General features: G+C 47.0%; 1 protein-coding gene across 3 annotated transcripts; it reads right to left on the minus strand.

Moving 5' to 3' along the window:
* Nucleotides 1–23,026: 23,026 nt before the first annotated feature.
* On the minus strand, nucleotides 23,027–60,250 carry zbtb14 (zinc finger and BTB domain containing 14). Of its 3 annotated transcripts, XM_085993242.1 has the most exons (3): nucleotides 35,256–35,517; nucleotides 29,954–30,066; nucleotides 23,027–25,797 (listed from the first exon to the last, which is right to left on the minus strand). In XM_085993242.1, the coding sequence occupies exon 3, from the start codon at nucleotides 25,779–25,781 to the stop codon at nucleotides 24,456–24,458; it is 1,326 nt and encodes a 441-aa protein (XP_085849368.1). In that variant the 5' UTR covers nucleotides 25,782–25,797; nucleotides 29,954–30,066; nucleotides 35,256–35,517; the 3' UTR covers nucleotides 23,027–24,455. The 3 variants fall into 3 exon arrangements, with proteins under 3 accessions (XP_085849368.1, XP_085849367.1, XP_085849369.1); XM_085993241.1 differs by lacking the exons at nucleotides 29,954–30,066; nucleotides 35,256–35,517 and adding an exon at nucleotides 59,611–60,250; XM_085993243.1 differs by lacking the exon at nucleotides 29,954–30,066.
* Between the last annotated feature and the right edge of the window lie 11,839 nt (nucleotides 60,251–72,089).

The raw sequence follows: 72,089 nt of genomic DNA on the forward strand, positions 1-72,089 counted from the left end.
CCAGTCTTATCACGGGTGCTACGCTGGCTGCTGCATGGCTGGCCCTCCGAGGTCCAGGAGGAGCATTTCAAGCCCTTCGTTCAGAGGCGCCATGAAATGTCTGCACACAAGAACTGCGTGCTCTGGGGAAGCCGTGTGGTGGTTCCTGCCGCTGCAAGAGAGGAGGTGCTGAAAATGCTGCATGACTCACACCCTGGGATTGTGCACATGAAGGCGTTGGCGAGAAGCTACGTCTGGTGGCCGGGGTTGGACCGAGACGTGGAGGAGGTGGTAAAGAGCTGTGAGACATGTCAGCTGACTCGCCATAACCCATCCAAGGCTCCCCTTCACCCCTGGGAGTGGACCACTCGTAAATGGTCAAGACTCCACATTGACTTTGCAGGGCGATTTCAAGGGAAGGTCTTTTTGATAGTGGTGGAGTCTCATTCAAAATGGCTGGAGGTGGCTATCATGAGCTCCATGACATCCAGTGCAGTGATCAACGTGTTGCGTTTGCTGTTTGCCACACATGGGGTCCCCGATGTGCTGGTTTCGGACAATGGAGCAGCCTTCACGTCAGCGGAGTTCAAGGCTTTTGCAGGCAGAAATTGGATCCGCCACGTGACCACAGCGCCCTATCATCCCTCCTCTAACGGGCAGGCAGAGAGGATGGTGCAAACCACAAATGAGGCATTGATGAGGATATCAGTGGGGGACTGGCAAACCAGATTGGCCAGGTTCCTGTTATCACAGCATACCACACCAAACTCAGCAACGGGGAAGAGCCCTGCCAAGATGCTGATGGGTCACCGGCTGGCAACTGCACTGGACCGGCTACACCCAGACTACAGGGATGAGATGCACACAAAGCAAGAAGAGCTGGCTAAGAAGCACCAGGGCACCGCCAGGCAGTTCGAGCCGTCAGAGACTGTGTTTGCCTGTTGCTATGCAGGAGGAGACAAATGGATGCTTGCCGTGGTGGAGCAGGCCACGAGTCCCCTGTCGTACAGCGTCAGTAAACCTGATGGCCAGCTACACAGACGCCACGTAGACCAGCTACGGGGTCGTACTCCGGTGAGAGTAACAGAGACGTCACAGGCTAGGCCATTGTCTCCGCCACCTCTGCCAGGCAGTGATGGCCTGCTTCCTGCAACAACGACGGAAGCCACATCGACAGAAGGTGTCACGGAGTCATCAGCCACGGAGGAAGGTTTTCCTGCGGCTAGCAGTGGCACCCCGACTATGCCTGTCCAGCAGCGCTGAAGTCGGGTTAGATTCTGTCCCAGACGCCTGGTGGACTAAGGGGTTTTATCTGGGGGAAAGGAGTGTTGTGTTTTGAGTTTTGCTTCAATTAAGTTTGTCCCAGTTCCCGGGTGTTACCTGAAGGGGGGCTCGGTTTTACTTTGTCTTTCACTTTCAGTTTCGGTTCTGCCATGCAGACAATGTGCTGTAATGTCCATCCATTTACTCAGTAAATAGTAAAAGGTACATTCCGTCTCCTCTATTCATTACTGTTTGGTCAAGATGCAATAGATGTGATGTGACCTGTACTGCTGTTACACATCTGCTGGCAACTGGCTCAAAGCAGTAAGGACTGAAGTCAGAGAATAGGCTACATGTCCACCCCCTTGGTAATTGTAATGTGAGAGATCTATTTAAAATAACATACAAAATGGAAGGGAACAAAGAGACCTAGGAACCTGAAATGTGAGTTTTTTGTTGGCAAAAAGATCATATTGGGGATTTATTGTACCATCATTGAAGGGTTATTAGAATTCAGATACTCTCTCAGAGTGGAGTCTAGCATTAGAAAAATCCGTATTATTATAGGGCTTTCCAGTGCAATAGTCCTTCAGCGCAACTCAGCAGCTTCAGGATAAGTTAGAAGAAAATAGGATTGCAGCAATAGAAAGGGCACACATATATTGAGATTTGATAAAAATATTTCAGTATTTATAGATGAAAGGATTTCAGCCTGTAAGGGTGAGTTATAGCAGTTCTTTTACACATGGCATAACTAATATTCATGAATATAAAAGAGCTGTAAGTCACAGACACTGCAGACATATGAGGGTTACGATTATGATCACCTCTCAAGATTAGATTGCCTGGAACCTAATCTTATTGGCAAGATATTCTGCTTATTTTATGACTGGGCCTTAAGGCTATCCTAAAATTAATTTTGGAACAGCACATACTGACACCAACCACTAAATGCGATACATAAAACTCAAATTAGGTTAGAAGTCTAAAGGACCAATCTGAAGGTTTTCTGTTCATATTCTAAGCTGTCTTCATTGTTGGATGAAAATCAACATGTAGTTATTTTTTTCTATTTTGTGATACCTTGAATGGATCCTATCTTTGTGAAAAAATGCTTTCAAACCTTTTTGTTTCATGTGAAAATCCAGAAAAGCTGCACACTATTTTCATCAAAATAACATTGCATACAAGTGACACAATGATACATTTTTGTTGAGATTTGTGTCATTGCATTTTGTGTCTATAAAAAATAAAGATTTGATACATTGGCTGAAAATGCTATCCCTTTAAAGAAATATATACATCAGTTCCATATTCTCTTGCACTTACTGTGGTAATTGTAAAAGTGCTCACCCTCTGACTTGCAGCTGATTTTGACGTTATTGGGTTAGGCCTGGTTTACACCGACGACCAACATCCTTAAAGCAGCCTGCCTCTGGGTGGCCAGAGTGCCCAGCTGTTTCAGATAGATAAGGGAGAACCAGTGGATGTGGTGTATTTGGACTTTCAGAAGGCTTTCGATAAGGTCCCACACAAGAGATTAGCGTGCAAAATTAAGGCACATGGGATTGGGGGCAAGGTATTGACTTGGATAGAGAACTGGTTGGCGGACAGAAAGCAAAGGGTTGGAATAAACGGGTCGTTTTCCGAGTGGCAGGCAGTGACTAGTGGGGTACCGCAAGGATCGGTCCTAGGACCCCAGCTGTTCACAATATATATTAATGATCTGGACGAGGGAATTGGATGTAATATCTCCAAATTTGCAGACGACACAAAGCTTGGTGGGAGGGTAAGCTGTGAGGAGGATGTCGTGAAACTCCAGTACGATTTGGACAGGTTGGGTGATTGGGCAGAAACATGGCAAATGCACTATAATGTGGATAAATGTGAGGTTATCCACCTTGGTGGCAAAAACAGGAAGGCAGATTATTATTTGAATGGCAATAGATTGGGAGAAGGGGAAGTGCAAAGAGACCTGGGTGTCCTTGTGCACCAGTCGCTGAAGGTAAGCATACAGGTGCAGCAGGTGGTTAAGAAGGCAAATGGTATGTTGGCCTTCGTAGCAAGAGGGTTCGAGTACAGGAACAAGGATGTCTTGCTACAGTTGTACAGGGCCTTGGTGAGACCGCACCTTGAGTATTGTGTGCAGTTTTGGTCACCTTACCTGAGGAAGGACGTTCTTGCCATGGAGGGAGTGCAGCGAAGATTCACCAGGCTGATACCTGGGATGGCAGGAATGACGTATGAGGAGAGATTGTGTCGATTGGGCTTATACTCACTGGAGTTTAGAAGATTGAGAGGGGATCTCATCGAAACCGATAAAATTCTGTCAGGTCTGGACAGACTAGATGCAGGAAGGATGTTTCTGATGGCCGGGGAGTCCAGAACCAGGGGTCATAGTCTAAGGATAAGGGGTAAGCCATTTAGGACTGAAATGAGGAGGAATTTCTTCACCCAGAGCAGAGAGTGGTGAACCTGTGGAATTCTCTGCCACAGAGGGCGGTGGAGGCCAGTTCATGAAATATATTCAAGAGTTGGATATATTTCTTGAGGCTAAAGGGATCAAGGGATATGGGGAAAAGGCAGGGACAGGGTACTGAATTTGGATTATCAGCCATGATCACATTGAATGGCGGAGCAGGCTCGAAGGGCCGAATGGCCTACTCCTGCTCCTATCTTCTATGTTTCTATGTTTCTATGATGCAATTCGGGGTCCTATGACAAATAGGACCTCGATTGCAATTTTGATGGACAACTGGCTAAAGCCTGCACCCTAAACATTCTGCCAGGTTTTACAGCAGAAAAGGCACCAAAAAGTTAAGGTTAAAATTATTTTTGTATGCTCAGGAGGAACAGGAGTCTTCTTCTCTTCCCACCCCTGCACTGTTACCTCTGGAGTCCCCCAAGAATCTATCCTTGACCCCTCTTCTTCCTCATCTACATGCTGCCCCTCAGACATGTCATAAGGCTCCTCATGTACACTGATGACACCTCTCTTGACCCCTCCACTGTTGTATCCGTGTGTTAATAGAAACACTGAAGACAGGAGTTGGTTTCACAGGTGTTTACTGAACAAAGTCTGGAGGGGAACTAACTGATACAACACAATATACAGGCTTATATAGCCCAAGTGGCCATTACCGGCATTATAGTACACAGGGGGCTCTTAAAGGCACATACACTACAATTCCTCCCCTTTTAGCCAACCAGTACATAATATTTTAAGTAATCATTAATTACATGTTACAAGAAAAATAATCTACACATTGCTGCAGTTAATCAATTATAAGTCAGTCTCTCTGGAGGCTTCCTGACTCGGTCCGGATAACGCCTCGGTGGTGTAGTAGTTTCTGGTGGTGTAGTAGGTTCTTTTGGCAAGGCTGATTCGGCTTGAATGCCAGTGTCGGGTTCATCGGGTTCCAGTATCACCGGATTGGAGGTAGATACTATGGGTATCTCTACTTCATCATTAGGCGTATAGAGTTGTGGTGTAGGTTGTCCCTTTTCGGATGACTCTATGATTTGGTCAGCATGGCGCCTTATTATGTTTTCTCCGATGTCCATGGTATACATCAGCGGTCCTAGTCGTGTGCAGATAGTTCCAGGCTGCCATTTCTCGGTACGGTAGTCCCGGGCCAAAACTTGTTGACCTATCTGGAAGGTTCTAGTTGGCCTTTCATTCATGCCTTGAAATTGCCGGTTCTCCACGTCCCTTCTGATGTTTGGCTTGATCAAATCCAGCCGGCATCTTAGGCTTCTATTGAAGAACATCATGGCGGGAGTTTGGTTTGTAACCATATGTGTTGCATTCCTGTATGCAAACAAGAAGTTATCCACCTTATGCTGAAGTTTTATGTCTTCATTACCCATGGCCTTTATGGCCTGCTTGAAGGTCTGGACAAACCTTTCAGCCAATCCATTGGTGGCGGGATGGTATGGGGCGGACGTGTAGTGCTTAACCCCATTGTTTTTTAAGAACTTCCTGAATTCTTCGGACACAAATTGCGGTCCATTATCAGAACAGATCTGTTCAGGCAGCCCATTCCTGGCAAATATGGTCCTTAATACTGTGATGGTTTTTTCCGTGGTGGTGGAGGACATCTTTATTACCTTCGGCCACTTGGAGTGTGCATCAACCGCGATTAAGAACATTGAGTCCATAAATGGACCAGCAAAGTTGATATGTACCCTTTGCCAGGGAGATGAGGGCCACTCCCATGGATGTAGAGGGGCTTGTGGTGGAGCGTTTTGGACCTTCTGGCATCCTAGGCAGCTCTTGGTCATTTCTTCGATGTCTCCATCGATACCTGGCCACCATACAAACGCCCTGGCTAGGTTCTTCATTTTCACTCCACCCAGATGCCCCTCGTGAAGCTCCTTTAGAACTTTATCCTGGAGTTTGGGTGGAATCACCACTCTGGATCCACACATCAAGGTTCCTCGGCACACTGACAGCTGTTCTCTTCTTTGCGAGAATGCTGGCAACAGTGGTTCGCCATGTGCTGGCCATCCCTTCACTGTTAAATCATAGACTCGTGAGAGAGTCGGGTCATTTCTAGTTTCCCTTTCAATGACAGAATTTGTTACTGGTAGACATTCGACTATGGTAGAGTGGAAAATCTCCACTGGATCTACAGTAGGTGCTTCTTCTACCGTTGGCAACGGTAGGCGTGATAAACCGTCAGCATTCCCATGCTGTTTGATCCTTTGTATTCTATGTTATATTGGTGAGCCCCTAGAAAAAGGGACCACCTCTGTAGCCTTTGTGCTGTCATAATGGGAACACCCTTTTTAGGGTTGAATATGGAGATGAGGGGTTGATGGTCAGTAAACAAGGTAAATTTTTGTCCGTGTAGGTAATGGTTGAATTTCTTCACTCCCCATACCAGGCTGAGTGCTTCCCTGTCGATTTGGGCATAGTTACGCTCAGCTGAGTTTAATGAGCGTGACGCAAAAGCTATCGGCCGTTCTGAGCCATCAGGGAATTTATGGGATAATACTGCTCCTATGCCGTAAGGGGATGCATTGCACGCCAGTCTGATTGGCAGTGATGGGTTGTAATGAGCCAAAACTTCTTCAGATATGATTAAGCCTTTGCATTTATGGAAGGCACGTTTACAGTCTTCGTCCCATTTCCAAATCACTCCTGTTTGTAGAAGTTCATTAAGAGGGTGTAGAAGAGTTGATAAGTTCGGTAAAAATTTATGATAGTAATTTATTAATCCCAGGAACGACCTTAATTGTGAAACATTTTCAGGTGCTGGGGCTTTTATGACCGCTTCAATTTTTTCAGGTGACTTATGCAACCCTTCCTTATTAATTATGTGGCCACAATATGATATTTGATTCTGGAAAAATTTGCACTTGGGGCGATTTGCTCGTAGGCCCCGTTCTCTCAGCCTAGTGAGCACCTGCTCCAAATTGGCAAGGTGCTCGTTGTCGTTTTCTCCTGTTACAAGGATGTCGTCTAGGTAGCATTGAGTTCCCGGAATCCCTTGGAGGACTTGCTCCACAGCTGTTTGCCAGATAGCTGGAGCGGATGCTACTCCGAAAACCAGTCGATTGTACTGGTACAGGCCTTTGTGTGTATTTATCGTGAGATACTTTTTAGAGGCCTCTTCAACCTCCATCTGTAGATATGCCTGTGCCAAGTCAATTTTGGTGAAACGTTTCCCTCTGGATAGTGAGGCGAAAATATCTTCTATCCTCGGAAGAGGATACTGTACCGTGTGAAGGACCGGGTTTACAGTCACCTTGAAGTCTCCACAGATGCGAATTTTTCTCTGTTCTTCAGATTTATCATTATTCAATGTTTTCTTCATGACTGGGACGATGGGTGTTGCCCACTCGCTCCAATCTATTTTGGATAATACGCCTGCCTTTTCCAAATTCTCCAGCTCTGCCTTGACTGCTGGACGAATCGCGTATGGCACCGGTCTTGCTTTAAAAAACTTGGGAATTGCCGCATCTTCCACTTTTATTGAGGCGGTGATGCCTTTCAAGGTTCCTAGTTTCTCTTGAAACACTTCTTTGGCGTTGGCCAAGATGTCTTTTAATCGTTCAGGTATGACGTCATCATCGTTTTTTTTCTTACTGGTCACCGTCAGTGCCTGAATGGAGTGCCAGTCTAAACGTATTTTCCTGATCCATTCACGTCCCAACAGCGGTGGGCCACCATCTTGTAGAACGTATAAATACAACTTTTGTCTTTCCTTGCCATTGTATACAACAGGCAACCTTATTTTTCCTTTGGTGTATACTTTCTGCCCTGTATATGTTTTCAAGATAATGGATGTGTCTCTTAAAGGTATATGCGGAAATAGCCGCTCGTAATCCCGTTGATTTATGACGGTCAGAGCTGATCCTGCATCTAGCTCCATTTTAACTGGGGACCCTGCTATCGTGAGGGTAACTCAAATGGTCTGGTAATCTTCTTTGGCAATTACATTATGTAATTTGAGACAGCTTAGTCTCTTGTTTTCGGAGTCGCTATCGCTCTTCTGGTCTTCGGAGCTACTGTCCGTCATCATTTGTACCTTTCTGTACTTTTCTTTATTGATTTTTTTCCTGTCCATGGATTTTTTTTGTCCAGATTGGCATACCCGTGCAATGTGTCCAATCTTTCCGCATTGCCTGCATGCTTTGTCCTTGAACCAGCAGTCCCTCTGGTCATGGGTGGATCTGCCGCAGCGATAACATCTCTCGAAACCCTGTGTCATTTCATGGGTGCCGAAGTCCTGTGTCTTTTGTTGTATCTCTGCAGCTCCTCTTGCGGCTGCTTCGTATGATACAGCCATACTGAAAGCCTTGTCCAGTGTTAAATCTTTCTCAGAAAGCAGCCTTTTCTGTGTTCCTTCACTTAGGAGACCGCAGACGAATTTGTCTAAGATAATCTGCTAGTCCTGCCCCGAATTGACAGTGCTTTGATAGCTTTCTTAATTCGGTGAGGTAATCAGCGTTACTTTCATTCTTGTGTTGATTCCTCTTGACGAATTTGAATCGTTCCGCTATCAGCAGCGGTGTTGGGTTTAAGTGCTCCTGTAGGGTATCAACAATTTCTTTAAAATTCTTGTCCTTTGGTTTGGCTGGAGTGATTAAGTTTCGTAACAGCCCGTATGTCTTTGCGCCCATTAGATTTAGAAGTACTGACGCTTTTTTTTCATTTTCTATTCCATTTGCGGTGCAATATACCTCCACTCTTTCCACATATGTGGTCCAATCCATTATATCGTTATCAAAAGCATCAATATTGCCAGACTTAGGCATCCTGGAAAAAAAATGGCGCAGAAAAGATATGGCGCTTCCCCGCCGCTGCTGCCGATGACAACGCTGTTTTCCGCGGGGGCCTTCTTTTTATTTATTTATTTACAGGTGGAGACTCGTTCCCGCCGGACTCTCTCTGCTAGTTCTGAACGCCGACCTGCTTGCAGCGCCGGCCGTCTCCCGAGTGCTCCCTCCCCGTCTGTTACTGCTTGCCTCCGCCTTCGCTGCTTGGCCTGGCTGCAGAGCCAGCCGCTGGAGCCCCAGCCCGACGCCCAGGAAGGATTATTGCAGTACCTGCCACCAGCTCGACTAGCTGGTGAAACCACAGCTTTTTCTTTTTCTTGCTTTTCTTCGACTTTGGACGCCAGAGGAATCGATGTCCTTGAGGTGCTGCCGAATTGCAGGTAAGTCCGTTTCCAATTTGTCGCCACTGTTGTATCCGTGTGTTAATAGAAACACTGAAGACGGGAGTTGGTTTCACAGGTGTTTACTGAAAAAAGTCTGGAGGGGAACTAACTGATACAACACAATATACAGGCTTATATAGCCCGAGTGGCCATTACCAGCATTACAGTACACAGGGGGCTCTTAAAGGCACATACACTACATCCACTATCTCTGCATGGTCAGCCTGCTTGTCCAACATCCAATCCTCTCTTTGGTCCCCACTACAAAATCTGTATCATCGCCACCAATTCCATCCCTCTCCCCAGCCGTTCCCTCAGGTTAAAACTGATTGTTCGCAACCTCAACATCCTATTTGATCCCGAGTTGAGTTTCTGATCCTATGTTCTTTCCATCACAAAGACTGCTTACTTCCACCTCCCTAACATCACCTGTCTCTGCCCCACCTCAGCTTATCTGCTGCTGAAAGCCTCATTCATGCCTTTACCTCCAGACTTGACTATTCCAATGCTCTCCTGGCTGCTCTCCCATCATCCACCCTTCATAAACTTCAGCTCATCCAAAGTCCTGCTGCCTGTAAACATAGAAACATAGAAGATAGGAGCAGGAGTAGGCCATTCAGCCCCTCGAGCTTGCTCCGACATTCAATGCGATCATGGCTGATCATCCGAATTCAGTACCCAGTCCCGGCTTTCTCCCCATACCCCTTGATCCCTTTAGCCTTGAGAAATATATCCAACTCCTTCTTGAACATATTTAATGAATTGGCCTCTACTGCCTTCTGTGGTAGAGAATTCCACAGGTTCACCACTCTCTGGGTGAAAAAATTCCTCCTCATTTCTGTCCTAAATGGTCTACCCCTGATCCTTAGACTGTGACCCCTGGTTCTGGACTCCCCGACCATCGGGAACATTCTTCCTGCATCTAGTCTGTCCAGTCCTGTCAGAATTTTGTAAGTTTCAATGAGATCCCCTCTCATTCTTCTAAACTCCAGCGAGTACAAGCCCAATCGACCCAATCTCTCCTCATACGTCATTCCTGCCATCCCAGGTATCAGCCTGGTGAATCTTCACTGAACTCCTTCCATGGCAAGAACATCCTTCCTCAGATAAGGCGACCAAAACTGCACACAATACTCAAGATGTGGTCTCACCAAGGCCCTGTACAACTGCAGCAAGACATCTTTGTTCCTGTACTCAAACCCTCTCGCTACAAAGGCCAACATACCATTTGCCTTCTTAACCGCCTGCTGCACCTGGATGCTTATCTTCAGCGACTGGTGCACAAGGACACCGAGGTCTTGTTGCACTTCCCCTTCTCCCAATCTATTGCCATTCAGATAATTACCTGCCTTCCTGTTTTTGCTACCAAAGTGGATAACCTCACAATTATCCACGTTATATTGCATCTGCCATGCTTCTGCCCAATCACCCAACCTGTCCAAATCATTCTGGAGTTTCTCGGCATCCTCCTCACAGCGCACACGCCCACCCAGCTTTGTGTCGTCTGCACATTTGGAGATATTACATCTCGTTCCCTTGTCTAGATCATTAATATATATTGTGAATAGTTGGGGTCCTAGGACCGATCCTTGTGGTACCCCACTAGTCACTGCCTGCCACTCGGAAAAAGACCCGTTTATTCCAACTCTTTGCTTTCTGTCTGCCAACCAGTTATCTATCCAAGTCAATACCTTGCCCCCAATCCCATGTGCCTTAACTTTACACACTAATCTCTTATGCGGGATCTTATCGAAAGCCTTCTGAAAGTCCAAATACACCACATCCACTAGTTCTCCCTTATCTATTTTACCAGTTACATCCTCAAAAAATTCCAGTAGATTAGTCAAGCACGATTTACCCTTTGTAAATCCATGTTGACTTTGTCCGATCCTGTCACTGTTTTCCAAGTGCTCTGCTATTACATCTTTTAAGATGGACTCTAGCATTTTCCCCACTATCGATGTCAGACTTACTGGTCTGTAATTCCCCGTTTTCTCTCCACCACCTTTTTTGAATAGTGGGGTAACATTAGCTACCCTCCAATCCATGGGTACTGTTCCAGATTTCATCGAATGTTGGAAGATGATCAGCAATGCATCTACTATTTCTAGGGCCACTTCCTTAAGTACCCTAGGATGTAGATTATCAGGCCCTGGGGATTTATCGGCCTTCAATCCCATCAATTTCCTTAACACCATTTCTCTACAAATACTGATTTCTTTCAGTTCCTCCCTTTCATCAGACCCTATGTTCCCCGACATCTCTGGGAGGTTATTTGTGTCCTCCTTTTTGAAGACAGAACCAAAATATGTATTTAATTGGTCTGCCATTTCTTTGATCCCCATTATAAATTCCCCTGATTCTGACTGCAAGGGACCTACGCTTGACTTCACCAATCTTTTTCTCTTCACATATCTATAAAAGCTTTTACAGTCAGTTTTTATGTTCCCTGAAAGCTTACTCTCATATTCTATTTTCCCCTTCTTAATTAATCCCTTTATCCTCCTTTGTTGAATCCTAAACTGCTCCCAATCCTCAGGTTTACTGCTTTTTCTGGCCAATTTATATGTCCTCTCCTTGGATCTTATGCTATCCCCAATTTCCCTTGTTAGCCACGGTTGAGTAACCTTTTTTGTTTTATTTTTATGCCAAACTGGGATGAACAAATTCTGTAGTTCATCCATGCGGTCTTTGAATGTTTGCCATTGCCTATCCACCGTCAACCCTTTGAGTGGCATTCCCCAATCAATCCTACCCAACTCGTGCCTCAGACCATCGTAGTTTCCTTTGTTTAAATTCAGGACCCTAGTCTCGGAGTCAACAACTTCATTCTCCATCTTAATGAAGAATTCTATGATATTATGATCGCTCCGACCCAAAGGGCCTCATGCAACAAGATTGTTAATTAATCCTTTTATCATTACATAACACCCAGTCTAAGATGGCCTGATCTCTGGTTGGTTCCTCGACATATTGGTCCAGGAACCCAACCCGTAAACACTCCAGGAATTCCTCCTCCACAATATTGTTACTAATTTGGTTAGCCCAATTTATATGTAGATTAAAGTCACCCATGATGACTGCTGTGCCCTTATTGCACGCTTCTCTAATTTCCCTTTTAATGCCATCCCCAACCTCTGCATTACTGTTTGGAGGTCTACATACCACTCCCACTAACGTTTTCTGCCCCTTGGTATTTTTCAATTCTACCCATACAGATTCCACATCATCAGAGCTAATATCCTTCCTTACAATTGTGTTAATCCCTTCTTTAACCAGTAATGCTACCCCACCTCCCTTTCCTTTTTGCCTATCTTTCCTGAGTATCAAATATCCCTGGATGTTGAGTTCCCAGCCTTGGCCATCCTTGAGCCACGTTTCCGTAATCCCAACCAAATCATATTCGTTTACCTCTATTTGTGCAGCCAATTCATCCACCTTATTACGAATGCTCCTCGCATTAAGACACAAAGCCTTCAGGCTTGTTTTTTTAACGCTCTTAGACCTATTAGAATTATTATTTACTGTGGCCATGTTTGATTGAAACCGTTGATTTCTCTGACTGCCACTTTTGTTTTTCTCCTTCCTATCTTTTTCTTTTATCCTCGTTTCCCTTTCCTCTGTCCCCCTGCTCAGGTTCCCAACCCCCTGCCATTTTAGTTTAAACCCTCCCCCAGAGAACTAGCAAACACTCCCCCTAGGACATCGGTCCCGGCCCTGCCCAGGTGTAAACCGTCCGGTTTGAACTGGTCCCACCTCCCCCAGAACCGGTTCCAATGTCCCAGGAATTTGAATCCCTCCCCCTCACACCATTCCTCTAGCCACGGATTCATCTGAAATATCCTTCTATTTCTACTCTGACTAGCACGTGGCACTGGTAGCAGTCCTGAGATTACTACCTTTGAAGTCCTATTTTTTAATTTACCTCCTAACTCCCTATATTCAGCTTTTAGGACCTCATCCCATTTTTTACCTATATCGTTGGTACCTATATGCACCACGACAACTGGCTGCTCACCCTCCCCTTCCAAAATGTTCTGCAGCCGCTCCGAGACATCCTTGACCCTTGCACCAGGGAGGCAACACACCATCCTGGAGTGTCATTTGCGGCCGCAGAAATGCCTATCTATTCCCCTTACAATAGAATCCCCTATTACTATAGCTCTACCCCTCTTTTTCCTGCCGTCCTGTGCAGCAGAACCACCCCTGGTGCCAGGATGTTGGCTGCTGCTGCCTTCCTCTGATAAGCCATCCCCTCCAACAGTACTCAAAGTGGTGTATCTGTTTGAGAGGGGGATGTCCACAGGGGATCCCTGCACTACCTGCCTGCGCCTAGTACTCTGTCTGTTGGTCACCCCTTCCCTTTCTGCCTGTCCAACCTTTGCCTGCGGTGTGACCAACTGATTAAACGTGCTATTCACGACGTCCTCAGCATTGCGAATGGTCCAGCGTACAACCAATCGCCGCTCCAGCGCCGCAATGCGGTCTGCCAGTAGCTGCAGCTGAATACACTTCCTGCACACATGGTTGTCAGGGACACAGGAAGTGTCCCTGAGTTCCCACATATCGCAGGAGGAGCATACCATGGCACCGGGCTGTCCTGCCATGACTTACCCTTTAGTTAATTGCAATTAAATTAAATCAAATCAATCCCACCAATTACACTACAGTTAAATGGTATATTTAAGGGCCCTGGTTTTACAAGCAGTCCCCGCTACACCACAGAGATTAGAAAGTATAAACCAGGGTTAAAGTTTAAAAAAAGAGAGAAATACTCACCAACCAATCACTTACCTGCTTTCTGGTGACGTCACACTTCGATTACTTTTTACTTCTCTCCCTCTCTATGAGATTGGAGATTAGTACGCCCACCTGGTCTCTTGGAGCCTTTTATAGCCCTGCCGACGCTGTGAGGCCTACCTGGTCTCTTGGAGCCTTTTATAGCCCTGCCGACGCTGTGAGGCATACCTGGTCTCTTGGAGCCTTTTGTAGCCCTGCTGCCGCCGCTGAGTTTCCCGCCGACGCTGTGAGGCCTACCTGGTCTCTTGGAGCCTTTTGTAGCCCCGCTGCCGCCGCTGAGTTTCCCGCCGATGCTGTGAGGCCTACCTGGTCTCTTGGAGCCTTTTGTAGCCCCACTGCCGCCGCTGAGTTTCCCGCCGACGCTGTGAGGCCTACCTGGTCTCGTGGAGCCTTTTATAGCCCTGCTGCCGCCGCCGAGTTTCCCGCTGACGCTGTGAGGCCTACCTGGTCTCTTGGAGCCTTTTGTAGCCCCGCCGACGCTGTGAGGCCTACCTGGTCTCTTGGAGCCTTTTGTAGCCCCGCCGACGCTGTGAGGCATACCTGGTCTCTTGGAGCCTTTTGTAGCCCCGCTGCCGCCGCTGAGTTTCCCGCCGACACTGTGAGGCCTACCTGGTTTCTTGGAGCCTTTTATAGCCCTGCTGCCGCCGCTGAGTTTCCCACCGACGCTGTGAGGCCAACCTGGTCTCTTGGAACCTTTTATAGCCCCGCTGCCACCGCTGAGTTTCCCGCCAACGCTGTGAGGCCTACCTGGTCTCTTGGAACCTTTTATAGCCCCGCTGCCACCGCTGAGTTTCCCGCCAACGCTGTGAGGCCTACCTGGTCTCTTGGAGCCTTTTATAGCCTCGCTGTCACCGCTGAGTTTCTCGCCAACGCTGTGAGGCCTACCTGGTCTCTTGGAGCCTTTTATAGCCCCGCTGCCGCCGCTGAGTTTCCCACCGACCCTAACCTGCACCAACTCCTGCTCACCAATCACCCCAATGTGCGTTGACCTACATTCCCCAATTTTAAATTCTCATCCACGTGTTCAAATCCCTTCATGGCTTCGCGCCTTGCTTTCTGCAGCCCTACAAGAACTCTGTGTTCCTCCAATTTTGGCCTTTTGTGCATGCCCCACTCTCTCTGCCTCACCATTGATGGTTGTGCCTTCAGCGCCTAGGCCCCAAGTTCTGTAATTCCCTCCCTAAAGTCTCCGCTTCTGCATCTCTCTTCTCCTATAAGACCCTCCTTAAAACATATCTTTTTAGCAGAGCTTTAGTCACCCCTCCTAATATCAACTTCTTTGGCTCAGTGTCAATTTTTGTCTGATTACACTTCTGTGAAGCGCATTGGGATGTTTTTCTACGTTAGAGGTGATATATAAATGCAAGTTATTGTTACTGAAAGAAGAGGGCTTCCAACAAAAATTCCCCAATAATCAAAATCCTTCTGTTTCACCAGGGTATGGCTGAGAGAGAAAACCCATGGTGCATGATGGTAATAATCAGCTCCAGTCCAGGAACACCAATCTATTTATTTATAATATATATAAGCAGAGATCTAGGGAGTGATCTTCAAATACCGCAGTCTTTTCTCATCTGGTGCGATGTTCAGGCAGGACTGTAAATGGGCCCACACTTGCCCGTTTCAGGCAGAAGTTTATTTAAATATGAAAATTGCAGTCTTGTGCTGTTGTAGGACTCCAATTGCAATTTTGAAGTACAAATGGGCAGAGTGCGCTGCCAGTCTGTGCTCGACCCCTCTGGGATTAACTCTTCCCTACCCCACCCCGCCCCCAGCCTGTCTCGATGGCCGGCTGCATTCAAGTAAGGCCCGAACCTCAAAATAGTCCAGGCAGCGCAGCCACACTACCAACTGTATTGAACGAAAGTTGAAAATCCTCCCCCTAGAACTTTATTCAGATTACAGCTAAGAGTATCTTTTTCACTTATGGTCGCTGGTCCAGAAGTCGAAAGTGAGTGTGACAAAAATGTGTTGTAGTTTTCCTTCATTAGGTTAGGCTTAGTAGGTATCCCTTTAAATCTAGTTACAGTACATATGGGGGGTGAATTTCCAGAGATTCTCCCACTTATCCACTGTAATTTCAGTGGAAGAGCTACGTAAAACCCAGAAAAATGGCGGACCATCGGGAGAACCCATAGAAATTGGAAATGGTGGAGTCAATCAATAATAATTAAACCAAACACTTTCCTTTGGCTTCTTGAATTTTCAAAGTTGACAGTTCTCATGATACCCCAAGAAATTTAAAAACAGCTGCAGTTAAAGAAAAGGGCAAACTAATATCCCAGCTGAATTCAGTATTTCTTTTGTGAGATCCATTCAAACTAGTTTGGAGTTTCCTGGCCCACGCCCCTTTTACATCAATTGCCTTGTAAAGGGCAAGTGGATGATCTGCCCCTACAAGACCATCCAGAAACTTTGGCGCTAGGCTGGGACCTGGTATAACCAGGTCCAGTTAATGAGCGTCCTGGCAGATGCCTGCGAGTCCTTTCCTTTTCATACTCCACAAGTTTAGTTTCTGCTTTGCACTAATGTAAATGTGAGAGTGTAAATTGGATGCCAAGGCCCAAGTGACTCTGAAACAAAGTGGAGTACGACTACCTCCTCCAAGGAGTCTCTCTCGCTCAGCTTCCTTCTGGTGTCAGGTCAGACTCTCATGACTGGATTCAGGCTGTATTTAAACTGTAACTGCAACAGCAGTGAACAGCCAAACCACTTTACACCGACATTACAGTTGGAGCGTGATTGCTCCTTTCGATATTTAAATATAGAAATTCCAAACTGAAGCAACCAGAGACAAGATTGATATGCAGCTTACACAACACCACATGCACAAGAGTTGGCAGGTACCCAGCTATGCCAGAATTAAGTGACTATTGTATTCAGATCCAGACATTAACATGAAAGTGGAGAGCATCTGGTAATACATACTGTGATAATGACCATGGTTGTTCTAGTGTGATCGTCAATGATGAGCCTCCTAAACATGGTTTAGTTACTATATTTATAGGGCTATTTTAGTATATCCTAGTAGAGTCAACAACTTCATCTTATTTCTCAATCAGAGCGTGCATTAATCAGTTTTATATTGTGAACCGCAAGATGGGACTTAAATTAAAATTTTAGGATGAATTTCAACAAAGCTCTTTACACCCAGTTTTTTATAAAAAGGTTCCACATTGCAGTATTATACATTTCTAAAACACAGATGCACCATACATCGGTATGGGATGCCAAGATAGTTCATCATGTGCCTACAAAATGTGCATGTGACTACAGTGGATAGAACATTTTAAAGTATTCCAATCAGAACTGAGATAGTCCAGTGTCAGGAGCAAAAGTGAAATATCAAAACTGAATAATAAATATTCATTACTTTAAGTAAAGTACTTTCCCTTCAGATGAAATGGGAAATCGGTAACTGATCACTATAATTATATGGTGGAACGTAATTTATAAACGTGTGACTGCTAAGCTGTTAAATGTACAGCACATCCCAGCTCAGTGCCACATTCAGTAGATTAGAAACAGACATGGAATGAAAGACTGGAGTGGAGTGTTCATTCCCTGTTTTAATATCTCAAGATAATATGCAAAAATGTATTTATTATGTTGTCATTACATCACAGAACATGAAATTTAAATAGCCGATAGTTCAATACTTTCACTGCTTCTTTTCTCCTTCCATCTCTCAAAGCCAACAAGGAAAGTTCAGGGATGATTTACTTTTATGGTCAACGGGGCTCTTGACCAGGCCTGTCCTTCTACGCTGATCCCTCAGTCCTCACCTTCACCACATTCGTTAGGTCATCTGTTATACCTGCCAAATTACAACATGATGCCATCACCAAACTTTCCCTCCCAATCCATCACCCCTACTTCCAGATGGACTTCTGGCACCTTCCCATGTAAACACAACAGATGCAACACCTGCCCATACATTTTATCCCAGTTGTCTAGGGCCCAAACACTCCTCGAGTAAAGCAGCAATTTGTGTGTACTTCCTCTAATCTAGTACACTGTATTCACTGCTCATGCTGCGGTCTCTTCTACACTGAGAAAAGCAAATGCAGATTAGGTGACTGCTTTGTTGAACACCTCATATCTGCAAGTGCAACCCCGAGCTACCTGTGCATTGGGACTGTTAACTCCCCCTCCCATTTCCACTCTGACCTCTCTGTCATTGGTCTCATTCACGGTTTGAATGAAGCCCAATGTAAGCTTTAAGAACAACATTTCATCTTACTCTGAGGCAACATGCAACACTCTAGTCTTAACATTGACCAGACTTTAGCTGTATCCTTATTTTCAAACCTGTTTTAATTTCAAACCCCCATGTTTTCATCTCTCATTTTCTCACATTTCCACAGGCCTCCTGCCTCCTTAGCTATTTACACACCCTTTGTTTATTTAATGTCTTAATGCTTTTTATATCCATTATACTTGACTGAGATGATCTGTAATTTAATTCCACCCATGACTCCTTTGCACTTGTCTGTTTAGATATCGTTCCCCTTCCTCTTTTTCGGATTGTATTAATATGCCTGTCTGCCTGTTTTTCAGTTCTAGGGAAGAATCTGTACCCAAAACTTAAATTTTGCTGTTCTTTCCAAAAGTGCTAAGTGACCTGCTGTGTATTTCAAGTATTTTCTATATTTGTTTTGATTTCTGTCATCTGTGGTATTTTGCTTTTTAATAAGATTTGAAGATAATTTTGTTTCAGATTTATGGCATAACCAATACAGCTGACAATAAGTTGAATACACGCAACCCCACATGTAGACTGCTGGGGGGGGGGGGGAAGATATTCAAAACTTATAGCAATGCACAGATGTAATATCGAGAGGGCATTCTCTGATCTGTACCAGTTCCCAAAACAATAAAGTGCAGTATTTTGTTTTTTTAAATGAAGCACAATATTTCTGCAGAAAATTCAGACACTCCATTAAAAAAAAACAGAACCTTTTTTTCGTATGGCAATTCTGAAGAAGGATCATGTTATAAATTTATTTGCCCTTTGAAAACATTGGAACCGGGAATGTGTGTGCATATGCAGCAATAGTCCTGCTGAAATCTAAGAGAATTTACTGTTCTCACTGAAAAGTACAACATATTGTTGTGCACAAACTGACCCACATAACACCAAAAAAAAGCTATACAGCATGAAAGTTCATGTAATTAATGAAATCAGCCATGATCATATTGAATGGCGGAGCAGGCTCGAAGGGCTGAATGGCCTACTCCTGCTCCTATTTTTCTGATTTCTATGAAATCTTAGTTCTTTCATAGGTTTTTTTCTTCAATACCATAGTAAAGTAAATGAATGTACCGTATTTAAAAAAGAAAACTGTGTGTCAATGCCAAATTTATTTTAGAAATATGACATTTCCTTATAAAATAATAGAAGCTAAAAACAACCATTTCAGATTGATGAATGAACAAAATTCAAACCCAGAACAATTCCATTTACCCGATTGACTATAACCAGGTTGAGGGACAACTCAAACCACAATAGCAGTATAAAAGGGCAATTTTTCAACTTTGCGCTGCTGGCAGTGCATATTGAAAATTTAGTTGCACAATACACACAATTTAAAATAGCAGGAGAATTATGCACAGAACGCACCCAAGTGTCCAATCTGCGTTGCTTTTTAAACTCCATTTGTTAAAACAATAAGCCTGTGAACATTGTGTGCAGAGAAGTGAAACACTTTTTCCACTTCTTGCACCTAATGTTGTATCACACACTCCCAGGTCAAGTATAGAGCAATGTGCTGCAAAGTAAAGAGAATTTTACTCTGCTCCATTAATGTGAACCACTAACACAGTCCCACACTCCTTTTAGATACAATAATATACTTATGAGTTATACTGTTAGAAAATCACCATTCAGGCTCAAAGGATTTAGGCAGTGAATAGCTGAGCAATACGAAGGTCCTGGCTTAAAGGGATTAATTAAGAAAGGGAAAATAGAATACGAGAGTAAGCTCGCAGGGAACATAAAAACTGACTGTAAAAGCTTTTATAGATATGTGAAGAGAAAAAGATTGGTGAAGTCAAGCGTAGGTCCCTTGCAGTCAGAATCAGGGGAATTTATAATGGGGAACAAAGAAATGGCAGACCAATTAAATACATATTTTGGTTCTGTCTTCACAAAGGAGAACACAAATAACCTCCCAGAGATGTCGGGGGACATAGGGTCTGATGAATCGGGAGGAACTGAAAGAAATCAGTATTTGTAGGGAAATGGCGTTAGGGAAATTGATGGGATTGAAGGCCGATAAATCCCCAGGGCCTGATAATCTACATCCTAGGGCACTTAAGGAAGTGGCCCTAGAAATAGTTGCTGCTTTGCTGATCATCTTCCAGCATTCGATGGAATCTGGAACAGTACCCATGGATTGGAGGGTAGCTAATGTTACCCCACTATTCAAAAAAGGTGGGAAGAGAGAAAACGGGGAATTACAGACCGGTAAGCCTGACATCGGTAGTGGGGAAAATGCTAGAGTCCATTATAAAAGATGTAATAGCAGAGCACTTGGAAAACAGTGACAGGATCGGACAAAGTCAACATGGATTTACAAAAGGTAAATCGTGCTCGACTAATCTACTGGAATTTTTTGAGGATGTAACTGGTAAAATAGATAAGGGAGAACCAGTGGATATGGTGCATTTGGACTTTCAGAAGGCTTTCGATAAGGTCCCGCATAAGAGATTAGCGTGTAAAGTTAAGGCACATGGGATTGAGGGCAAGGTACTGTCTTGGATAGAGAACTGGTTGGCAGACAGAAAGCAAAGAGTTGGAATAAACGGGTCTTTTTCCCCCGAGTAGCAGGCAGTGACTAGTGGGGTACCGCAGGGATCGGTCCTTGGGCCCCAGCTATTCACAATATATATTAATGATCTAGATAAGGAAACTAGATGTAATATCTCCAAATTTGCAGACAACACAAAGCTAGGTGGGCGTGTGTGCTGTGAGGAGGATGCCGAGAAACTCCAGGATGATTTGGACAGGTTGGGTGATTGGGCAAAAGCATGGCAGATGCAATATAACGCAGATAAATGCGAGGTTATCCACTTTGGTGGCAAAAACAGGAAGGCAGATTATCTGAATGGCAATAGATTGGGAGAAGGGGAAGTGCAACGAGACCTGGGTGTCCTTGTGCACCAGTCGCTGAAGGTAAGCATGCAGGTGCAGCAGGCGGTTAAGAAGGCAAATTGCATGTCGGCCTTCGTAACGAGAGGGTTTGAGTACAGGAACAAGGATGTCTTGCTGCAGTTATACAGGGACTTGGTGAGACCACATCTTGAGTATTGTGTGCAGTTTTGGTCGCCTTATCTGAGGAAGGGTGTTCTTGCCATGGAAGGAGTTCAGCGAAGATTCACCAGGCTGATACCTGGGATGGCAGGAATGATGTATGAGGAGATTGGGCTTGTACTCGCTGGAGTTTAGAAGAATGAGAGGGGATCTCATTGAAACTTATAAAATTCTGACAGGACTGGACAGACTAGATGCTGGAAGGATGTTCCCGATGGTCGGGGAGTCCAGAACCAGGGGTCACAGTCTAAGGATAACGGATAGGCCATTTAGGACAGAAATTAGGAGGAATTTCTTCACCCAGAGAGTGGTGAACCTGTGGAATTCTCTACCACAGAAGGCAGTAGAGGCCAATACATGAAATATATTCAAGAAGGAGTTGTATATATTTCTTAAGGCTAAAGGGATCAAGGGGTATGGGGAGAAAGCGGGGACCGGGTACTGAATTTGGATGATCAGCCATGATCGCATTGAATGGCGGAGCAGGCTCGAGGGGCTGAATGGCCTACTCCTATCTTCTATGTTTCTAAAGCCTGGTCTGTACTGAGTCAGCTGATCTCAGTGGTAAGGATGCTATAACTGTCTTCAATGGCCCAGGTTAAGGAGGAGAAAACAATAAAATCAGATATGGTTCCCACAATCTGTGCTGGAAGTGTGCATATTAGGTGACAACAGGATTGAGCTTAGTTATGATACTCTTCTCCCCGATGCCTCCATAGAATAACCTACCAACAATTAACGGGAAGGTGCAACATGAATAAATGGCCACTTGGTACTGGAGCTGCACATGGCCATAGAACTCTACCTCAGCATGAATCGGTGCTTTCAGGAGATAGGAAAATTGTTGAGGGGGGGTGGGGGGGGGGGGGAAGGTAAGGTAACTATTCTGTTAGATTTCTAATGTCTTGACACAGTACCAAATGAATTTCTTGGCCGAATCCTTGTGTCAGATTTCCAAGTAGATCAGAAGGAAGTTCCAAAGTATACGTATTATAGGGTAGGTTTTACAAATTTGCGATTCCAGTGCAGAAATCTTTATGCTGGAAGTACACACATCAGGAATTCAGGCAGGGACATCAACAGGTCTGACAGGATTTCCCATTTGTTAATGGATAGAAAATCCTGCTAATCTCTGCACCCAAATTTCTGATTTCCTTCCCAGTACATGAAGCTCTGTGCCTGGAGTTTTATTCTATTCATTCATGGGATGTGGGTGTCATTTATTGCCCATCCCTAATTGCCCTCGAGAAGGTGGTGGTGAGCCTCCTTCTTGAACCACTGCAGTCCATGTGGTGAAGGTACTCCCACAGTGCTATTTGGGAGGGAGTTCCAGGATTTTGACCCAGCGTCAGGATGGTGTGTGACTTAGTGGGGAACTTGGAGGTGGTGGTGTTCCCGTGCGCCTGATGCCCTCATCCTTCTAGGTGGTAGAGGTTGTGGGTTTGGGAGGCACATCTTGTAGATGGTACACACTGCAGCCACATCACGCCGGTAGTGGAGGATGTGGTGCCAGTCAAGCAGGCTGCTTTGTCCTGGATGGTGTCGAGCTTCTTGAGTGTTGTTGGAGCTGCACTCATCTAGGCAAGTGGAGAGCATTTTATCACACTCCTAACTTGTGCCTTGTAGGTGGTGGAAAGGCTTTCAGGAGTCAGGAGCACCCAAAAAAAAATAGGGGGGAACATTGGTCAAGAGGTGAGTCATTCGCCACAGAATACCCAATCTCTGACCTGCCCTTGTAGCCACAGCATTTATGTGGCTGGTCCAGTTAAGTTTCTGGTCAATGATGACCCCCAGGATGTTGATAGGGGATTTGATGATGGTAATTAATTCATAAAAGGCAAAATACAAGTTTCAAAAATGAAAAAAAAACCATCAGTGGCAAATGTTATTCTAAAATGTTTACATTTTAATTAGAAAAAGTCTTTTTTCAGACAAAAGTAAATTTTCTGAGGAAGTTTTAGTCTAACAGTGATCAAACCAATTATAAAAGAGAATAAAATACGTTCAAATAACCCAATTCAAATTTATACGTATTGTGTCGATCACCAAACATTCATACCAAAACAATGACAACTAATTTGAGTGTAAGCACATTGCTTACATAACATCACCACAGGCTTGACACATGAACACAGAGCACTGGCATAGACTAGGGTAAAAACACTGATATATGTGTCCGATACATGTATGAAAATTTTAATCATATTTTCTAAACTTTGAGCTGGGCAGGACAACTTAATCTGAATTCAAAACTAACAGTAAATTTTACAATTATTCAGTTTTTAATTAAAAATATTTACAGGCAAGTATCCATCTAAAATTTTACCATAAGAATTATCAGATAGCTGCTTTAAAAGGAGAGTTTTTTTAATATAAGTGCAGACAAAGTGTTAAGAGCAGCAGATCATTGGAATGCATTGCTCCATTGTTAAGTTGCTAGGGGTCCAGATTTTGTTCCAAAGCTCTTTTAGGGATATGGCAAGTATTTTTTTGAGTCAGGAGCCTTGCTGTCGTCAGGTTCTGCTGCTATTTATCCAAATCCACAGCTCAAGCTTTAATTTAACAAGGAAGATACTGTATGCAAATCTATCTGATTACATCATATTCTCTGTTAAAAGCACTAAACATTAATTGATACTCATCTTCTTTTACCATTATAGAATATGTGGTAGAAAGGAGTCTGCGCATACGTTACAAAGTATGCCTTCTGCACCATTAGCTGGTATAAAGTAAGACCAACATGTGATATAGGCTATACAAAAGTTGTCTTTGCTTCCCTTAAAGAAACTTAGATAAAAGGAACAGTGGTACAAAAAACAAACATCAAGAGTAATTGTTTTCTTTTTAAGAATGCTTAAAAATCAGGCATAAAAATTGCTCCAACTAAATTAGCAACATTTCTGTGGGCAGGTGTCCATTCAAAAGAATAGGTATCAAAAATATTCAAATGCTTAAATCCTATTCCTAAAGACTTCTAATGCAATTGGCTCATTTGCTACCACAGAATATAGTCAAAGAGACTGCAGTGGCAGGCCAAGACATTAAAAGCAACTTTATTTTTAAATAAACTTTAAAAAGCTGTAACACACCACTCAAAGTATGCCACAAATACATTATTGCACCATACAAGGATTAAAGCATTTATAACACTTGAAATGTTCAATTACGTAATTTATCCTGTTATCCCAAGTGGCCAACCCTACTATTAAATCCTTATACAGTGCAACAATTTACCCTAAATATATTAGATTATATACACTGAGACAGAGAAAAAAAATAGGATTCTTCATACAAATTGTAAAAAGGAACAGAATTTAAAGACAAAATATATAAGGGTCACATTTATTAATGCAGTCATCTATATTAGACAGAAGCCCTTTACAAAAACAAAAGGGAAAATGGGAAACTAGCACTAAATTAATTTTGCCTCAACTACAGGTTATACTTTCCAGGTTTTGGTCTGTTTCAGCTGCCATTGCTGCAGCTTGCAACTGCTCTGTCTCACTAGCAATCACACCTGTAGACACTTGTTTGCGTTCACTGTGCATATTGTTTTCATGCCTCTTTAGATCAGAAGCTTTGGCAAAAGCTTTGGTACAGGAACCACAAACAAATGGCTTCTCACCTCGGTGCCTCCGTTCATGATCTTTCAGGTGAGACTTGTGCTTGAAGGCTTTGTCACACATGTGGCATGCAAAGGGTCTTTCATTACTGTGGACTCGTTCATGTTTTTTTAGGTCAGGAGCTCGAATGAAAGATTTTCCACACACATCGCACCCATAAGGTTTGAAACCTGTGTGAATTTTGAGATGTTCTTTCAAGTGAGCTTGCGTGGTGAAGGCCTTTGAGCAGATGTCACACACAAATGGTCGATCAGCAGAATGCAACTTCTCATGTTTCCTCAAACGTGTTTCATCAGTGAAAGTCTTGCCACAAGTCTGACAGCTGAACTGTTCCCTATCCCCATACAACAAATATTCAAATTTCACATCAGCGTTTGCTGTCCAGCCTGGCGGCTGTTCTTCCTTGACTCCGCTCATGCTGTCATTGAAAGCAAGAGTTGGAGGTGGTTGGGGGGTCATATCCTTCGGCTCATTTGTCTCCATGGTTTCCACTTCTGAACCAAAGCAATTGACTTTACGAACTTCTTCACTTCCAAGTTCTTTTAAAATGGCTTCCTGAACCCGCAGGCCATTTGCTTGGGTCTTTGCGTCATCCTGATTGGATACAGTTTCTTCTACTGCCTCTTCTGACTGGCCTTCAAGTTGATCTCCAATTTCTTCTATCTCCTCGTCTGTGCTATTTACTGAGGGTCGATGGATTTTAGCACTTATACTGTAGGGGTATCGACTTTTGCGACGGGCTGCATTCTGTTGAGGAGACACATCACGCTTCTGAGTACATAGTTTATCTAAGAATTTTATTCCGAGGATTTGTCCAGAAGACATCATCAGGTTCACATCTTCTCTCTTCACAGAGATTTTAGAGGTGTACATATAATTTAGTACTTCTTCAAATATATCTGAACGCAAAAAGTCAATCTCGATCACTGAAGAACTATCAACCTCTAGTTTTTTAAACAACTTCTTGAAGTAAGTGCTGCAGGCTGCCAAAACACATCTGTGGGCTCGGAACTTAACATCTTCCACCACAATGGCTATGTCACAGAACTCTCCTTCTAATCGCTGCTCGTTCAAGGTCTTCAGGAATGCATTTTTATGTTCGTCATCATTATATTTCACTACTTCACCCATTGTGCACTGTAAGCAACTGGTAAAAAAGGATTAGAAAAGGAACAAAGTAATTTAAAGTTTCTGCAATAAATAAGATGTATTTAGAATGTGCAATCCCCAAACCCAACTGGACAGCATTAATCATGGTTCTTATGGGAAAAGAGGCATCTTAAATTGGCTATTTTAATACTTGACTATGACTGACCCCCATAACCTCCCATATTAAATCAGTCTGCTTTGTTCTAGGCTTTACATATTCCAGAAAGCAGAGAGTAGTGGTGAACCATTGCTTTTCAGACTGGAGGGAAGTGTGAAGTGGTGTCCCCCAGGGGTGTTGGGACCACTGCTCTTTTTGAATTATATTAATGACCTGGACTTGGTTAAAAGGGGCATAATGTCAAAGTTTGCAGATGACACAAAACTCAGAAATGCAGTAAACAGTGAGGAAGATAGTAACAGACTCCAGGAGGACCTAGACAGACTGGTGAACTGGGCAGACACATGGTAGATTAAATTTAATGCAGAGAAGTGTGAAATGATGCATTTTGGTAGGAAGAATGAGGAGAGGCAATATAAACTAAATGGTACAATTTTAAAGGGGTGCAGGAACAGAGAGACCTGGGGTGTACGTACATAAGTCTTTCAAGGTGGCAGGACAAATTGAAAAGGCTGTTAAAAAGGCATATGGGATCCTTGGCTTTATAAACAGACGCACAGAGTACAAAAGCAAAGAAGTTATGTTAAACCTTTATAAAACACTGGCTAGGCCCCAGCTTGAATATTGTGCTCAATTCTGGGCACCATACTTTAGGAAGGATGCCAAGGCCTTAGAGAGGGTGCCGAGGAGATTTACTGGAATGGTACCAGGGTGAAAGACTTCAGTTACATGGAGAAACTAGAGAAACTGGGATTGTCCTCCTTAGACCAGAGAAGATTAAAGGGAGATTTGATAGAGGTGTTCAAAATCATGAAGGGTTTTGATAGAGTAAATAAAGAGAAACTGTTTCCAGTGACAGAAGGGTTGGTAACCAGAGGACACAGATTTAAGGTAATTGGCAAAAGAACCAGAGGCGACATGAAGAAAACATTTTTTATGCAGTGAGTTATGATCTGGAATGCACTGCCTGAAAGGGTGGCGGAAACAGATTCAATAATGGCCTGGATTTTGCGGTCACTTGCCCGCAGACTTTCTATGGGCTTTTGCACTAGAAATTCCTCTCAGCCAACCATCCAAATGGCGCAGCGCCCTCTACAGAGCATCTGGTACCTCTGAAAAGGGCAAGCAACCAGATTGAAGAATTGTTAATGAGCAGCACAGATTCTGAACCAGGAAGAGTCAATTAGAATCCAAATCAGGTACAGAAAATGAAAGAAAGATTGGATTAAGAGAGAGATAAAAGAGACAGAAAGAAACAGTAAAAAATTTTTTTTTAAATTACATTTATTAAATCTCCAATAATAATTAAAATCCAAAAGGAATTTTCACTGCCAGAGAGGTTGTTTGGCAATAATTAAGCCTTAGCATGCCGCTAAAAGGGTATTTACACTGGAATGGACAAGCCTTAACTGTTTCTGGCGAGTTTAGTTTGTATACATCAGGTTAAGAACAGCAACTTCATGCCTTTCAATTTATTTGAATGGCGAGTCTCTCGGTATAACGCAGCTTTTGGAGGAGCAGAGCATCACGGAGAGCAACTTCCTGATTTCCGCATTTAACTACACATGTGCAGTCGCTGGAAGTTGCTGTCTGATTTCCATGTAAATAACGGTAAATCATTTTTAGCCTCACTGTTACTTCTAGTGCAAAGTCCGGCCTATTAACTTTCAAAAGGGAATTGAATAAATACTTGAAGTGAAAAAAATTGCAGGGCTATGGGGAAACAGAAGAGGAGTGGGACTAATTGGATAGCTCTTTCAAAGAGCCAGCACAGGCACGATGGGCTGAATGGCCTTCTTCTGTGTTGTATCATTCTAGGATATACTTTTATTGTATACAGAATACACATGAACTACCTCAGGCATTATTTATATTCAGTCAATGATGGATTGACCTAATAATACATGAACAACTAACTCATGCTATTTACAGTCAGCACCACAAATAAGATACAGACTTAGGTGCAACCACTGGGACAGAAGAGAATATGTTTGCTCCCCTAAAAAATGTTGTTGGCTTTGTCAATCTCCCCATACCCATTCCAATGCCACTAATGTCCCTCAAACTCATGATACATGATTCTGGACATATACCCCATGGGTCTTCCATATACTTTCTCTTTATACCATACCTTACACAAATAAATTGTATAAAATGAATTAGTGACAAAGGAAAGACTATTAATATTGTCTTAGCAAAGTACTACTCTCCTTTCCCTTAAAAAATACAAGAGCAAAAGTGTCATAGCATGAGAATGTAGTATCTCCATGAAATAAGTGACAATTATATAAGGTAGGGTATAAAATGTCATGAAAGTTTACATAGAAACAAAAAGCACAGTAATTTGTGTACTTCCACATAATACGAACTCAGCACCAGTGTTACTGCAGAGGTTTCCTGAGGTACCTCCAATCACATCTCATCACTGGTGGCAACACAACCAGCTCAATGGCACTATGGTAGGGTCTACTATCTTAGGTATGATGGTGGACGGTCATTATTGCTGGGTGGTATAGCCCTTCCATGACATCAGGAAAATCCTGGCCAGTTTACTAAAGTTGCAAATGTAATTTGCACCAACTGCACATGCACGAGATTTGGGCAAGGGCAACTTTTTTTTTAAAACTTTGGACCAATTTCACGCATGTAAATCTTGTAAAACAGTAATCTGTTGTTAGTAATCTAATAATGGGGCAGTTATGCTGCAAGAGACGATAGCAAAATACTGCAGATGCTGGAAATCCAAAATAACAACAGAAAATGCTGGAAAAACTCAGCAGGCCAGGCAACATCCGTGGAGAGAGAAATAGAGTCAACGTTTCGGGTCGAAACCCTTTGTCAAGACTGAAAAAGCACAGGAAATGAAATAGATTAAAAGGCCAGTTTGGGGGCTGGGAGAGAACAAAAGAGAAGTGAAGAGACATTAAGAATTCAAAACAAGACGAGATGGTGATAGGACTAGTGGAGACAAAAGACAGCTCTAGATTAGGTGTGAAATGCGCTGGCAAAATGGGAGACAGCTGCCATGTGGGAGAGAAAAAAAGGAAGGGAGGGCCAAAACCAAGGTGTGGATAAAAAGTATAAGTAAAAATGTAATGGGGGCCGAGGTTATGATCTGAAATTGTTGAACTCGATATTGAGTCCGGAAGGCTGTAAAGTGCCTAATCGGAAGATGAGGTGCTGTTCCTCGAGCTTACGCTGAGCTTCCGTGGAACAATGCAAGAGCCCGAGTACAATGAGGTCTGAGTGGGAATGGGGCGGTGAATTAAAATGACAGGCAACCGGAAGCTCGGGGTCACCCTTACAGACTGAACGGAGGTGTTCCGCAAAGCGGTCATCCAATCTGCGTTCGGTCTCCCCAGTGTAGAGGAGACCACATCGTGAGCAGTGAATACAGTATACTAGATTGCAAGAAGTACAAGTAAATTGTTATTTCACTTGGAAGGGGTGTTTGGGGCCCTGGACAGTGGGAAGGGGGGAGGTATAAGGGCAGGTGTTGCATCTCCTGCGCTTGACAGGAAGGTGCCGGGCGAAGGGGAAGGGGTGCTGGGGGTGATAAGAGGAGTGGACTAGGCTGCAAGAGATTTGAGCTCAAGTACGGAATTGCGAGAACTGTTCCACTGGAAGCACTCAGTAACAAAATGGGATAGGAGTTGATCGTTGTGCAAGACGAATTTAGAATGCCCATACATGAACATTCTCTTCAAATCAAGGTCGATAAGACAAAAATATCTTGTTTATCTCCCAGCTTTAAGGTGCTTAACAAGAAATAAGTTTCGGCAGTCTTAATGAAGTTATTTATTTGTGTGGGTCCACAACACAAAATAATCCACAATCTTAGAGCCCAAGTGAATGGCTAGAGTCTATCTGGAGTCAAAATGAAAACATTAATTCTGTTACAGTAAAATATGCTCTTCTGACACTGGGGTTAAGGCAGAGTAGAGGAAGTTTTACTTGTGCTTACCTATGCTATACTTGACTTGTAAATGCTTAATGTTAACAACTAAAACCCAACAGCAGAAATGTGTTACATTACCCAACAAGGTTGCCATTCAAAATTTAGAGTTGATGCTGCAATGGAAAATTTCTCTCAGCCAACACATCGACAGTCATTTCCCAAAATGCAAATTGCTTGGAGTTAAACTAAATCTTTAAAAAAAGATAATTTGCAGAGATATATAAGGAATAATAATATTTATATAACACCTCATCACATCTCTGAGAAACATTTTATAATTATTACTTTTGAAGTCACTGTTATATTGGCACACAGCAGGATTTCATAGTTTGCGATAAACGACCAGTTAATCTGTTTTGGTGATGTTGGTTGAAGGATAAATATTGCTCAGAATTCCCTGCTCTTTTTTGAATAGTGCCACAAGACCTTTAACATACACCTAAATAGGCAGTGGAGGGCTTGGTTTAGTGAGTTGTCTGTAGGACAGTGCTTCTAAGTACGACACTGAACTATCAGTTTGGATTATGTACTCAAATCCTAGTTTGAGATTTGAATCCACAGGCTTTTGAATCGGACCCAACTGAGTATATGGGAATCATAACAGGAACGCGTTTAAAAGAGGCAATATTGCTTCTGGACATTATAATAGTTCTAAATTTTCTTGATCAGATTGCCAATGCCAATATTATTTATACTTATTTCTTCAAGTGCTAGATACTGTAATCAAAAATTGTAGGGTAATCCTTGAAACACTGTGAAATTGCTTCTTAGGGTGAATGTTTTCTGCATTGCTTCTGAAATCACTTTCTGCTGTTAATCACGGGTAAACTGCTCTTTTCAAAATCCATAGCTTCCAGCCATAGCCAGATACAGCATGAGAGTTACAGAACTGTGTTCTTGTGTTAACATTTATTCAAAATTTGTCCCCGTTTATATCTTTTAGTAATTTTCTGCCAAATATAAATAAATGTTGGCTAGAGGCAGCAATCGAATAGAATTAAGCACTGCTGTGTTTTTGTGAATTCCTTTATGATTTAATAACGATTTGGTCCAAGTTACAATCAGCAGAGACAAAATGCAATTTTTATAAAGACTTCAACCAACTCTATTTTGAAAACAATATTAGAGGATTAGAGGTTCAGTAGGTTATTGCTTTAACTATAATTGACATTACACTCCCACAGAATGCTTCACAGAATGCTTCATTTTACAATGTAAAAGGTTGAAATTTCCGCAGAAATCAACATTTAAAATGAATGAACCACCCATTGGTTGTGCCACTCACAATCCGCTGCTATGCTCTCTCCGGTGTATTCTAATTAATTTTCCCAGTGAATTGTGGCGTAAATTCGCTCGTGGAGGATTGGGGAGCACAATGGTCTAACATGGTGTTGGTGGTCAATACCGCCATTGCAGCGAATTACAATATGCATCAACTTAATGGCCCAGAAATTGCTGGAACGGCAATTGTATTATTTTTGCGCAGCAAATTGCTGGAAATGCAAATAGGTAACTGTACGCCGATGTCAACAGGGCATCTGGGACCTCATGAATGTCGGATCCAATGGTCTATCTCCTTAACCAATTAAATTTAAGCATAAACATAGAAGATAGGAGCAGGAGTAGGCTATTCGGCCCCTCGAGCCTGCTCCACCATTCAATGAGATCATGGCTAATCATCCAAACTCAGTACTCTGTCCCTGCCTTCTCCCCATATCCCTTGATCCCCTTAGCCTTAAGAAATATATCTAACTCCTTGAATATATTTAATGAATTGGCCTCTACTGCCTTCTGTGGCAGAGAATTCCACAGGTTCACCACTCTCTGGGTGAAGAAATTCCTCCTCATCTCAGTCCTAAATGGCTTACCCCTTATCCTTAGACTGTGACCCCTGGTTCTGGACTCCCCAACCATTGGGAACATCCTTCCAGCATCTAGTCTGTCTACACCTGTTAGAATTTTATAAGTTTCAATGAGATCCCCTCTCATTCTTCTAAACTCTAGCGAATATAAGCCTAATCGACCCAATCTCTCTTCATACGTCATTCCTGCCATCCCAGGTATCAGTCTGGTGAATCTTTGCTGCACTCCCTCCATGGCAAGAACATCCTTCCTCAGATAAGGCGACCAAAACTGCACACAATACTCAAGGTGTGGTCTCACCAGAACCAGGGGTCACAGTCTAAGGATAAGGGGACCAGGGGTCATAGTCTAAGGATAAGGGGTAGGCCATTTTGGACAGAAATGAGGAGGAATTTCTTCACCCAGAGAGTGGTGAACCTGTGGAGTTCTCTACCACAGAAGGCAGTAGAGGCCAATTCATTAAATATATTCAAGAAGTGGATATATTTCTTAAGGCTAAAGGGATATGGAGAGAAGGCAGGAACAGGGTTCTATGTTTCACGAAGGTCCTGTACAACTGCAGCAAGACATCCTTGCTCCTGTACTCGAATCCTCTCGCTATGAAGGCCAGCATATCATTTGCCTTCTTAATCGCCTGCTGCACCTGCATGCTTACCTTCAGTGACTGGTGTACAAGGACACCCAGGTCTCGTTGCACTTCCCCTTTTCCCAATCTATTGCCATTCAGATAATAATCTGCCTTCCTGTTTTTGCCACCAAAGTGGATAATCTCGCATTTATCCACATTATAATGCATCTGCCCAATCGCCCAACCTGTCCAGATCGTACTGGAGTTTCTCTGCATCCTCCTCACAGCACACACGCCCACCCAGCTTTGTGTCGTCTGCAAACTTGGAGATATTACATCTAGTTCCCTCGTCTAGATCATTAATATATATTGTGAATAACTGGGGTCCTAGCACCGATCCCTGCGGTACCCCACTAGTCACTGCCTTCCACTCGGAAAAAGACCCATTTATTCCCACTCTTTGCTTCCTGTCTGCCAACCAGTTTTCTATCCAAGTCAGTACCTTACCCCCAATCCCATGTGCTTTAACTTTGCACGCTAGTCTCTTATGCGGAACAGAGCAAACGACAGAGACGGTAATTGGGTGAATTAAAGTCAAATTAGATACAGAAAGAGAAATAAAGGGAGAGAAAGATTAGATTAAGAGATAGAAAGAAAAAAAGAGATAGAAAGGAAAAGGAAAAAATTTAAAAATTAATAAAACCTCTAGGAACAACTTACTATCCGCAGGAGTGAGACTCCAGTTTCAACTGTTCCCTTTCTGGGCCTCCAATGTTGAGTTTTGGTTGTCAGGAACATAAATCATGGCCTGGAATTTACGGTCCTGATGAAAGCGAACTGGCAGCGTTCGCTGTCATTTTGCCTTTGAAACTGACCGTAACTTCAGGATTTAGTGCATGTGCAGCCTAATGCGGAAATCACTGCTCCTTCACAGGCTGCGCTGTGCGCCCCCTCGTCCCCACCCCACAGAGCCAGCAATCAGTGAAATCTCTCAAATCATGTAAAATGACAAAAACTTTGTCTCTTCTGCATTAATTACCCTGTTAAATACCCCATTAAAAGTTAGACCCTTTTGGATTAGGTGTAACTGGGGTTTTAACAGCTTACTGACTGCTAAACAAAGGTTATGGCCCTGAAAAACTAATTATAATTTTGTGCAGTGTCAAATTTAGCCATGTTAATAAAAATTCAAATTTTTAAGAAACTGAAAATAATTACTTTTAAAAAAGTTTGTTCATCTTTATTTCAGACTTGCCTATTCCCCATGAGAGCCCCAATCTTTGTTTTGCGCTCGCTAACATTAAAAAAGTTTCTGCGCTTTGATTGGCTGTTTAGAAAGCTTGTTGACGTCACAGCAGCTCGTCACTGGGAATCCCCATAACTTCCGTTGATTTGAATTACGTCAGAAAACCCGCAATTTTCGACGCAGAGATCGCGGGATCTTTGTGCAAAGCTAACTTCAGGGTCAGCAGCGAACGCCTTCGCTTCGCCGCTGGCCGCAAATTCAGGGCCCATGTTATTAACAGGGTCCTTACGACATGAAATAGCAGCCCCAAATGTCTGCGGAGTGCTTAATTCATATTTACGGTGCAAATTCCCCAATTTGTTGACACTCATGGGGAGATTTGACAGCGAGCTCCCGATTTTGCGAGGCTAACGGTGGAATAGTGCAAATCGTCCAGCAATTTGTGCCAATTCGCAACTCATGGCGTATCTCTGCTTGCCACAAACAGTAGTGTTTTTATGCATTAATTGGTGCCCTGAACTCGCCATTCATTTCCCCAGCAATTTCTGAGCCATTGATGGCTCTCACTCTCCACTCATGATGCACATTGTGTAAAACAGGCTAGAGCCATAAGGTATAACAACAGAAAATGCTGGAAAAACTCAGGTCAGGCAACATCCGTGGAGAGAAATTTGAGTTGACGTTTCGGGTTGGACCCTTCTTCAAAATTTCGGATTTCCAACATCTGCAGTATTTTGCTATCGTACTAGAGCCATACGGTGGTGCTTTTCCCCATGTGAAGAGGCTTTTGCTTTCACTGTGCACTTTCCAGCCATGCCACAAACAGCGATGTGCACTGGCGGCGCTTCCCGCGTCCGTGTCGGGCTCGCGCGCTGGGCCGCGCTTCTCCGCCGGTTTGCTTTGGATTTCAGTTGTTTCACATTAATCATGTCCGACAGGTTACTGGGGCATTAATTTTACAAAGTAGTGAGAAATCCTTTTGATATTACATTATGACTGCAAATAGGTTACGTTTTATGCACCGAATCTTAAATTAACGTTTCATTTTTTTGTTGAAACGCCATCTGTAATGTGCACATACTTTAATTCGTTTTCTGATCACTTCTACAGGGAAAATCCAAAGCGAATTTTAATTGTTAAAATTGCAAACTCCAAATTTTTTTTTTAATGAATAAAAGTGCATGGTTGGTTTTCTTTTGCTGATCATGTACGTGCACTGACAGGCTGTGTTGCGCAGAGTGCAAAGCTTCGAGGGGAACGGCAGAATTCCAGTCAATTCTCCTGAATGCACCGTTCCTTTCTGAAATAAAAGGGGTAGAAACCATCCTCGCCAACTGCACCATCCGCCCATGCATCCCTCCCTTTGCAGAGAGCCAGGATCGCGCCCCGCTCCGAGCGTGCCCGGGGTGTCACGAGTACAGCTCTCACCGACCATCTTGTTGCAGACCGCCTTCACCTCTCTCAGCACTCGGGCTGGGGGCCGCTCACACACACACAGACAGTGCGTGGCTTAAAAGGCCGATTTGCCGCCCCTTGCATTGAGAGGCTGGACGGTGCAAATAGAGGGGAGGGAAGAGAGAGGGAGAGTGGAACAAACTCGAGCCCGGAGCTTGCAGCCGCGGCCGGGCTGGGCTGGCGCGTGCACTGCCGAGCAGTCCGGGATCGAGGAGCGGGTCCCGAGCACGGCCCGGCCGCCACCTTACCTGAAACAGGTTCGCTCCGCTCCAGGGATTGGGCGCCGCGCAGCTCCCGGGACTGCCGGCGGTCTCGAAAGGACAAACTGACGTCTGGGCAGCAACTTGTGGCGGATGTGGCGCTCCGCCCGAACACCGGCAGGGTGACGGAGTGACGCGCTGCGCAAGCACGGGGCGGGAGCAGGCGCGAGCCCGGGGCGGGGACACGCACCGCAGGGCCCGGCCCGGATAATCGGAGCAAGCGCTCCCGGGCCGGCCGGGCCAGGCACAGCGCGAACCCGGTGCTCGGAGTAGCAGCGCTCGAGTAGTTTTATTAAAGGTTACTTCAAAAAGTGTGAATAGTTTATTTGGAAACCTTCTCGCATTCTTTGTCAGTTATTGGCTTCTCTTTCGGAATGCGAAAAATGCTTATTTGAAAGAGGGAAGGAAAATTAAATGATACATTTAGTTTAAGGAAGCCAGTTTAGTTTCTCACTTTTCCAAGTTTTAATTACTGTAAAAAAAAACTTTAAAATTGCAGGTACAACTGTAATACTTTCTTAGTTCATCTTGCAAAGATTAACATGTTTCATTGAAGTTAACTTTAGTGCTTTTGTGTTTTTTTGCAGGTGGGAACTCCCTTTCCGACTTATTTCAAGTTATACTGTATTAGCAATCTTTCCACTGTACCTATAGTAACAAGATACAAATTGGTTGCATTAACTCTCATTCTCTAACTTATGGCCATCTTCAGTGATCACAAAGTCCCGTTCTATGGGAGAGATTAATGGAGTAGTATGTACGCACATGGGAGCACAATATTGTAAATGTACCCTATCAGGGAACCTTTGCCACTGGGAGCACACACCAGGAATTCAGCCACCAGCTCTGCATGATTTTCTATAATGATAAGAAAATGGTTGTGTTTATTTCCAACACCAGATTTCTGATTGGTCCCCTTGGAGGACAAGACCTAATTTCTGTTTGGTCCCCTTGGAGGACAATACACACCCAGCAGTTTATCTGGAATATGTAATTTGATCCTGCCTGTCTAAGTAATCAAGTACTTTGCAAAGTGTAATTCAAGCCATTCTGACTGCCTTGCTCCAGACAGAACAGAGCTCACCCTTGCGGGTTAAGACCTTGTCCTACCCAACAAGTTCCTAACCTTCCTCCCACCCCCACAGTTTCTGACCTTTTCCCTCCCAGCAAGTTTCTTGACCTCCCCCTGCCCAAGTTCCTGACCTTCCTTACCCCCCCACCCCAGGTTCATGACCTCCCCCTGCCCAAGTTCCCCCCCAATAGATGGGGCATTGTGTGGGTCACAGATTGTTAACAGGTTTATTGGGCATGAAGTGAATAATGACAGTGTCCTAACTTCTGGATTTTGTCCAGTCCAATGTCACTTGCCATACACATACCTAACTTGCCAAGAAATCAACCAGGTCAGAGAAAATGGGGAGTCTAGAACCAGGGGCCGCAGCCTCAAGATAAAGGGTAGGCCATTCAAGACTGAGATGAGAAGAAATTTCTTCACACAGTGGGTGGTGAATCTTTGGAATCCTCTACCTCAGGGGGCTGTGGAGGCTCAGTCATTGGGTATATTCAAAACAGAAGTCGATAGATTTCTGACTAGTAAGGGCATCAAGGGATATGGCGATAGGGCCAGTGAATGGAGTTGAGGCAGAAGATCAGCTATGATCTCATTGAATGGCGGAGCAGGCTCGAAGGGCCGAATGGCCTACTCCTGCTCCTATTTCTTATGTCAAGGGGGAAGAATGGGAGAAGGTGGTGCGGGTGTAAAGGGGGGGGGAGGTGGTGCGGGTGTAAAGGGGGGGGGAGGTGGTGCGGGTGTAAAGGGGGGGGAGGTGGTGCGGGTGTAAAGGGGGGGTGGTGCGGGTGTAAAGGGGGGGGGTGGTGCGGGTGTAAAGGGGGGGGGGTGGTGCGGGTGTAAAGGGGGGGGTGGTGCGGGTGTAAAGGGGGGGGTGGTGCGGGTGTAAGGGGGGGGTGGTGCGGGTGTAAAGGGGGGGTGGTGCGGGTGTAAAGGGGGGGGTGATGGTGCGGGTGTAAAGGGGGGGGTGGTGCGGGTGTAAAGGGGGGGCGGGTGTAAAGGAGGGGGGGGCGGGTGTAAAGGGGGGGGTGGTGTGGGTGTAAAGGGGGGGGTGGTGGTGGTGCGGGTGTAAAGGGGGGGTGGTGCGGGTGTAAAGGGGGGGTGGTGCGGGTGTAAAGGGGGGGTGGTGCGGGTGTAAAGGGGGGGTGGTGCGGGTGTAAAGGGGGGGTGGTGCGGGTGTAAAGGGGGGGCGGGTGTAAAGGGTGGGGGGGGCGGGTGTAAAGGGGGTGGGGTGTAAAGGGGGTGGGGGGGGTGTAAAGGGGGTGGGGGTGAATACACATGCTGAAGATGGGCTGCTGAGATTTTAGTGTCTAAAGTGGGGAAAAAAAGTTTCATTTCATTTCAATTTTTAAAAAGGTTTTAAAATTAAATTTAGTTCTAGTTAAGTTAGTTTAGTTTAGTTTAGTTTAAGTTTAGATTAGTCTAGACAAAGTAGAGAAGGAAAAGACCGCCAGAAAGACTACCAAAGAAAAAAAAAACCCAGAGGAAAATAGAGGGAAAAAAAAGCCAAAGCAAAAAAAAAAAAGAAACAAGAGAAGAACTACACAAACCAGTGAACGGCAGCCACACGGGGCTTCAGCAGCGGTGGTTGAGTCGGCGGCATCGGGACCGAGTTCGAGGAGGCGAGGTGACTCGGGCCGCAGCCCAGCGGTCCAGCAACCGGCACAGCCGAGGGGACTCGGGCCGCATCCCAGAAATCGGAACGCAGCCCGGCAACGGGCACAGCGGAGAGGACTCGGGCCGCATCCCAGAAATCGGCACAGCCGAGGAGATCCGGAACGCAGCCCGGCAATCGGCACAGCGGAGAGGACTCGGGCCGCATCGCAGAAATCGGCACAGCCGAGGAGATTCGGAACGCAGCCCGGAAATCCAGCAATCGGCACAGCCGAGGGGACTCGGGCCACAGCCCAACAATCCAGCACGGGAAAGGCCCGAGGAGCCAGGCCAGCAGGCACAGAGACCTCTGAGGAGAAGGAGAGCAACCAGAAGGCTCGCAACCAAGACCGTGAGTACAGGGCCCAGGGAGGGAGGCCCAGGGAAAGGCCCGAGGAGCCAGGCCGAAACAGAGGCCCAGAGACCTCTGAGGGGGAGGGGAACAGCCCGAAGGCACCGGGAAACAGCGGCTCACAGACTCAGACCTGAGAAGGGTGAACCCAGGAGCCGAGGCCCAGGGACCACGGGGTCGGAGAGGGGGACCGGGAAAGTTCGCGAACAGGGAGAGGGTAACACCAAACCCGGGGCCCCAGAAAAGCTTATTCTAAGATCAACAATACTTTACCAAAAATGAGCGAATCAGAAGATCCACAACAGCCCCGCTTCCAGATTCCCCCCAACACCACAAAAAAAGCTATAAAAACGATCAAGCATGCTCAGATGAGAGAAAAACCAGAAACTCTCTTTACTGACTGTTACAACAATGGGACAAAAAGTAACCTCATATTCTACTCAGATCAGCCAGCGGCTTGGATCAGAGCAATAAAATCACACTATACCAGTGTTAAGCTAAAAAATACCGCAAATGGGTCCATAATGAAAATTAACACACCAGGAGACAGTTCAATCACGACTGTCAACGCGTACAATACCGGAACAATATTAGTGCAAGGCAACCTCGACAAATTTGCAACGGCCTTCAGGACACTGAAAAGATCAACTACGAGGGGAATGAACAGCCCCAGAGTGGCCCGCACTCCCCCCAACATTGACAACTTGCCAGGAGAAAATCTGCATGGTCAAGGCATGAACGAGCCACACAGTTCAAACCAGACACTAACCCCGGGGAACCACAGCCACACGATACAGCTCACAAACCCCAGCATAACTACCACAGAGGAAGCCACACATAGTTCCCCTACCATTCCCAGCCCACCAAGAGAAGAGCAGCATAGCCAGGAAGTGAGTGAGCCTTCCAGGGCCGACCAGCCTAGCCAGGAAGTGAGTGAGCCTTCCAGGGCCGACCAGACACATACCCCGGGATCACACAGCCAGATACAACCAAAAGATAAATTTAATCAATTAGAGATAGAGATGGTTAAACTTAGAGAGGAGGTCCTCAAATTGAATGACAAACAAAAGCAGGAGAGGGAGAGACACAAGAGAGAGCTGAATAGACTTGATAACCAGGTGAATCTACTTAAGAATCAGGTGAAAGAGCTGCAGGAAAAAGAAGAGAGCCATAGAGGAGAGAAAACACCATTAGACCAGCAACCAGAGGCTAGAGATAAGACAAGACAGAGCCGGACGGAACGGCTGCACTCCCACACGGAACAAAAGCAACAGACACACAATACAAGGGGTGCCACACAGACCGACCAGCATGCTGACTCGCAATCTTCCCCCACCACCATGGAACCACAAGCGAGCCGCTCACAAGAGGTACGCAGACACCCCAGCTCGGCACACTATGAGTCCAGGCGAAAGCCACCAGACAGTAAACACAAACAAGGCTGACGTCGTAATACTCATAGACTCAAATGGGAAATTTCTATGGGAGAAAAAGCTCTTCCCTAGAAGTAAAGTAGAAAAGATTTGGTGCCCAACAACAGATAGAGCCATGGGATGGCTGACCAAAGCCAGATTAGGCTCCCCCCAACACATAATAATACACACGGGCACAAATGACCTAAAGGCCAAACAGAAAGAGGTAGCAACATCGCTCAGAGCAATGATTAGGAAGGCAAGCAGTACATTTCCAAACACTAGAATCACTGTTTCCACAATATTGCCGAGAACAGACTTCAACAACAACACAATTCATGAGATAAATGCCAGCATAGCAACAGAATGCGAATCAAACCACAACGTGCACCTGGCCCAACACCCCACCCTCGATGAAGAATGTCTTTACGACCACGTCCACATCCAAAGACAAAAAATATCGATCTTTGCTAAAGCCCTGAAGGACGTCGCTTTTAACCGGGTCCATACCCAGACTCCAAGAGGACCCCCCCCCCGACCACCAGAGATCAGCGGGGTACATATCAGGAACACTACAAAGACCACCACCACACCAACCGAGACCGGAGAGGATCCCCATGCAAAACAACATTATCAGACCTGCACCACTCCTGTCCCACAGGGGAATAGGACCGCTACCAGCCAGACAGAGGGAGAGATGCACAGGACGTACGCAATACCTCAGACAGAAACAATCCATTAAGAGACAATAAGCAGATGTGCAGCAGCATCTACTTCCGCCTTATGGATCAATGACTAATTAATAGAAAGAACTGTAACCAAATTGTATTAACTTTTGTAGACATCTGGGGTGATCTTTTTCCCCACACTTAGACACGACAAACACGTACCACTCTTTAACCTATCATAGAAAAAGATAAAACTTAACATGAAATCCTTATATATTTCGACCTGGAATATCCAAGGTCTACGCTCTTCAGTGCGAGAAGTGAAGAGTAGGACCCCAGAGTTCATAGAGGAAACTACAGATCTAGATATTATCATTTTACAGGAAACTTGGTATAAAGGAAAAGGACACACCGGCTGTCCCCAAGGGTACACTGAGCTAGTGGTCCCCTCCAATAAATTACCAAGTGTAACCCAAGGCAGAGACTCCGGAGGCATACTGATCTGGTTTAAAACAGAACTTAAGAATTACACCAAATTTATAAAAAAGGGCGAAAACCATATGTGGCTCAAACTTGAGAGGGAGATTATCTCAAACACCCACGATGTTTACATTTGCGCACTTTATATCCCTCCAATCGATTCCCCGTACTACAAAGAGGACACCTTCTCCAACATGGAGGGGGAAATTATCCAATACCAGGCCCAGGGGAACGTGTTGATCTGTGGGGACCTCAATTCAAGAACGGGCGAAGAACCAGACTTCACCAATAATCAGGGAAACAATTACGTATTCGGGAATAACCACTTTGACATCCCTTCCCTTCCATACAGGCATAACTGCGACAAGCAGTCAAATACCAACGGTAAACAGCTACTACAGCTCTGTCGAAACCTGGGTCTGTACATTGTCAATGGTAGGTTCATAGGAGACCTCCTAGGAAGATCGACCTACTGCTCACCTCTTGGCTGCAGCACAGTAGACTATATGATTACAGACTTGGACCCATCCTCTTTCAGAGCATTCACAGTCAAACCACAAACAACACTGTCAGATCACAGCCAAATTACTATGTTTCTCAAAAAGACAGAAACAAACAACATAGAAACACAACCCAGTAAACTGTACAACACCAAAAAATCGTACAGATGGGCCAAAAACGACACGGAAAAATACCAGAAAACAATTAGCAATGCATCAACTCAAGCTCTCTTAGACACCTTTCTGGATAACATATACACTCACAATAAAGAAGGCGTAAACCGGGCAGTTAGTAAACTAAACAATATTTTTGATAATTTGGCAACAAATGCAAACTTGAAAGTTCGCAAGAACAAACCCAAAACAAAAAACTATGAAAAATGGTTTGACCATGATTGCCATAACATGAGGAAAAAACTTAGAAAACTATCAAACCAAAAACACAGACATCCAGAAAACGAGGAATTACGCCTTACTTATTGTCAGACGCTAACACAATACAGAAACACACTCAGGACCAAAAAAGAGCAATTTATTAAGAATACACTCAGCTCCATGGAGGAATCCATTGAGTCGAATTGTTTCTGGGACAACTTGAAAACACTACACAAAAAACAACACGACGATTTGTCCATTCAAAATGGGGACACATGGGTAAACCACTTTGAAAAATTATACCAGAAAAACACACTAAGACCAGAGCAACACCAAATACGCAAAAAACTGGAAAAGCTTGAAATGGCCATAAAAGATAACCAAAACCCGCTAGACGCCATAATAACAGAAAAAGAACTTCTTGAAAAACTCAAGGACCTGCGACCAGGAAAAGCTTGCGGGACAGACGGCATACTAAACGAGATGATTAAACACGCAGACGACAAACTGAAACTGGCTATCCTAAAACTCTTCAACTTGGTTCTGAGTGTCGGTTATTTCCCTGACATCTGGAACAAAGGACTCATAACACCCATATACAAAAGTGGGGACAAAATCGACCCAAACAACTATCGAGGCATCTGTGTAAACAGTAACCTGGGGAAGGTATTCTGTAGCATCATAAACAAAAGACTTATAAACTTCCTTGAAGAGCACAATGTCTTGAGTAAAAGCCAAATTGGATTCCTGCCAAACTATAGAACATCCGATCATATCTTCACCCTACAGACCCTAATTGACAAACACGTTCACCATAACAAAAGCAAAATCTACGCATGCTTTGTAGATTTCCAGAAGGCTTTCGACTCCATCTGGCATGACAGTTTATTCCTGAAACTTATCGAAAGCGGGGTAGGAGGTAAAACATATGATGTAATTAAATCAATGTATACAAACAATAAATGTGCAGTTAAAATTGGAGACAAACAAACAAAATACTTCCCACAGGGGCGGGGGGTGACACAGGGCTCGCCAATCTCACCGACACTCTTTAATATTTACATTAATGGATTGGCAAAACTACTTGAACAATCTACAGCACCCGGCCTCACCCTATATGAATCCAAGGTTAAATTCCTCCTCTATGCCGACGACCTGGTTCTGCTGTCACCAACTAAGGAGGGTCTACAGCAGAACCTGGACCTGCTGGAGTCGTACTGCCAGACTTGGGCCCTGACAATAAATCCCCAAAAAACCAAAGTCCTTGTGTTCCAGCAAAGATCCAAACAACATGGACCCACAATAAATTTCACAGTAGGAACAACCAAAATTGAACAAACCACTCACTACACATACTTGGGCTTAAAAATCAGTTCTACGGGAAACTTCAAACTGGCTGTGAATGAACTGAAAGAGAAAGCAAGAAGGGCTTTCTATGCCATCAAAAAATCAATCCAAATAGAAATCCCAATTAGCATTTGGCTCAAAATTTTCAAATCAGTAATTGAACCAATTGCACTCTATGGCAGTGAGGTCTGGGGACCACTAACACAACAAGATTTTGCAAAATGGGACAAACACCCAATTGAGATCCTACATGCGGAATTCTGTAAAAGTATCCTCCGGACTCAAAGGAAAACAGTAAACAACGCATGCAGGGCGGAACTAGGCCAATACCCATTAATAATCACTATCCAAAAAAGAGCCACCAAATTTTGGAATCACCTACAAATGAGCAACCCCCAATGCTATCACTACAACGCCCTGAAATGCCAAGAGCTGACCATAAAGAAGAATACCCTCAGTCAACTAGTCCTGGGACTCAATAAAGTAACTAATAACAATACTAACAATAACCAGTCCCAGGACAGTGACAGGGTAACACAAAGAATTCGACCCAACACAATCGTCGCTAAGCAAAAGGAAAAATATCTGTCATATTGGGCAGAAACAACAAAAACCCAAAGCAAACTCAATTGCTACTTGGCCCTAAACAGACAATACAACATAGCTGATTACCTGACCATGGTAAAGGATAACAAACTGAGAAGAACCTTGACAAGGTACAGACTTAGCGAACATAGCCTAGCGATCGAAAAAGGCAGACACAGGCAGACCAGGCTGCCAAGAGAAGACAGGATATGCTCTCACTGCAGTCAGGGAGTAGTTGAGACAGAGATGCACTTCCTCACAGCCTGTGGAAAATATCAGGGCATCAGAGAGAATTTCTATCAAAAATTCTCACAAATATGCCCTGAATTCAGAAATCTGACTGACAACCAAAAACTCCCATTCCTACTGGGGGAGGAGAGAAGCTGTGTAACACTGGCGGCACACTATGTTACAGCTTGCCATGAACAGAGGGACAACCAGTAAACTAAGACAAGAGTATATATAAACAAGGCGAAAATATATTTATAAACTCAGGGATATACCTGTTTATACACTGTATGAATGGAACCACGTTTATGTGTTCAACCATAAATGTATTTTGATGCTTTGGCAACATAAGATGTACCTTATCATGCCAATAAAGCGATTTGTATTGTATTGTATTGTGTAAAGGGGGTGGGGGGGTTGTAATGGGGGGGGGTGTAAAGGGTGGGGGGGGTGTAAAGGGGGTGGGGGGGGTGTAAAGGGGGTGGGGGGTTGTAAAGGGGGTGGGGGGGTGGTGTAAAGGGGGTGGGGGGGGTGTAAAGGGGGTGGGGGGGTGGTGTAAAGGGGGTGGGGGGGGTGTAAAGGGGGTGGGGGGGTGTAAAGGGGGTGGGGGGGGTGTAAAGGGGGTGGGGGGGGTGTAAAGGGGGTGGGGGGGTGTAAAGGGGGGGTGGGGTGTTAAGGGGGTGGGGGTATAAAGGGGGTGGGGGGGTGTAAAGGGGGTGGGGGGTGTAAAGGGGGTGGGGGGGTGTAAAGGGGGTGGGGGGGTGTAAAGGGGGTGGGGGGGTGTAAAGGGGGTGGGGGGGTGGGGGGGGTGTAAAGGGGGTGGGGGGTGTAAAGGGGGTGGGGGGTGTAAAGGGGGTGGGGGGTGGGGTGTAAAGGGGGTGGGGGGTGGGGTGTAAAGGGGGTGGGGGGTAAAGGGGGTTGGGGTGGGGGGTAAAGGGGTTGGGGGGGTGGGGTGTAAAGGGAGTGGGGGGTGTAAAGGAAGTGGGGGGTGTAAAGGGGGTGGGTGGGGTGTAAAGGGGGTTGGGGGGTGTAAAGGAAGTGGGTGTAAAGGGGGTGGGTGGGGTGTAAAGGGTTGGGGGGTGTAAAGGGGGTTGGGGGTGTAAAGGGGGTGGGGAGGGGGTGGGGGGGGGTGTAAAGGGGGTGGGGGGGTTGTAAAGGGTGGGGGGCGTGTAAACGGGGTGGGGGGCATGTAAAAGGGGTGGGGGGCGTGTAAAAAGGGTGGGGGGGTGTAAAAGGGGTGGGGGGTGTAAAGGGGGTGGGGGGTGTAAAGGGGGTGGGGGGTGTAAAGGGGGTGGGGGGGTAAAGGGGGTGGGGTGGTGTTAAGGGGGTGGGGGGTGTAAAGGGGGTGGAGGGAGAAGGGGGTGGAGGGAAAAGGGGGTGGGGGGCGGAGGGAGAAGGGGGGGTGTGGGGAGAAGGGGGGGTGTGGGGAGAAGGGGGGGTGTGGGGAGAAGGGGGGGTGTGGGGAGAAGGGGGGGTGTGGGGAGAAGGGGGGGTGTGGGGAGAAGGGGGGGTGTGGGGAGAAGGGGGGGTGTGGGGAGAAGGGGGTGTGGGGAGAAGGGGGTGTGGGGAGAAGGGGGTGTGGGGAGAAGGGGGTGGGGAGGTGGGGAGAAGGGGGTGGGGAGGTGGGGAGAAGGGGGTGGGGAGGTGGGGAGAAGGGGGTGGGGAGGTGGGGAGAAGGGGGTGGGGAGGTGGGGAGAAGGGGGTGGGGAGGTGGGGAGAAGGGGGTGGGGGGGTGGGGAGAAGGGGGTGGGGGGGTGGGGAGAAGGGGGTGGGGGGGTGGGGAGAAGGGGGTGGGGGGTGTGGAGAGGGGGGTGTGGGGAGAAGGGGGTGGGGAGAAGGGGGTGGGGGGGTGGGGAAAAGGGGGTGGGGGGGTGGGGAGAAGGGGGGGTGGGGAGAAGGGGGTGGGGAGAAGGGGGGGTGGGGAGAAGGGGGTGGGGAGAAGGGGGGGTGGGGAGAAGGGGGGGTGGGGAGAAGGGGGTGTGGAGAAGGGGGGGTGGGGAGAAGGGGGTGGGGGTGTGTGGGGAGAAGGGGGTGGGGGTGTGTGGGGAGAAGGGGGTGGGGTTGTGTGGGGAGAAGGGGGTGGGGGTGTGTGGGGAGAAGGGGGTGGGGGTGGGGCTATAGGGAGGAGCCAGACAGAGTGAATACACACGCTGAAGATGGGCTGCTGAATTTTTAGTGTTTTTAGTGTTTAAAGTGGGGAAAAAAAGGTTCATTTCAAGTTTAAAAAGGCTTTAAAGTTAAATTTAGTTCTAGTTAAGTTAGTTTAGTTTTGTTTAGTTAAGTTTAAGTTTAGTTTAGTCTAGATTAAGTAAGGAAGGAAAAGACCGCCAAAGAGACCACCAAAGGAAAAAAAAAAAACCCAGAGGAAATTAGAAAAAAAAAGCCAAAGTAAAAAAGAAATAAGGGAAGAAATATACAAACCAAAGAACAGCGGCCGCACGGGGCCACAGCAGCAGCAGAAGCGAGGTGACTCGGCCGCATCGGGAACCGAAGCGAGGTGACTCGACGAAGGCCGCACGGAGACGCAGCGACAGCCGGAGCGAGGTGACTCGGGGAGGCCGCTTCGGGAAACGAGGTGAGGCGAATCGGGGAGGCCGCACGGAGACGCAGCGGCAGCCGGAGCGAGGTGACTCGGGGAGCCCGAGCGGCGAAAGAGACACGGCCCGATCGGCGGCCGCAATCCAGCACCCGAGCGACGGCCGCAGTCCAGCACCCGAGCGACGGCCGCAGTCCAGCAACCGAGCGACGGCCGCAGTCCAGCACCCGAGCGACGGCCGCAGTCCAGCACCCGAGCGACGGCCGCAGTCCAGCACCCGAGCGACGGCCGCAGTCCAGCACCCGAGCGATGGCCGCAGTCCAGCACCCGAACGGCGAACGAGGCACAGCCCGAGCGGCGGCTGGGATAGAAAGCCCGGGAAAGGCCCGAGGAGCCAGGCCCAGAGACCTCGGAGGCGAAGGGGAGCAACCAGAAGGCTCCCAGAAGCAATCCAAGACTGTGTACAGGGCCCAGGGAGGGAGACTGAAGCCAGGGAAAGGCCCGAGGAGCCAGGCCGAGACAGAGGCCCAGAGACCTCTGAGGGGGAGGGGAACAGCCCGAAGGCACCGGGAAACAGCGGCTCACAGACTCAGACCTGAGAAGGGTGAACTCAGGAGCCGAGGCTCAGGGACCACGGGGTCGGAGAGGGGGACCGGGAAAGTTCGCGAACTAGGAGAGGGAAACACCAAACCCGGGGCCCCAGAAAAGCTTATTCTAAGATCAACAATACTTTACCAAAAATGAGCGAATCAGAAGATCCACAACAGCCCCGCTTCCAGATTCCCCCCAACACCGCAAAAAAAGCTATAAAAGCGATCAAGCATGATCAGATGAGAGAAAAACCAGAAACTCTTTTTGCTGACTGTTACAACAATGGGACAAAAAGTAACCTCATTTTCTACTCACATCAGCCAGCGGCTTGGATCACAGCAATAAAATCACACTATACCAATGTTAAACTAGAAAATACCGCAAATGGGTCCATAATGAAAATTAACACACCAGGAGACAGTTCAACCACGACGGTCAACGCGTACAATACCGGAACAATATTAGTGCAAGGCAACCTCGACAGCTTTGCAACGACCTTCAGGACACTGAAAAGATTAACTAAGGGGGGAAGGAACAGCCCCAGAGTGGCCCGCACTCCCCCCAACATTGACAACTTACCAGGAGAAAATCTGCCTGGTCAGGAGGTGAACAAGCCACACAGTTCAAACCAGACACTAACCCCGGGGAACCACAGCCACAGGATACAACTGACAAACCCCAGCATAACTACCAGGGAGGAAGCCACACATAGTCCCCCTACCATTCCCAGCTCACCAAGAGAAGAGCAGCATAGCCAGGAAGTGAGTGAGCCTTCCAGGGCCGACCAGCCTAGCCAGGAAGTGAGTGAGCCTCCCAGGGCCGACCAGACACATACCCCGGGATCACACAGACAGATACAACCAAAAGATAAATTTAATCAATTAGAGATAGAGATGGTTAAACTTAAAGAAGAGTTCCTCAAAATGCATGACGAACAAAAGCAGGAGAGGGAGAGACACAAGAGAGAGCTGAATCTACTTGAGAACCAGGTGAATCTACTTAGGAATCAGGTGAAAGAGCTGCAGGAAAAAGAAGAGAGCCATAGAGGAGAGATAACACCATTAGACCAGCAACCAGAGGCTAGAGATAAGACAAGACAGAGCCGGACGGAACGGCTGCACTCCCACACGGAACAAAAGCAACAGACACACAATACAAGGGGTGCCACACAGACCGACCAGCATACTGATTCGCAATCTTCCCCCACCACCGTGGAACCACAAGCGAGCCGCTCACAAGAGATACGCACACACCAGACACCCCAGCCCAGCACACACACTATGAGTCCAAGCGAAAGCCACCAGACAATAAACACAAACAAGGCTGACGTCGTAATACTCAGACTCAAATGGGAAATTTCTATGGGAGAAAAAGCTTTTCCCTAGAAGTAAAGTAGAAAAGATCTGGTGCCCAACAACAAACAGAGCCATGGGATGGCTGACCAAAGCCAGATTAGGCTCCCCCCAACACATAATAATACACACGGGCACAAATGACCTAAAGGCCCAACAGAAAGAGGTAGCAACATCGCTCAGAGCAATGATTAGGAAGGCAAGCAGTACATTTCCAAACACTAGAATCACTGTTTCCACAATATTGCCGAGAACAGACTTCAACAACACAATTCATGAGATAAATGCCAGCATAGCAAGAGACTGCGAATCAAACCACAACGTACACCTGGCCCAACACCCCACCCTCGATGAGGAATGTCTTTACGACCACGTCCACATCCAAAGGCAAAGAATATCGATCTTTGCTAAAGCCCTGAAGGACGTCGCTTTTAACCGGGTCCATACCCAGACTCCAAGAGGACCCCCCCCCGACCACCAGAGATCAGCGGGGTACATATCAGGAACACTACAAAGACCACCAACACACCAACCGAGACCAGAGAGGATCCCCATGCAAAACAACAATATCAGACCTGCACCACTCCTGTCCCACAGGGGAATAGGACCGCTCCCAGCCAGACAGAGGGAGAGATGCACAGGACGTACGCAATACCTCAGACAGAAACAATCCATTAAGAGACAATAAGCAGATGTGCAGCAGCATCTACTTCCGCCTTATGGATCAAGGACTAATTAATAGAAAGAACTGTAACCAAATTGTATTAACTTTTATAGACAACTGAAGTGATCTTTTTTTTCCCCACACTTAGACACGACAAACACGTACCACTCTTTAACCTATCATAGTAAAAGATCAAACTTAACATGAAATCCTTATATATTTCGACCTGGAATATCCAAGGTCTACGCTCTTCAGTGCGAGAAGTGAAGAGTAGGACCCCAGAGTTCATAGATGAAACTAAAGACCTAGATATTATCATTTTACAGGAAACTTGGTATAAAGGAAAAGGACACACTGGCTGTCCCCAAGGGTACACTGAGCTGGTGGTCCCCTCCAATAAATTACCAAGTGTAACCCAAGGCAGAGACTCCGGAGGCATACTGATCTGGTTTAAAACAGAACTTAAGAATTACATCAAATTTATAAAAAAGGGCGAAAACCATATGTGGCTCAAACTTGAGAGGGAGATTATCTCAAACACCCAAGATGTTTACATTTGCGCACTTTATATCCCCCCAATCGATTCCCCGTACTTTAAAGAGGACACCTTCTCCAACATGGAGGGGGAAATTATCCAATACCAGGCCCAGGGGAACGTGTTGATCTGTGGGGACCTCAATTCAAGAACGGACGAAGAACCAGACTTCACCAATAACCAGGGAAACAATTACGTTTTTGGGAATAACCACTTTGACATCCCTTCCCTTCCATACAGGCATAACTGCGACAAGCAGTCAAATACCAACGGAAAACAGCTACTACAGCTCTGTCGAAACCTGGGTCTGTACATTGTCAATGGTAGGTTCATAGGAGACCTCCTAGGAAGATCGACCTATTGCTCACCTCTTGGCTGCAGCACAGTAGACTATATGATTACAGACCTAGACCCATCCTCTTTCAGAGCATTCACAGTCAAACCACAAACAACACTGTCAGATCACAGCCAAATTACTATGTTTCTCAAAAAGACAGAAACAAACAACATAGAAACACAACCCAGTAAACTGTACAACACCAAAAAATCGTACAGATGGGCCAAAAACGACACGGAAAAATACCAGAAAACAATTAGCAATGCATCAACTCAAGCTCTCTTAGACACCTTTCTGGATAACATATACACTCACAATAAAGAAGGCGTAAACCGGGCAGTTAGTAAACTAAACAATATTTTTGATAATTTGGCAACAAATGCAAACTTGAAAGCTCGCAAGAACAAACCCAAAACAAAAAACTATGAAAAATGGTTTGACCGAGATTGCCATAACATGAGGAAAAAACTTAGAAAAATATCAAACCAAAAACACAGACATCCAGAAAACGAGGAATTACACCTTACTTATTGTCAGACACTAACACAATACAGAAACACACTCAGAACCAAAAAAGAGCAATATATTAAGAATACACTCAGCTCCATGGAGGAATCCATTGATTCCAATTGTTTCTGGGAAAACTTGAAAACACTACACAAAAAACAACACGACGATTTGGCCATTCAAAATGGGGACACATGGGTAAACCACTTTGAAAAATTATACCAGAAAAACACACTAAGACCAGAGCAACACCAAATATGCAAAAAACTGGAAAAGCTAGAAATGGCCATAAAAGATAACCAAAACCCGCTAGACGCCATAATAACAGAAAAAGAACTTCTTGAAAAACTCAAGGACCTGCGACCAGGAAAAGCCTGCGGGACAGACGGCATACTAAACGAGATGATTAAACACACAGACAACAAAATGAAACTGGCTATCCTAAAACTCTTCAACTTGGTTCTGAGTGTCGGTTATTTCCCTGATATCTGGAACAAAGGACTCATAATGCCCATATACAAAAGTGGGGACAAAATCGACCCAAACAACTATCGAGGCATCTGTGTAAACAGTAACCTGGGGAAGGTATTCTGTAGCATCATAAACAAAAGACTTATAAACTTCCTTGAGGAGCACAATGTCTTGAGTAAAAGCCAAATTGGATTCCTGCCAAACTATAGAACATCCGATCATATCTTCACCCTACAGACCCTAATTGACAAACACGTTCACCATAACAAAAGCAAAATCTACGCATGCTTTGTAGATTTCCAGAAGGCTTTCGACTCCATCTGGCATGACGGTTTATTCCTGAAACTTATCGAAAGCGGGGTAGGAGGGAAAACATATGATGTAATTAAATCAATGTATACAAACAACAAATGTGCTGTTAAAATTGGAGACAAACATACAAAATACTTCCCACAGGGGCGGGGGGTGACGCAGGGCTCGCCAATCTCACCGACACTCTTTAATATTTACATAAATGGATTGGCAAAACTACTTGAACAATCTACAGCACCCGGCCTCACCCTATATGAATCCAAGGTTAAATTCCTCCTCTATGCAGACGACCTGGTTCTGCTGTCACCAACTAAAGAGGGTCTACAGCAGAACCTGGACCTGCTGGAGTCGTACTGCCAGACTTGGGCCCTGACAATAAATCCCCAAAAAACCAAAGTCCTTGTGTTCCAGCAAAGATCCAAACATCAGGGACCCAAAATAAATTTCACAGTAGGAACAACCAAAATTGAACAAACTACTAACTACACATACTTGGGCTTAAAAATCAGTTCTACGGGAAACTTCAAACTGGCTGTGAATGAACTGAAAGAGAAAGCAAGAAGGGCTTTCTATGCCATCAAAAAATCAATCCAAATAGAAATCCCAATTAGCATTTGGCTCAAAATTTTCAAATCAGTAATTGAACCAATTGCACTCTATGGCAGTGAGGTATGGGGACCGCTAACTCAACAAGAATTCGCAAAATGGGACAAACACCCAATTGAGATCCTACATGCAGAATTCTGTAAAAGTATCCTCCGGACTCAAAGGAAAACAGTAAACAATGCATGCAGGGCGGAACTAGGCCAATATCCATTAATAATCACTATCCAAAAAAGAGCCACCAAATTTTGGAATCACCGACAAATGAGCAACCCCCAATGCTATCACTACGATGCCCTGAACAGAGGGACAACCAGTAAACTAAGAAAAGAATATATATAAACAATGCGAATGTATATTTATACACTCAGGGATATACCTGTTTATACACTGTATGAATAGAACTGCGTTTATGTGCTCAACCATAAATGTATTTTGATGCTTTGGCAACATAAGATGTAACTTATCACGCCAATAAAGCGATTTGAATTGAATTGTGAATTGGGTGTGTGGGGAGAAGGGGGTGTGGGGAGAAGGGGGTGGGGTAGGGGGTGGGGTGGGGAGAAAGGGGGGTGTGGAGAAGGGGGGGTGTGGGGAGTGGGGGGGGGAGTGTGGGGGGGAGTGGGGGGGGTGTGGGGAGTGGGGGGGGAGTGGGGAGTGGGGGGGGAGAGGGGGGGTGTGGGGAGAGGGGGGGTGTGGGGAGAAGGGGGGTGTGGGGAGAAGGGGGGTGTGGGGAGAAGGGGGGGTGGGGAGAAGGGGGGAGGGGGGTGGGGAGAAGGGGGTGTGGGGAGAAGGGGGTGGGGGGGTGTGGGGGTGTGGGGAGAAAGGGGTGGGGGTGTGGGGAGAAGTGGGTGGGGAGAAGGGTGTGGGGGGGTGTGGGGAGAAGGGGCTGGGGGGAGAAGGGGTGGGGGGTGGGGAGAAGGGGTGGGGGGTGGGGAGAAGGGTGGGGGGGTGTGGGGAGAAGGGGGTGGGGGGGTGTGGGGAGAAGGGGGTGGGGAGAAGGGGGTGGGGGGTGGGGAGAAGGGGGTGGGGGGGTGTGGGGAGAAGGGGGTGGGGGGGTGTGGGGAGAAGGGGGTGGGGGGGTGTGGGGAGAAGGGGGTGGGGGGGTGTGGGGAGAAGGGGGTGGGGAGAAGGGGGTGGGGAGAAGGGGGTGGGGAGAAGGGGGGTGGGGGGGTTGTGGGGGGGTGTGGGGAGAAGGGGGTGGGGGGGTGTGGGGAGAAGGGGGTGGGGGGGTGTGGGGAGAAGGGGGTGGGGGGGTGTGGGGAGAAGGGGATGGGGGGGTGTGGGGAGAAGGGGGTGGGGGGGGGTGGGGAGAAGGGGGTGGGGGGGTGTGGGGAGAAGGGGGTGGGGGGGTGTGGGGAGAAGGGGGTGGGGGGGTGTGGGGAGAAGGGGGTGGGGAGAAGGGGGTGGGGAGAAGGGGGTGGGGAGAAGGGGGTGGGGAGAAGGGGGTGGGGGGGTTGTGGGGAGAAGGGGGGTAGGGGGGGTTGTGGGGAGAAGGGGTGGTGGGGAGAAGGGTGTGGGGGGGTGGGGAGAAGGGGGTGGGGGGGTGTGGGGAGAAGGGGGTTGGGGGGGTGTGGGGAGAAGGGGGTGGGGTGGTGTGGGGGAGGGGTGTTGGGGGGTGTGGGGAGAGGGGGTGGGGGGGGTGTGGGGAGGGGGGTGGGGGGGTGTGGGGAGAAGGGGGTGGGGGGGGTGTGGGGAGAAGGGGGTGGGGGGGTGTGGGGAGAAGGGGGTGGGGGGGGTGTGGGGAGAAGGGGTGGGGGGGTGTGGGGAGAAGGGGGTGGGGGGGTGTGGGGGTGAAGGGGGTGGGGGGGGTGTGGGGGAGGGGTGTGGGGAGAAGGGGGTGGGGAGGGGGTGGGGAGAGGGGGTGGGGAGAGGGGGTGGGGAGAAGGGGTGGGGGGGTTGTGGGGTGAAGGGTGGTGGGGAGAAGGGTTGTGGGGGGGTGGGAGAAGGGGGTGGGGGTTGGGGGAAGGGGGTGTGGGGGAGGGGTGGGGGGTGTTGGGGAGAAGGGGTGGGGGGGTGTGGGGAGAAGGGGTGGGGGGGGGGTGTGGGGAGAAGGGGGTTGGGAGGGGTTTGTGGGGGAGAGGGGGTGGGGGGGTGTGGGGAGAAGGGGGGTGTGGGGAGATGGGGGTGTGGGGAGTGGGGGTGTGGGGAGAAGGGGTGTGGGGGGTGGGGGTGGGGGGAAGGGTGTGGGGGGGTGGGGAGAGGGGGGTGGGGAGAAGGGGGGAGGGGGGTGGGGAGAAGGGGTGAGGGGGTGGGGAGAGGGGGTGGGGGGCGTGGGGAGAAGGGGTGGGGGGTGGGGGGTGGGGAGGGGGTTGGGGGGTTGTGGGGGAAGGGGGTTGGGGGGTTGTGGGGAGTGAGGGGGTGGGGAGGAGGTTGGGGGTTGTGGGGAGAGGGGGTGGGGGAGTGGGTGGGTTGTTGGGGGGTGGGGTGGGGAGAAGGGGGTTGGGGGGGTGTGGGGAGAGGGGGGTGGGGGGGTTGTGGGGAGAAGGGGGTGTGGGTGAAGGGGTGTGGGGCGGGTGGGGAGAAGGGGGTGTGGGGGGGGGGGTGGGGGGGTGTTGGGGGGAAGGGGGTGGGGGGGTGTGGGGTGAGGGGTGGGGTGGGGTGGTGTGGGGAGAGGGGGTGTGGGGAGAAGGGGGCGGGGGGGGTGTGGGGAGAAGGGGGGGGGGGGTTGTGGGGAGTGGGGGCAGGGGGGTGTTGGGGAGAAGGGGCGGGGGGGTTGTGGGGAGAAGGGGTGGTGGGGAGAAGGGTGTGTGGGGGTGGGGAGAAGGGGGTGGGGGCTGGGGAGAAGGGGGTGGGGGGAAGGGGTGGGGGGTGTGGGGAGAAAGGGGTGGGGGGGCTGTGGGGAGAAGGGGGTGGGGGGAAGGGGTGTGGGGAGAAGGGGGTGGGGGAAGGGGGTGTGGGGGAGAAGGGGGTGGGGGGGCTGTGGGGAGAAGGGGGGTGTGGGGAGATGGGGGTGTGGGGAGATGGGGGTGTGGGGAGAAGGGTGTGGGGGGGTGGGGAGAGGGGGGTGGGGAGAAGGGGGAGGGGGTGGGGAGAAGGGGGAGGGGGTGGGGAGAAGGGGGTGGGGGGCGTGGGGAGAAGGGGTGGGGGGTGGGGGGCGTGGGGAGAAGGGGGTGGGGGGTTGTGGGGAGAAGGGGGTGGGGGGTTGTGGGGAGATGAAGGGGGTGGGGAGAAGGAGGTAGGGGGTGTGGGGAGAAGGGGGTGGGGCAGAAGTGGGTGGGTGTGGGGAGGTGGGGTGGGGAGAAGGGGGTGGGGGGGGTGTGGGGAGAAGGGGGTGGGGGGGTGTGGGGAGAAGGGGGTGTGGGTGAAGGGGTGTGGGGCGGGTGGGGAGAAGCGGGTGGGGGAGAAGGGGGTGGGGGAGTGTGGGGGGAAGGGGGGTGGCGGGGTGTGGGGAGAAGGGGTGGGGTGGTGTGGGGAGAAGGGGGTGTGGGGAGAAGGGGGCGGGGGGGTGTGGGGAGAAGGGGGCGGGGGGGTGTGGGGAGAAGGGGCGGGGGGGTGTGGGGAGAAGGGGGTGGCGGGGTGTGGGGAGAGCGGGGTGGGGCGGTGTGGGGAGAAGGGTGTGGGGAGAAGGGGGTGGGGGGAGAAGGGGTGTGGGGAGAAGGGGGTGGGGGGGTGTGGGGAGAAGGGGGTGGGGGAGAAGGGGGGTTGGGAGAAGGGGTGGGGGGTGTTTGGGAGAAGGGGGGTGGTTGGTGGGGGGGGTTGGGAGAAGGGGGTGGGGGGGTTGCGAGAAGGAGAGCATCGGACCTGGGTGTGAGCAGTGAGGCGAGGCGGAGCATAAAACCGGCAGCGAGGCCCGACCAGAGCATCGGACCTGGGTGTGAGCAGTGAGGCGAGGCGAAGCATAAAACCGGCAGCGAGCAGCGAGGCCCGACCAGAGCATCGGACCTGGGTGTGAGCAGTGAGGCGAGGCGGAGCATAAAACCGGCAGCGAGCAGCGACGCCCGACCAGAGCATCGGACCTGGGTGTGAGCAGTGAGGCGAGGCGGAGCATAAAACCGGCAGCGAGCAATGAGGCTTACCAATTCAACAGCGCGGTGGGGGGGGGGGAGGGGAAGAGGTAAAAAGTAATCAAAGTGTGACATCACCAGGAAGCAGGTAAGTGATTGGTTGGTGAGTATTTCTCTCTTTTTTTAAACTTTAACTCTGTTTGTTTATAGTTTCTAAGGTCTCTCTGGTGTAGCGGGGACTGTTGATAAACCAGTTAACTGTAGTGTAATTAGTGGGATTGATTGATTTAATTTAAATTCAATTAATTAAAGGGTAAGTCATGGCGGGACAGCCCGGCCACGTGATATGCTCCTCCTGCGATATGTGGGAACTCAGGGACACTTCCTGTGTCCCTGACAACTACATGTGCAGAAAGTGCATCCAGCTGCAGCTACTGACAGACCGCATTGTGGCGCTGGAGCTGCGATTGGATGCATACTGGAGCGTTCCCGATGCTCAGGACATTGTGAATAGCATGTTTACGGAGTTGGACACACCGCAGGTAGAGGTTGGACAGGAAGAAAGGGAACGGGTGACCAACAGGCAGAGTACTAGGCGCAGGCAGGTAGTGCAGGGGTCCCCTGTGGCCATCCCCATCTCCAACAGATACACCACTTTGAGTACTGTTGGAGGGGGATGGCTTATCAGAGGGAGGCAGCAGCAGCCAACTTCCTGGCACCAGGGGTGGCTCTGCTGCACAGAATGGGAGGAAAAAGAGGGGTAGAGCTATAGTAATAGGGGATTCTATTGTAAGGGGAATAGATAGGTGTTTCTGTGGCCGCAAACGAGACTCCAGGACGGTGTGTTGCCTCCCTGGTGCAAGGGTCAAGGATGTCTCTGAGCGGCTGCAGAACATCTTGGAAGGGGAGGGTGAACAGCCAGTTGTCGTGGTGCATATAGGCACCAACGATATATGTAAAAAGTGGAATGAGGTCCTAAAAGTGGAATATAGGGAGTTAGGAGATAAATTAAAAAACAGGACCTCAAAGGTAGTAATCTCAGGATTGCTACCAATGCCACATGCTAGTCAGAGTAGAAATAGAAGGATACTTCAGATGAATACGTGGCTAGCGGAATGGTGCCAGGGGGAGGGATTCAAGTTCCTGGGACATTGGAACCGGTTCTGGGGGAGGTGGGACCAGTTCAAACCAGACCGTTTGCACCTGGGCAGGGCTGGAACCGATGTCCTAGGGGGAGTGTTTGCTAGTGCTGTGGGGGAGGGTTTAAACTAAAACGGCAGGGGGTTGGGAACCTGAGCAGGGAGACAGAGGAAAGGGAAACAAGGATAAAAGAAAAAGATAGGAAGGAGAAAAACAAAAGTGGCAGTCAGAGAAATCAACGGTTTAAATCAAACGTGGCCACAGTAAATAATCATTCTAATAGGTCTAAGAGCGTTAAAAAAACAAGCCTGAAGGCTTTGTGTCTTAATGTGAGGAGCATTTGTAATAAGGTGGATGAATTGGCTGCGCAAATAGAGGTAAACGAATATGATTTGGTTGGGATTACGGAAACGTGGCTCAAGGATGGCCAAGACTGGGAACTCAACATCCAGGGGTATTCGACATTCAGGAAGGATAGGCAAAAAGGAAAGGGAGGTGGGGTAGCATTACTGGTTAAAGAAGGGATTAACACAGTTGTAATGAAGGATATTAGCTCTGATGATGTGGAATCTGTATGGGTGGAATTGAGAAATACTAAGGGGAAAAAAACGTTAGTGGGAGTGGTATATAGACCTCCAAACAGTAATGCGGAGGTTGAGGATGGCATTAAAAGGGAAATTAAAGAAGCGTGCAATAAGGGCACAGCAGTCATCATGGGTGACTTTAATCTACATATAGATTGGGCCAACCAAATTAGTAACAATACTGTGGAGGAGGAATTCCTGGAGTGTTTACGGGATGGTTTCCTGGACCAATATGTCGAGGAACCAACTAGAGATCAGGCCATCTTAGACTGGGTATTATGTAATGAGAAAGGATTAATTAGCAATCTTGTTGTACGAGGCCCCTTGGGTTGAAACGATCATAATATGATCGAATTCTTCATTAAGATGGAGAATGAAGTAGTTGACTCAGAGACTAGGGTCCTAAATTTAAATAAAGGAAACTACGATGGTCTGAGGAGCAAGTTGGGTAGGATTGATTGGGGAATGGCACTCAAAGGGTTGACGGTGGATAGGCAATGGCAAACATTCAAAGACCGCATGGATGAGCTACAGAATTTGTTCAGCCCAGTTTGGCATAAAAATAAAACAAGATAGGTGACTCAACCGTGGCTAACAAGGGAAATTAGGGATAGCATAAGATCCAAGGAGAGGACATATAAATTGGCCAGAAAAAGCAATAATCCTGAGGATTGGGAGCAGTTTAGTATTCAACAAAGGAGGACAAAGGGATTAATTAAGAAAGGGAAAGTAGAATATGAAAGTAAGCTTGCAGGGAACATAAAAACTGACTGTAAAAGCTTTTATAGATATGTGAAGAGAAAAAGATTGGTGAAGTCAAGCGTAGGTCCCTTGCAGTCAGAATCAGGGGAATTTATATTGGGGAACAAAGAAATGGCAGACCAATTAAATACATATTTTGGTTCTGTCTTCACAAAGGAGGACACAAATAACCTCCCAGAGATGCCGGGGAACATAGGGTCTAATGAGAGGGAGGAACTGAAAGAAATAAGTATTTGTAGGGAAATAGTGTTAGGGAAATTGATGGGATTGAAGGCCGATAAATCCCCAGGGCCTGATAATCTACATCCTAGGGTACTTAAGGAAGTGGCCCTAGAAATAGTAGATGAATTGCTGGTCATCTTCCAGAACTCGATAGACTCTGGAACAGTACCCATGGATTGGAGGGTAGCTACTGTTATCCCACTATTCAAAAAAGGTAGTAGAGAGAAAACGGGGAATTACAGACTGGTAAGCCCGACATCGGTAGTGGGGAAAATGCTAGAGTCCATTATTAAAGATGTAATAGCAGAGCACTTGGAAAACAGTGACAGGATCGGACAAAGTCAATATGGATTTACAAAAGGTAAATCGTGCTTGACTAATCTACTGGAATTTTTTGAGGATGTAACTGGTAGAATAGATCAGGGAGAACTAGTGGATGTGGTGTATTTGGACTTTCAAAAGGCTTTTGATAAGGTCCCGCATAAGAGATTAGCATGTAAAGTTAAGGCACATGGGATTGGGGGCAAGGTATTGACTTGGATAGAGAACTGGTTGGCACACAGGAAGCAAAGAGTTGGAATAAACGGGTCGTTTTCCGAGTGGCAGGCAGTGACTAGTGGGGTACCGCAAGGATCGGTCCTAGGACCCCAGCTGTTCACAATATATATTAATGATCTGGACGAGGGAATTGGATGTAATATCTCCAAGTTTGCAGATGACACAAAGCTGGGTGGGAGGGTATGCTGTGAGGAGGATGTCGTGAAATTCCAGTACGATTTGGACAGGTTGGGTGCTTGGGCAGAAACATGGCAAATGCACTATACTGTGGATAAATGTGAGGTTATCCACTTTGGTGGCAAAAACAGGAAGGCAGTTTATTATTTGAATGGCAATAGATTGGGAGAAGGGGAAGTGCAGAGACCTGGGTGTTCTTGTGCACCAGTCGCTGAAGGTAAGCATGCAGGTGCAGCAGGCTGTTAAGAAGGCAAATGGTATGTTGGCCTTCGTAGCAAGAGGGTTCGAGTACAGGAACAAGGATGTCTTACTACAGTTGTACAGGGCCTTGGTGAGACCGCACCTGGAGTATTATGTGCCGTTTTGGTCGCCTTACCTGAGGAAGGACGTTCTTGCCATGGAGAGAATGCAGTGAAGATTCACCAGGCTGATACCTGGGATGGCAGGAATGATGTATGAGGAGAGATTGTGTCGATTCGGCTTATACTCACTGGAGTTTAGAAGATTGAGAGGGGATCGCATCGAAACCTATAAAATTCTGTCAGGCCTGGACAGACTAGATGCAGGAAGGATGTTTCTGATGGCCGGGGAGTCCAGAACCAGAGGTCATAATCTGAGGATAAGGGGTAAGCCATTTAGGACTGAAATGAGGAGGAATTTCTTCACCCAGAGAGTGGTGAACCTGTGGAATTCTCTGCCACAGAGGGCGGTGAAGGCCAGTTCATTAAATATATTCAAGAAAGAGTTGGATATATTTCTCAAGGCTAAAGGGATCAAGGGATATGGGGAGAAGGCAGGGACAGGGTACTGAATTTGGATGATCCGCCATGATCTCATTGACTGGCAGAGCAGGCGCGAAGGGCCAAATGGCCTACTCCTGCTCCTATCTTCTATGTTTCTATATTTTCTATGTAAGGGTGGGGGCTGGGCGTTGGGAGAAGGTGGTGCCGGTGTAAAGGGGGTGGGAGGTTGGGAGAAGGTGGTGCCGGTGTAAAGGGAGGGGGCGTTGGGAGAAGGTGGTGCGGGTGTAAAGGGGGGTGGAGGTTGGGAGAAGGTGGTGTGGGTGTAAAGGGAGGGGGGGTTGGGAGAAGGTGGTGCCGGTGTAAAGGGGGGGTGGAGGTTGGGAGAAGGTGGTGCCGGTGTAAAGTGGGTGGAGGGTTGGGAGAAGGTGGTGCCGGTGTAAAGGGGGTGGGGGGTTGGGAGAAGGTGGTGCCGGTGTAAAGGGAGTGGGGGGTTGGGAGAAGGTGGTGCCGGTGTAAAGGGAGTGGGGGGTTGGGAGAAGGTGGTGCCGGTGTAAAGGGGGTGGGGGGTTGGGAGAAGGTGGTGCGGGTGTAAGGGGGGGTGGAGGTTGGGAGAAGGTGGTGCCGGTGTAAAGGGGGTGGGGGGTTGGGAGAAAGTGGTGCCGGTGTAAAGGGGGTGAAGGTTGGGGGAAGGTGGTGCGGGGTTGGGAGAAGGTGGTGCGGGTGTAAAGTGGGTGGAGGGGTTGGAAGAAGGTGGTGCCGGTGTAAAGGGGGTGGAGGTTGGGAGAAGGTGGTGCGGGTGTAAAGCGGGTGGGGGGATTGGGAGAAGGTGGTGCGGGTGTAAAGGGGGTGGGGGGTTGGGAGAACATGATCCGGCTTACCATCTGGATCACATTCTCGCTCTCATTTCCCCCCTGCCTTTGGACCTGGTTTCTGAGCTCCTCTCCCCAGGCCACCAGCGGATCCTCTGAGCTCCTTCTTACAGAACGGAAGAAAATGTGTCCCACAGAGCAGGCCACAACTGTTGGGTACTGCGCACGCGCGGCTTCGGTAACCCGCGCATGCGCAGAAGGGCATCAGGCGTGCATGCACAAAAAGGCCACAAAGATGTTCGTGCAGATAATCACAGCATAAGAAAATCTTGGGAGCGAGCACTTGATATTCCTGGTATGAGGTCCCAGCAGGAAAGTGATTTTATAAAATTATTCTTGAAATGCAAACATTATTGTTTTTTGTATCTCATCTCCCATGGTGTTGCTTATAGATGATCTGGAATACGATAGTGATGTTCCGATACTATGATGAAACTGTATTGAGGTTGCCTTGTCCCTTAAGGCCACTGCTCAGGTTATCCCTGGGCAGGAACTCATATACGCATATGTCCCTCCGCAATTAACTTCTAATTTGCCTCAAGATGTACCTGAGTGAATTGCTGAGGGACATATACGTATATGAGTTCCTGCCCAGGTGGATTGGCCAGGTTGTCACGATCAGAACAGCCAGCAGACAATGACTGGCTTAAAAAAAAAAAAAATCTTTTTGACTCTGAAATAGTGGTGGCAATTTTCATCTGCATTCCCACTCAAAAACAGGTGAGATCGTGTTGGAGAATGCCAGAAAATTTGGGAGGTGATGCCTATCATCAACATCTGACTGAGGTTTCTTTCTCCCACCACCGCCCACTCCTTCCCCCATCCAGCATGTATAAATGGTGGCTGGGGAGGGTGTGTTGGCTGGGATCCTGGCAAATTTTCTTGCTCACCGCCACACTTATGACCACTTCCCCAGAGCCAGTGTGTGCAAGATGGCATTAGGCCCTGGAAAGTGGCAGTAAATAATCAAATGGAGGTTCTCCAATCCCTCTAGATGCCCCAACATTTCCTTACACAAGGCTTCAGTCTCCAAGGCCTTCAGTGGGAAGCCTCATTCTGATTTTCAAGGTGCTTCTCCCCATTAAAGTCCCTCGTCAGAACTTTGGGTGCTGGTGTTTCCAGGCCAGCACTGGTGGGCTCCCACTTGAAGGCAGGAATCCCACCAGAGCCCACCATAAGAACTTAAGAACATAACAATTAGGAGTAGGCCATAGGGCCATTCGAGCCTGCTCCGCCATTTAATAATATCATGGCTGATCTTTAACCTCAACTCCAATTTCCCGCCCAATCCCCATATCCCTTGATTCCCATAGAGTCCAAAAATCTACCTATCTCAGCCTAGAATATGCTCAATGACTGGAATTCTCTACCCCAAAGGGGCTGTGGATGCGCAAAGATTCACAACCCTCTGAGTGAAGAAATTCCTCCTCATCTCGGTCTTAAATGGTTGACCCCTTATCCTGAGACTATACCCCCTCGTTCGAGACTCTTCAGCCAGGGGAAACAACCTCTCAGCATCTATTCTGTCAATCCTCATCAGAATCTTTTATGTTTCAATGAGATCACCTCTCATTCTTCTAAACCTCAGAGAGTATAGGCCCAAGCTACTCAATCTCTCCGCATAGGACAGCCCTCTCATCCCAGGGATCAATCTAGTGAACCTTCATTGCACTGCCTCAAAGGCAAATATGTCCTTCCTCAGATAAGGAGACCAAAACTGTGCACAGTACTCCAGGTATTGTCTCACCAAAGCCCTGTACAATTGTAGCAAGATGGGAATTAGGGGTTACGGGGAGAGGGCAGGGAAGTGGATGTGAGTCTAGATTCAGATCAGCCATGATCCTATTGAATGGCGGAGCAGGCCCGAGGGGCCGTATGGCCTACTCCTGCTCCTATTTCTTATGTTCTTATGTAACCCCCTTGCAATAAAGGCCAACGTGCCATTTGCCTTCCTAATTGCTTGCTGTACCTGCATACTAACTTTCTGCGTTTCCTGTACGAGGACACCTAAATCTCTCTGAACACCAACATTTAATAGTTCTCACCATTTAAAATATCTGTTTTTCTATTCTTCCTACCAAAGTGAATAACCTCACATTTCCCCACATTTTATGCCATCTGCCACCTTATTGCCCACTCACTTAACCTGTCTGTATCCCTTTGCAGGCTCTTTGTGTCCTCCTCACAGATTACTTTCCCACCTAGCTTTGTATCATCAGCAAACTTGAATACATTGCACTCGGTCCCTTCATCTAAGTTATTAATATAAATTTTAAATAGCTGAGACTCAAGCACTGATCCTTGTGGCACCCCACTAGTTACAGCCTGCCAACCGGAAAATGACCCATTTATCCCTACTCTCTTTTCTGTCCATTAACCAATCCTCTATCCATGCTAATATAATACCCCCAACCCCATGAGTCCTTATCTTGCGTAGCAACCTTTTATGTGGCACCTTGGAAATCCAAATATACTACATCCACTGGTTCCCCTTTATCTACCTTGCTAGTTACATCCCCAAAAAACTCTAATAAATTTGTTAAACATGACATCCTTTTCATAAAACCATGTTGACTCTGCCTGATCATATTATGATTTTTAAGTGCCCCGTTACCACTTCCTTCATAATGGATTCCAGCATTTTTCCGACAACTGATGTCAGGCTAACTGGCCTGTAGTTCCCCGTTTTCTTTTTCCCTCCTTTCTTGAATAGCGGGGTTACATTTGCTACCTTCCAATCTGCTGGGCCTGTTCTAGAATCTAGGGAATTTTGGACGATCACAACCAATGCATCCACTATCTCTGCAGCCACCTCTTTTAGAACCCTAGGATGTAGACCATCAGGCCCAGGGGATTTGTCGTGTCCAATGAGTCCCAGTACCAAAAAATGGATCAGCGCTGCATGGGTGGAAATACTGCACCACTGCAACTCCACCTTGAAGAGAAAAATCAAAGCCAGATGTGCACTAGACCCAAAATTTATACACACAGGTGTGTAATACCAGATCCTCTGTGATGCTGCTCACAGTAGATCAGAGGATATCCTGTTTCATAAGAAGTGAACCTGAAATAAAAGTAAAACAACAACAGCGATTTGCATTTATATGACGCCTTTAAAGTAGAAAAATGTCCCAAGGTGCTTCACAGGAGTGTAATTAGACAAAGATTGACACCAAAGGAGGAAGCATTAGGACAGGTGACCAAAAGCTTGGTCAAAGAGGTAGGCTTTAAGTTGGATCTTAACGGAGGAGAGGTTGAGAGGCAGAAAGGTTTAGAAAGAGGATTCCAGATAACTCAAGTATTACAATCAAATCTTTATTCTGTTCAGAAGCTAAATAATCTAATGGTATGGGAGGAGTGACTATTAAGGATAGAAATAAATTCTTAAATGCTTGATTATTTTATAACAAAAATTAGTACCAGGATAAATATTTCTAGAGTTTTTTCCAGTGCGGCTAACTTTACAGTAATTGCAAAATAATTGAGATACACCCCAGGAATCTGCACAATTTTTGAACTATCACTTCACTGCTAAGAATTTACTGTTATTGTTCGTATCCATGACCATTAATACTGATGAAGCATTCATCTCTTGTCTTCTTACCTGCGTATTATCATGCTATAAGTCATCCGTTCCTAAAATCTGCAAGATATGTTTTTCTAAATTGGAAAATGTCACACGTTCAATTGAGCTGAGGAAGTCCTCTACCCCTCTGATGGGCGACGGGTGCCAAGACAAATTAGTCAAAAGGCAAAGGAAGAGCTGGCAGAGAATGTCATTGCCACCCGCATTGTTCCCAGAATCTTGCTGCAGTGCAGGGGGAAAAAAAAGATCTCACCAGGACTGCCAAGGTAAGGCTCCCCCTCACATTTCTCAATCTCCACACAGCCCTGCAGGACCCTACTTCAGCCTCACCACTATCACTTCCCCACTTCCTATGCCTTTCCTCAAAGCAGCTGGGAACACTTCACTGCACCTCCTGCTTGCACTTAGTCTCAAAACCTGCTACTGTCCTCACAACTACTCTCTCTTGGCACATTGCTGTTTCTTCCCGTCACCATGCACACTTTGCTAATATGCCTCATATATCTTGAAATCCCATAAACTGGTCACATATTAACCACTTGCATGCTTCTTGAAGGAGACGCGAGCACAGATATGTTTTTCTCCCTTGGAAAATGTCATTCATTCAATTGAATTGTGGAGGTCCTCTACCCCTCCGATAGGCGACAGGTGCCAAGACATCAGTCATTAGGCAAAGGGAAAGCTAAAAGTCATCCAGGAGGGAGAGTACCAGAAAAGGAGGAGGTCCTGCTATTCTACAGACACTGACCTTACTGACAGTCAAAGGACACGCAGCATTGGAAATTGGCAGGCTGGAGGTCATGCACAGCAGGGTGTTTGTGCATCTTCCCTTCCTTTTCTCTTTCTACTTAACTCTCACTCACACACTCTGCATAACAAACTGGTGGTGTATTGCACTGTCACTTATATGCTACTGCTACCCTTGCTAATGTGCTAACCCTTGTCCGTCTTTTTCCAGGGCCATCTGACGACTCATAGACTGAGGGGGAGAACCTTCCCAAAGATGCATCATCACTCGCTCTTATTCTTCCAAGTACTAGCACAGAAATTGGCTCCCTGGGTGGCATAGATAGTGAGTTAGTGGGTTTAGCACTGGGTGATTCACCGAACAAAAGTGAGCTGGAGTAGGTGAGTGGAAAAAAGGTTTCAGGAAACAGCTCACATCCTAGTTTTGCTGAAGAAGGTAAAGATGCAGACTTTAGGGGCCCAGCCTTTAAAATAAGATGATTTCTGTGCACCAGCAATTGGTGAATGTATTGGACTGGCTACCAGCAATCTTCCACAACATGTTAGAGAGTGAAGGAGTTCACTCCCAACTTATGTGGCATTCTGGTGCATGGCATCGACAATGCAGTCAACCATGGAGCATGTAGTCACCTCAATGGACGCTGCAACTGAGCCCTCCCTGCAGGAGTCTATGGCACCGGTAGTAGCATCTCTCAAGGAGACACATACTGGGGCAATGCTTGCTCTAGGCTCCACCATCTCCTCCGCCTTGCACAGGCAGGGAGATCGAATGGATAGGAAATTCAGTCAGATCACCGATCTAGTCTGCTCTCCCACAGATCAATAAGACTGCAGAGCTGCTGCCCAAAAGCAGTCATGCAATGGGAATGAAAGGTGCTGCCATCTCTCTTTATGGCAGCATGGCTGGACCTGTGCGACCCCTGAAATAAAGCCTGCTCTGCTGATAGTCTGGCCCAACTAGAGTTCTGTCTCAACAAAGGCTGAGTTGCTGCAATCTGCAGCCAAGCAAAAGGACTGGCACAGATCTTGGACATGACTTAATACAGGGCAACAGAGACTGTTCAGCTGAAGTGCTCTTTAATAAGCTGCAGCTGAAGAGCCCTACCAACTGTTAGACTCCCCCCTATTATGCCCGTGAATAATTGAGACACGGACAGCAGGAGTGGAACAAAATAAGTCTTTATTGATGGAAGTCAATAGTGAAACTGAAACAACAGAGGCTCACTAGCGCCTTTTATACAGGGGTGGTCACTGCCGGTACTGCAGTCTGAGACCAGTTATTCTCTTAAAGGTACATACACAACAATTCCTCCCCTTTTAGATAAACAGTACATAACATTCATTTAACAACTAAATGATAACTAATTACAATCACAATTACGGTTGCTAGATACATTGGTTAAGTTTAAGCAATTATAAGTTCAGTCTTTGAGGAGGCTTCCTGATTCTGTCTGGATAACGCCTCTTTGGGGTATCAGGTTCTTCTGGCAATGTTGAGTCGGGATCAATGTCGTTGTTTGGTTCATCTGCTTCCAATATTACCGGTTCTGCGGTAGCTGCAATTGGAACGTCGATTTCATTACCAGGTGTATCAGATCGTGGTGTGGAGTTGACGTTTTCCAGTGACTCTAGAATCTGGTCAGCATGGCGTCTTACAATGCTCTCCCCAACGTCCACGGTATACATGAGAGGTCCTTGTCATGTACAAATCGTTCCTGGCTGCCATTTCACAGTGCGGTAGTCCCGGGCCAAAACTGGTTGACCTATCTTAAAACTCCTGGTCGGCCTTTCATTCATATTCTGAAACTGCCTGTTCTCCACATCTCTTCGGACGTTTGGCTTAACCAAATCCAAGCGGCATCGTAGTCTTCAATTGAAGAACATCATGGCTGGAGTTTGGTTGGTAACCGCATGTGTCGCATTCCGGTAGGCAAACAAGAAGTTGTCCACCTTGTGTTGTAGGGGTATATCTTCATTACACATTGCCTTGATAGCCTTCTTGAATGTTTGGACAAACCTCTCGGCCAATCCATTAGTGGCTGGATGATATGGGGCAGATGTGTAATGCTTAACACCATTGTTCTTTAAGAACCTCCGGAACTCTTCAGACACAAACTGTGGTCCATTGTCAGAGCAAATCTGTTCAGGCAGCCCATTCCTGGCGAATATGGTTCGTAAAACTGTGATAGTTTTTTCCGTGGTGGTTGAGGACATTTTTATTACCTCTGGCCACTTTGAATGTGCATCCACCGCAATTAAAAACATCGAGTCCATGAAGGAACCAGCAAAATCAATGTGCACCCTTTGCCATGGAGATGAGGGCCACGCCCGTGGATGCAGAGGAGCTTGTGGTGGGGCGTTTTGGACCTTCTGGCATCCTGCACAGCTCTTGGTCATCTCTTCGATTTCTCTATCGATTCCCGGCCACCACACAAACGCTCTGGCTAAGCTCTTCATTTTTACCCCACCCAGATGACCCTCATGAAGCTCATTGAGCACTCTATCCGTCAACTTAGGTGGAATTACTACTCTGGATCCACACATCAAGGTTCCTCTGCACACTGACAGCTGTTCTCTTCTCGGCGAGAATGCTGGCAGCAGTGGTTCGCCATGTGCTGGCCATCCCTTCACCGTTAAATCATAGACCCGTGATAGTGTCGGGTCATTCCGTGTTTCCTTTTCTATGTTTGCATTCGTCACAGGGAGACATTCGACTATGGTCGAGTGGAATAACTCCATTGGATCCACTGCAAGGTCTTCTTCTTCCACCGTCGGCAATGGTAGGCATGACAATCCATCAGCATTTCCATGCTGTTTAGTTCCTTTGTACTCGATGTCATATTGGTGTGCCCCTAGGAAAAGGGACCATCTCTGCAGCCGTTGTGCTGTCATTATCAGTACGCCCTTCTGAGGGTTGAAAATGGAGACAAGAGGTTGATGATCGGTTAGCAGAGTAAATTTTTGACCGTGCAGGTAGTGATTGAACTTCTTCACCCCCCACACTAGGCTGAGGGCCTCTCTGTCAATCTGGGCATAGCTACGCTCGGCAGAAGTTAACGAGTGTGACGCAAAAGCTATCGGCCTCTCTAAACCATCAAGGAATTGATGTGACAGTACCGCCCCAATGCCGTAGGGAGACGCATCACACGCCAGTCTGATCGGCAGTGCTGGGGTGTAGTGAGCCAATACTTCCCTTGAAGTGATTAAGTCCTTACTCTTCTGAAAGGCACGCTTACAATCATCGCTCCATTTTCATGCTACCCCCCTTCGTAGCAGGGCGTTCAGTGGGTGCAGAATTGTCGACAAATTCGGCAAAAACTTATGATAGTAATTCACCAATCCGAGGAATGACCTCAGTTGCGACACATTTTCAGGCGCTGCGGCCTTAACAACCGCTTCAATTTTGTCAGGGGACTTATGTAACCCCTCTTCATCAATCACGTGGCCACAATACGATATCTGTTTCTTAAAAAATTCGCACTTGGGGCGGTTGGCTCGCAGCCCATGTTCCCGTAGTCTAGTGAGCACCTGTTCTAGGTTGTTAAGGTGTTCACTGTCATCTTCACCTGTCACAAGGATGTCGTCCAAGTAACACGGAGTCCCCGGAATCCCTTGCAGGACTTGTTCCATCGCTCTTTGCCATATCGCCGGAGCCGATGCTACTCCGAATACCAATCGATGATACTGGTAAAGACCTTTGTGAGTGTTTATCGTGAGATACTTCCTAGAGGACTCTTCAACCTCCATCTGCAAATATGCTTGTGCTAGGTCAATTTTTGTAAAACGCTTCCCTCCAGACAGCGAGGCGAAGATGTCTTCTATCCTTGGAAGAGGATATTGTACTGTGTGAAGGACTGGGTTCACCGTCACCTTGAAATCCCCACAGATGCGAATCTTCCTTGGCTCCCCGGACTTATTGCTTAACGTTTTCTTCATGACAGGAACGATGGGTGTCGCCCACTCGCTCCAGTCGACCTTAGACAACATGCCTGCCTTCTCCAGATTCTCCAGCTCTGCCTCGACGGCTGGGCGAATTGCATATGGTACCGGTCTTGCTTTGAAAAACTTGGGAACTGCATTCTCTTCTATTTTTATCGAGGCGGTTACGCCTTTAAGCGTGCCCAGTTCTTGTTGAAATACCTCTTTGGCGTTAGCTAAGATTGTTGACAATCGTCCAGGAGTGACGTCTTCATCTTTTTTACCGTCCACCGTCATTGCATGAATGGAGTGCCAATCTAAGTTTATCTTCCTGATCCATTCCCGTCCCAATAACGGTGGTCCACCATTTGGCAGTATGTAGAGATACAATTTCCGTATTTTCTTGCCGTTGTATTCGACAGGCACCCTTATTTTTCCTCTGGGGTATACTTTTTGCCCCGTATACGTCGTCAAGATGATGGATGTCTCTCTCAAGGGTATGTGTGAAAATAGCCGCTCATAGTCTCGTCGATTCATGACGGTTAGCGCTGATCCTGTATCCAATTCCATTTTAACTTGGGACCCTGCTATCGTGAGGGTGACCCAAATGGTTCGGTGATCCTCTTTTGCTTACATTGTGAAGTTTGAGACAGCTTAGTCTCCTGTTCCCGGATTCACTATCGCTCATCTGGTCTTCGGAACTACTGTCCGTCATCTTTTGTACTTTCTTGTACGGTTCCTTAGTAGCCTTTTTGTTGTCGCTGGTCTTCTTCCCAGACCTGCAAACTCGTGCAATGTGTCCCATCTTCCCGCATTGCCTGCATATTTTGTCTTTGGACCAGCAGTCCTTCTGGTCATGGTTAGTTCTGCCGCAGCGATAACATTTTGCAAATCCCCGTGTCATTTCGTGGGTGCTGTATTCCTGTGGTTTTTGTTGAATTTCTGCAGCTCCCCTGGCTGCTGCTTCATACGATACTGCCACGCTGAAAGCCTTATCTAGCGTCAGCTCTTTCTCTGAGAGTAACTTTGTGGTGTATGTAACCTGTTCCACCTTAAGAGAACTACCTTAAGAGATGTACTACTTTCTCTTGGCTGCTGTACACTGTAATACCGGTGGTGGCCACACCGGTATATAAGTGTTGTGTAGGGATTTGCTGGGCAGTTCAACCCTGACCTCCGAATAGTAAAGACCTGTTAAAGTTATTCTTGTCGTCTGTGTCCAGTGATTTATAATAAGCATAACTGGGACACACAGACTTAACAGTGGCGACGAGTCCGATCTTACCCTGCGGCAGTTTTACATCCAAGGCAGCTTCGTCCTCAGAACGGGCGTCGAGAAGAGGCATCCGCCCTCATCATCCTGCTGAGCACCATCGCACGGGAGGCATCGAGAACCCGGGTTAAGAAGAAAAATTCTGACCACGAAGCCCTCCATCAGCGACAGGCAGTGATCATCCCTTCTACCACGGTGGTGGGTAAGCCGATCAGCGACACGAGCAGAAAGTCGGCCGCATTGACTGTGGAGTGGGGGAGGGAAAACGGAGGAAAAAGGGCGGAGAACTCGACCACAGCCGGTGAAAAGGGCCGGGCTGCAATCGAGGCCGAGAGGCGCAGCGACTGGGGCAGCTTAAGGCACGAGAGCCGCGGAGAACTCAAACGCAGCCGGTGTAAAGGACCGGGCTGCATGCGGGGCTGAGAGGCGCAACAGCAGGGGAAGCGTGAATGCCCACGGGAACCGCGGGGGAGTAAAAGCAGCGTCGGGGAATTGAGAACCGCTGGGGAGGCGAGAACGGCAGCAGCACGACAATCGCCATTGCAGCCAGCGGGGGAAGGCGGCAAACACGGGAATCCGCCATTGTAGTCGGCGGGGGAAGAAGACAAGCGCGGGAAAGACCGCCAAGCGCGGGAAGCCGCCATTTTAGTAGGCGGGGGAAGAAGACAAGCGCGGGAAGCTGCCATTTTGAGAAAAAGAAAAATTAAAAAACTTGCAAGGATGCCTAAACATGGGAACATTAATACCTTTGATAGCGATATCGAAGATTGGACCACGTATGTAGAACGCTTGGAAGTTTATTGTAAAGCAAATAAGGTACCAGATGATGAGAAAGCACTAACTTTATTAAGCTCAATGGGTGCGAAGACATACGGGCTATTGTAGCACCTTCTGTCACCAGATAAACCGGCGGATCAGACTTTCGCGAATATTGTTACTGTCCTGAAAAATCATTTAAACCCCACGCCGCTGATGATAGCAGAACGATTTAAATTTTACAGAAGAACGCAGCTGAAAGACGAAAGCAACGCTGAATTTTTAATTGAACTGCGTAAGCTATCAAAGTACTGTCAGTTTGGAACAGGACTAGCAGATGCGCTGAGTGATAAATTTGTGTGTGGATTGTTACAAGAAGGAACACAAAAGCGACTGCTTGAGGAGAATGATCTTACGCTTGATAAAGCTGTCACTATTGCAGCATCGCACGAAGCCGCAGCGAGAGGCACTGTGGAAATGCAGCTACGGTCACCGGAACTCAGCACCAATCAAATGGTCTTGGGTACAGTAAAATGTTATCGTTGTGGAAAGACAACGCACGATCAGAACCAGTGCTGGTTCAAAAATCAGGAATGCAGAAAATGTGGCAGGCTTGGTCACATAGCTAAAGTATGCCGGTCAGGAAAGAAGACCAGCAACAAAAAGTCACCACAGGAAAAGTACAGGAAGGTACACAAGGTGACAGAGAACAGTTCGAACGAACAGAAGTCAAATTCAGACTCCAGCAGTAATGAACTGGATAGTCTAAGAGTACACAATGTTGGTAATGAAGCAGACCTCCAAACAATCTGGGTCACACTTCAGATAGCAGGAGTCCAAGTGAAGATGGAATTGGACACTGGATCGGCATTGACGGTCATGAATAAGCAAGATTACAAAAGGTTAGTCCCACATATTCCCCTACGGGATACGGAGATTGTATTGAAAACATACACGGGGCAA

The sequence above is a fragment of the Somniosus microcephalus genome, chromosome 7 (assembly GCF_052327205.1).
Source record: "Somniosus microcephalus isolate GS21.2 chromosome 7, FLI_Smic_1.0, whole genome shotgun sequence".
Taxonomy (NCBI): domain Eukaryota; kingdom Metazoa; phylum Chordata; class Chondrichthyes; order Squaliformes; family Somniosidae; genus Somniosus; species Somniosus microcephalus.

Bases quoted from the DNA above. Each gene is read 5' to 3' on its own strand.
- zbtb14 (XM_085993241.1), bottom strand. From the start codon at position 59,756: ATGCGATCCCCTCTCAATCTTCTAAACTCCAGTGAGTATAAGCCGAAT. The intron at 25,798-59,610 runs GTAAGGCGACCA...CTTTTTTACCAG, and splicing joins GCAAGAACGTCCTTCCTCAG to TTGCTTACAGTGCACAATGG.